The 72089-nt window shown below is 38.7% G+C and overlaps 3 protein-coding genes and 1 pseudogene across 3 annotated transcripts in view; 1 reads left to right on the forward strand and 3 right to left on the reverse strand.

Annotated features, from left to right (window-relative positions):
• Positions 1–5922, forward strand: part of LOC103420069 (omega-3 fatty acid desaturase, endoplasmic reticulum-like) — an 18508-nt gene extending 12586 nt beyond the window's left edge. The window contains exons 5-11 of the mRNA XM_070819500.1: positions 3935–4304; positions 4477–4543; positions 4636–4728; positions 4848–5033; positions 5137–5217; positions 5372–5509; positions 5609–5922. Of these exons, the coding sequence (XP_070675601.1) occupies positions 3935–4304; positions 4477–4543; positions 4636–4728; positions 4848–5033; positions 5137–5217; positions 5372–5509; positions 5609–5791 (1118 nt within the window). The 3' untranslated portion in view covers positions 5792–5922. The remainder of the gene's footprint in view (positions 1–3934; positions 4305–4476; positions 4544–4635; positions 4729–4847; positions 5034–5136; positions 5218–5371; positions 5510–5608) is intronic.
• A 10314-nt stretch (positions 5923–16236) lies between these two features.
• Positions 16237–19476, reverse strand: LOC139194035 (beta-glucosidase 12-like; annotated as a pseudogene).
• A 31059-nt stretch (positions 19477–50535) lies between these two features.
• Positions 50536–53947, reverse strand: LOC103420078 (beta-glucosidase 13-like). Its single transcript, XM_029099638.2, has 13 exons — positions 53592–53947; positions 53400–53469; positions 53196–53254; positions 52976–53051; positions 52734–52811; positions 52514–52601; positions 52113–52368; positions 51897–52012; positions 51579–51796; positions 51456–51487; positions 51263–51365; positions 50935–51043; positions 50536–50836 (listed from the first exon to the last, which is right to left on the reverse strand). Exons 1-13 carry the CDS (start codon positions 53760–53762, stop codon positions 50671–50673), a joined length of 1542 nt encoding a protein of 513 aa, XP_028955471.2. The 5' UTR covers positions 53763–53947; the 3' UTR covers positions 50536–50670.
• An 11834-nt stretch (positions 53948–65781) lies between these two features.
• LOC139194036 (beta-glucosidase 13-like) lies at positions 65782–69193 on the reverse strand. The gene is made up of 13 exons (XM_070818185.1): positions 68838–69193; positions 68646–68715; positions 68442–68500; positions 68222–68297; positions 67980–68057; positions 67760–67847; positions 67359–67614; positions 67143–67258; positions 66825–67042; positions 66702–66733; positions 66509–66611; positions 66181–66289; positions 65782–66082 (listed from the first exon to the last, which is right to left on the reverse strand). Exons 1-13 carry the CDS (start codon positions 69006–69008, stop codon positions 65917–65919), a joined length of 1542 nt encoding a protein of 513 aa, XP_070674286.1. The 5' UTR covers positions 69009–69193; the 3' UTR covers positions 65782–65916.
• Positions 69194–72089: the final 2896 nt, after the last annotated feature.

The following is a 72089-nucleotide window of genomic DNA, read 5'->3' on the forward strand; positions in this document are numbered from 1 at the left end:
GATAATTGGAAAGTCCCTGTGTGTCAACCTCTGTGCTTCGTGGCAAGGTAGACTAGCAAACATGCCCAACCTTTACTCACATTCGAGAAAACACTCCCAATAAGATTGCTTGCTCCAAAATCGAAGAGGCACCGTCCTCCGAATCTCGAGAGCCAGACTCCCAACATGACTACTTTCTTAAAAATCGAAGAGAGGGTAAAGGAACAGTACCATTGCTGGATAATTGGAAAGTCCCTGTGTGTCAACCTCTGTGCTTCGTGGCAAGGTAGACTAGCAAACATGCCCAACCTTTACTCACATTCGAGAAAACACTCCCAACAAGATTGCTTGCTCCAAAATCGAAGAGGCACCGCCCTCCGAATCTCGAGAGCCAGACTCCCAACATGATTACTTTCTCAAAAATCGAAGAGACACTGCTCCCCGAATCTTCGAGAGCCAGACCCCCAGCATGATTGCTTTCTTAAAAATCGATAAGGCATCGTTCTCCGAATCAATCGAAGAGGCGCTCGCTTTCTCAAAAGCTGGGCTGCTCAGAGACCACGAGGGCCGATCTCAGAAATCGAAGAGGCACCTACTATTCTAGCCTTGTCAGCACCTGTCACACGCACACTCAGCTTTGCAGAAATTATGGGCATTCTGTCGAAGACTTCTGGTGAAGTAGAAAGCACATGAATCTTACGGTTCAATCACCCACTTCCCACACGCAACAATAGCTCATGGGTACCACAGATAACTTTGCCAAAGTTTTCTGCCAAAGTTGAGCACGTGAAGCTTGCAGCTCCCACTACATCGCTCTGACCAAGAAAGGTAAAAGAATAGCAAAGAAACAGCACTAACAAAGTTTAGACACATAAATTTTGAAGGTCTAGCTACCATATTATTACCCACAAGGGTAAAGGAACAGTACCATTGCTGGATAATTGGAAAGTTCCTGTGTGTCAACCTCTGTGCTTCGTGGCAAGGTAGACTAGCAAACATGCCCAACCTTTACTCACATTCGAGAAAACACTCCCAACAAAATTGCTTGCTCCAAAATCGAAGAGGCACCGTCCTCCGAATCTCGAGAGCCAGACTCCCAACATGACTACTTTCTCAAAAGCGAAGAGAGGGTAAAGGAACAGTACCATTGCTAGATAATTGGAAAGTCCCTGTGTGTCAACCTTTATGCTTCGGGGCAAGGTAGACTAGCAAACATGCCCAACCTTTACTCACATTCGAGACAACACTCCCAACAGGATTGCTTGCTCCAAAATCGAAGAGGCACCGCCCTCCGAATCTCGAGAGCCAGACTCCCAACATGATTACTTCCTCAAAAATCGAAGAGACACTGCTCTCCGAATCTCGAGAGCCAGACCCCCAGCATGATTGCTTTCTCAAAAATCGAAGAGGCATCGTTCTCCGAATCTCGAGAGCCAGATACCACAGACCACTTTTTCAAAGTGCTCTGACAGAGTTAAAACATGTGAAACTGGTAGCTCCCACTACCGTGCTATGACCAAGCAGGGTAAATGAATAGCATGACTACTTGTTGTTAGGGAGACTCCTATATATGTCGACCTCCATCCCCAACGGACAGGCAGACCTGCAAAAATGCTCAACCCTTCATCATATCTGAGAGGGCACTCCCAACGAAGCCTTTCGAAATATTTAGCTTTCTTCCCCCCCGATAATACCTCTGCAAACAAGCTATACTAGAGCAAGAATATCTCATATCATCAGGGTTAAAAGCAAGAGTATCCCATATCATGCTTTTTCCCTGTCTTTTCCTTTGGCCTTGTTTTTACCTGCAAGACAAGAAGAAAGAGGGCAATCAGTCAGCACTTGGAATCAAGCTTCCAGCCAGGAACTGACTGCCTGGAACCCCTTACCTGATTACTTACCTGGCATTGCTCTCGAGTACTCATCTTCAACATCTTATGTTTCCAGGGAAGATTCCGCATCTGCTTAAGGAACAGATAGGGCAAGTGCGAAGGATACAAGGAAGCATGTGGAGACAAGCGTAACAGCACACGTGCCGATACATCCATTACTCTGTCAAAAGCAAAAGTATCCCATATCAGCATGGTGAAACGTACTCTAGATTTGATGGACTTGTTTTGACCCTCAAATTCTTCAGTCGGCCTTATACTCTGGAGGAAACCAGAAAACCCTCCAGCTCAGTTCAAGAATAAGCTTGTGGAAAGTTACTTCTTCAAAAGCAAAAGTATCTCATATCATCTCTTCTCATTTTTCTTCTCTTTATCCTTCATGCTGCTGCAAGATGGGGAGAAGGTGAACAATCAGTCGGAGCTCTGATTGCTTACCTTGTCTGTCACCTCTTTCAGCAGACCCCCTAGCTCGGCGACTTGGGGGACTCCTACTACATGGTTTGTATCGCGCTTGACCAAGCTTGAAACTACAAGTAAGCTTCAAGTGAAATTGATACATTACCTTGTGCATCTCCACCAGTTAAAGATACCACCCCTGGAGGGAGGAAGAGTACTTCCAGAGAAGATGCCACATCTACCTATGAGACAGATAAGACAAGTCAAGACGACACCACACTCAGATACTTAGAAGTTTCGTGATTACGAGATCATTCTCCCACAATATTTCCTAATGTCATTTGTACTAAATCATTCACTTGTACTCACTAAAGGAGAGCTTGAACCTATGTACTTGTGTAAACCCTTCACAATTAATGAGAACTCTTCTATTCCGTGGACGTAGCCAATCTGGGTGAACCACGTACATCTTGTGTTTGCTTTCCTATCTCTATCCATTTATATACTTATCCACACTAATGACCGGAGCAATCTAGCGAAGATCACAAAAAGCGACCGTTTTCGCTACCTAGGATCTATCTTGCAAGAGAACGGAGAATTAGATGGAGATCTCAACCATAGAATACGAGCTGGATGGATGAAGTGTAAGAGTGCATCCGGCGTGTTGTGTGACCGTCGTAGGCCATTGAAGCTCAAGGGAAAATTTTATAGGACGGCAATAAGGCCAGCGATGTTGTATGGCACAGAATGTTGGGCGGTGAAGCATCAACACGTACACAAAATGGGTGTAGCGGAGATGAGGATGCTTTGTGGGATGTGTGGGCACACGAGAAAGGATAAGATTGGGAATGAGGATATCCGAGGTAAAGTAGGAGTAGCCGAAATTGTAGGAAAGATGAGAGAAAATCGGCTCCGGTGATTTGGACATGTGCAAAGAAGGCCGACTGACGCTCCGGTTCGAAGATGTGACTACGGGACAGAGGTTCAGGGCCGAAGGGGTAAAGGAAGACCTAGGAAAACTTTGGAAGAGACTCTAAGAAAAGACTTAGAGTACTTGGATCTAACGGAGGACATGACACAAAACCGAGCGCAATGGCGTTCTAGGATTCATATAGCCGACCCCACTTAGTGGGAAAAGGCTTTGTTGTTGTTGTTGTTGTTGATGGGTCTTAATGACAACTAATAAGATGTGAACTAAAATCAAATTTATTTATTTATTAATAGTTATAACTATGAGCCTAATATATTAATAAAATAAATTTTGACACATCCATTGGAAAGAAAGAGAAATACTTAGGAGATTTGCTCAAAAGTGAGACTCTCCATGGACTATCCACCAACTTATGTTTTTGGCATATTTTCCGTGCAAACATTATAAAACATTGTGCCAAATACACGAGGTAACAGAGAGTCCATGAAGAATCCTACTTTTAGAGTCCTCTTGGCATTTCTCTTTTAAGTAACTAAATAAGCCTAAACACATATAAATATAGCCTTCTTAAATCAGAAATATCTAGGGTCGAAAGGGTTCAAAGGGTCTCTACTGTAAGTTGCTCTCCTTCATTTTCTTTATATCTTGTAGTTTAAATTTGGACATAGTTTAAATATCAAATAATTTTAGTTAGTGGTAAATTTATTTTCTTATAAATTTTTTCACTAAAAATTTTTAGTTGGTAGCAGAAAAACGGAAACTATTGTAACTGGAGGCCAAGTTGATTTTGACCCAAGTGCCCCTCCACCGTTCAAGATTGCTGATATCAGAGATGCAATCCCCAAACACTGCTGGGTAAAGAATCCATGGAGGTCTTTGAGTTATGTCGTTCGGGATTTTTTGGTCGGTTTTGTACTGTCAGCCATAGCCAAATACTCAGACAGTTGGTATGTTTGGCCAATCTACTGGGTTGCTCAGGGAACTATGTTTTGGGCTGTGTTTGTCATCGGACATGACTGTGGCCATGGAAGCTTCTCAGACTCTCGCTTGCTGAATAGTTTTGTGGGACACATTTCGCACTCTTCCATTCTTGTACCTTATCATGGCTGGTGGGTTTTCGATATATTTCCTTGATCACGTCGCCATGTTTGACATATTAAATAATATGTTTATGTTGCAAATGATCATTAACAGAAGATGGACGTGTTAGTGATGTTGTTTACAATGTGTCTTATAAATGTGATTTCTTAAATTACTGTACTTATCAACATTACTTAGCAGGAGAATTAGCCACAGAACTCACCATCAGAACCATGGAAATGTTGAGAAAGATGAGTCTTGGGTTCCTGTACGTGTTTTACTTATTTTAGTTCTCTTGCTATGCAACTTCTGTTGATATTCAATATTTCAATTTCTTAACTTGGTTATTATTTATTTTAGATGACTGAGTCGCTCTACAAAAGTTTGGATAATAGCACAAAAACGTTGAGATTCACAATTCCTTTTCCGTTTCTCGCTTATCCTGTTTACCTGGTGAGAGTTATTTTAATTATGGGACTAATCTGTCTAGCTAGTTAAACAGTTTTGTTGAGGGTTTTATTACTTGATCATTAGTTGTTTAACTTTTACATTTTTTTTGTCCGCTAATGCAGTTTTGTAGATCTCCTGGTAAAGAAGGATCTCACTTTCATCCAAGCAGTGGCCTATTCTCCCCAAATGAACGATTAGATGTTATAACTTCAACTGCTTCTGTTGTTCTAGTGGCTGCTTTGTTTTTGTATTTCTCCATTTTGCAGGGCCCTATTCAAATGCTTAAGTTATATTTTGTTCCTTATTGTGTGAGTTTGATTCTAAAAGTCTTGTTTAGTTGGTAATATAATACCATAATATCGAATTAGGGTTTTGTTTTCTGTAATTTGATCATGCACTATATTTTCACAGGTTTTTGTGATGTGGTTGGACATTGTCACCTACTTGCATCACCATGGTTACGAGACAAAGCTCCCTTGGTATCGCGGCAAGGTAAACATATTATGTTTATACTGTCAATAGATGTGTTTTACATCGCGTTTATGTACATAACAATTGTTTATTAAGATGCTTTATTAATCCTTTTCTTACATTAATACCCATGTAGTAAAGCGTACTGACTTATTTTATTTTATTTTTGGTGCAGGAATGGAGTTACTTGCGAGGAGGGCTTACAACCGTTGATCGTGATTACGGAATGTTTAATAAGATCCATCATGACATTGGTACCCATGTTATACACCATCTGTTTCCTCAAATTCCACATTATCACCTGGAAGAAGCAGTAAGTGATCCCTAGCTATCACTTGATGAACTTGCATATTGATTTTGTCTTTGCAGTTGTTCTGTAACTTTTGGTTTACATCCATACCTACTTTTGCAGACAAAGGCAGCTAAGCCGATTCTAGGGAAGTATTATCGTGAGCCCAAAAATTCAGGGCCAATTCCGTTTCACTTGCTCAAGATCTTAGCTACAAGCCTCATCGAAGATAACTATGTCAGTGACGATGGAGGAATTGTTTTCTATCAGACAGATCCTCAGCGTCTTAAATATTTCAAGAATTAGTCTAATTAATCATTTTGGGATATAATATGTTGTGGAGAAATGAAGGCAATGCCTAGTTGTTGTTGTTTTAAGTTTCTGCATTATCATATTTTTATAAATATATATTATGAAGTTTCTACATAATTATTCTATTTGAGGCTCTAATTTTGTCACTGGATTTTGAAATTAAGCTTTTTAGACATGAATACATGCATAATAATGTTGTCGTTTCCTTTTTAATCAAAATGATATATTAAACTATTCTAGTTTACGAGGAAATGGATTCAAACTCTAATTAAAAGGATTGTACAAACTTCTCTAACAAATTAACCTAATGAGTAATTGATGCAATGTTAACCAATTGTGGTGGAAGTAGCATAGTCACAATCACTACATGACCAATTTGTTTCCATTTTTACATTAATAGAAAACTTTCATTTTAATCCCTAAAATAGATATATATTTTTTAAATAATATTTGAAACACTGTTTCTATTCATGACATCATGTTATTAATGGCAAATCAAAAGGTTTCCGTGTGAGCATGTAGTGGCTAAGTTTATAAGGATGACGAGAATTCTTATGACTATATTGAAGATTTCTTCATTGCTAAATACTACAAGCATTCTAACGCCTTCCCAATATATCCAATTCCAAATTTTGGCAAGCCTGATATTGATGGGGTTGAAGAAATTGGAGTGGAACCCCCATTGACCAAAAACATTTTGGGAGGCCAAAGCTTATGAGGATGAAATCTTTTGGCGAACAATGAAGGCCGATAACATATGGGAGGTGTCATCGACTTGGGCAACATTATTCCCGCACATGCGAAGCCCATATTTGAGAGCTTATCTTTTTATTTTATCTTGGCGCTAGAACTATGGTTTTTTATTTTGGTGATCTTAGTTAATTTTGTTACTCCTAGAACTATGTTTCATTTGGTTATTATGAGACAATTTTCAATAAAGATTTACTTTTCAATAAATTTGTGTCTCGTTTCGTTTTGGTCATTTGATCGGAAAAAAAAATTAGTTTTCTTTTCTGTCATTTCTTGGTTAGTTGTGAAGAATTGATATACAAATCGTGTGTCAAAGATACTATTGTGTCCTCCCATACGAATCGTGTGTCCTCCCATTTCTTGGTTTGTTGTTACTCCTACTAAAATTGGATAATCATGCTTAAATCATGTTGACTATTACAGATGTATTTAGGCACGGTCGGTTGGGCTCGAACGATTAGGTACGATTGGTTATGTCGTGTGAAAAACAATTATGGCCTTCATTTGCCAAAAATACTAGATCATGTTTGGTACTCTACTTGAATTCAACTTTTTAAACTCAAAAATAATTTTTAAGTTTTAGGCCTTAAAAACTTGTTTGGTAAGACTATTTTCAAAAACTAAACTCAAGACTAACTAAAAAATATAGTCTATTCTCTAAAAAAAAAAAAAAAAAAAAAAAGAGTTTGTAGAGTTTTTAAACTTAAATTTAGGGGTGGGCACGGGCTGGGCACGGGCTGGGCCAAATTTGAAAGAATCGGACTGGACTGGTTTTAAAATGCAACGGGGCGAGCTGGGCCAAGTAATGCCATTTCTGAATTCGGAACTGGACCTAACTCGGCCCGTTTGAAATGGGCCGATTTGGGCTGGGTCCACAGGTCCAATTACAATTTTTTTAACTCGTCGTTCATCTTCCTCCATCGATAACCTAGATGCTTAAATCGCAAGTAGTAGCATTAGGATAATCTACAATAAGAATTTGAACGACTCATGGTTCTCAAAGCAGTATTATTTTGATTGTTTTGGGATTTCCAGTATCTCCTACTACATCTACTTGCCTAAAAAAGGTTGACATGCATACAAATTAACCAAATGAATCATATAAATTCAAATCCCAAAACCTCCAGTATCTCCTGCTAAATCCGAAAAGCTTTTTCAAAGCAAAACAATCATATAAATCGTTTGAACCCATCGTTTTCTCTGATCTTGAGCCTCACACCCACTGTCTTCTCCGATCTGCAACAAGCCATCTTCGTCTGAGATTTAGCAAGAGCTCGAAGCCACGGCTGAGATCTGGGAGTCTGGGAGTTTGAACTAGTAATTACCTTGTTGGGTGGTCAACGGTCGAGATCTGACGGTTCAGCGACTTCAGCAAGAGCTCGAGAGTGGTGCAATCGTGGTGGTCGTGAGGCGATGATGGTCTGGGTGACTGTTGTCGAGAACTTGACGCAAGCTCGAGTGTGAATGAATGGAAAATGGGAGATAGATGAAAGTCTCTGAGGTTAGGGATAAAAATGCTAGAGAGTTGGATTTAATTAAATCATATATAAAAATGCTCTGCTACGTATTGGTTCCAGAGACCTTATTGAGGGCCTCCCAAATCTGGTCCAATTTGATGGGCAACCTTGTAAGTTGAGGGCCACGGCGTTGCTTTAATCCAATCCATTATCCCATGCTACAAACGGGTTGGGCCGGGGGTCCATTCTTTCTTATTTTTGGACCCGTCCCTCCCTGCTAATTTCGTAGACCCGCCTCGCCCCATTTTGTATTTCAAATTTTTGGACCCGCCCCGACCCATAGGTCCGGGACCCGTTTGCCCACCCTTGCTTAAACTCACTCCTTTCTTTTTTCTCTTCTCCCCTCACTCCATATCTATCTCTATTTTCTTTTTTCTCTCTCCCCGTTCTCTTTAATTTTTTTTTTATCTTTTTCGTCTCTCTTCCAATCTGTTCTCTTCATTCTTTCGGCAATATATAAGACTACCATTTTTTTAGAGAAAGATGTGCAATCAATCAAGATTCAAGATTGGGTTATTTTGTCAAAACTTTGTCTTTGTTTTGTTCATTGTCAAAAATATTGTGAGTTATTTTAGTTTAATTTCTGAAATAGTACGGGGTTATTTTGGTTCAGTTTCAGAAATAGTGTAGGTTATTTTGCTGTAGTTCCCGAAATAGCGTGGTTATTTTTGTTCAGTTTAAATTATTGTGTGGGTTATATTGTTGTAGTTATAAAAATAATGTGTATTTGTTCCCTTCAAGAAATAGTGTGGGTTATTTTGGTTCAGTTTTCAGAAATAGTGTGTAATTGTGCTATATTTCCAAAAATAGTATGGGTTATTTTGGTTTAGTTTCAGATATAGTGTTGGTTATTTTACTTTAGTTTTAGAAATAGTGTTTATTTTGTTCCTTACCACAAATAGTGTGGGCTATTATGGCTCAGCTTCAGAAATAGTATGTGACACACCCCGACTCGAAATGTCCATAAGGACTCCGAATCGAGCTGTGATGGCCGACACCTGAAAGGTGATGAAGCCATAAAGTGTAGTGATGTGGAAGATGTGAATAGATTTAAATCTAAAAGTGCCTAAATACAGAGTGAGCCGTGAGTGGGAATGAACCTAATTCACACGTGATGACAGAGCATAAGTACAGTACAGTAAAATAGGGTGAGAATTATACCATCGATGGTAATCGTCTACACCAAGATTTGCCAATAATCCTCGTCGGTACGAAACTTTGCTACTAGAACCTGGGGGGGCGAAAAACAAAAGGGTGAGTGGGCAAAAACAAAACTTTAGAAAACACAATTCTCTTTTCTGAAAGTAATAACCCCTCACTGTAAAACCTGTATAATTTCCCAGAAAATAATAACACATAGGTACATACGGATAATGCTTAGAAGCAGTGAAAACAGAGGTATGCCAGGTCAAGATGTTCAACCATAAAATGTGTAAGCCAGGTGATACGAATCAATGTAAAATAGTATGCCAACCGGAGTCACCTAATGTGACCTGTACGGCTGAATCTATAGCTCGTCAAGTATGCCTGCACAAGAGTCCGAACCACTTATTATGGTTTGTATGACAAGGCTGGGTGTAGATAAGTACGCTCAAGTGCTACAATCATGTAAAGGCTGTACAAATAATTGCGGGTCACCTACGAGTTGGAACCACCTATTATGGTCTGTACGATAGGGCTGTGCACCAAACTTAGATCCAAGGTGAGCGTGCAGTGCGGGAAGTGAACATCACGTGAAAGACTGTGCCCTAGCCACAGGTAGGAGCACTAACTCCGGGGTGTAGGATAATAAGCTCTAAATGCATCTATGTATAGTCACAACAATACATTCCACTATCATCAATATATTTCACTTGAAGCTTACTTGAGAGTCTGCAGCGTTAAACAACAACATGCATATCTATACTAATGCATATTCTAAAATGTAATGCAGTTGACATGCCATTTAAAATCATAAACCCATTTAAAACAATTTCTAGGAAAATGTAGAGCATATATACATATATAGAAAACCAAATGCCCACTTACTTGGAGTTTGCGCTACAACTCCCTTGCACGAATATCAAGGTGTCACGAAAGATCGTCGCCTAGAACAATTATCAAATAATGTCTCAGAATTCTTATCAATAGAACACGTAACTTACATAAAAAAAATCCCCAAGGACGTTCTAAAATGATTCGAAACCCATTGGTCAAAAGTCAATCATCGGTCAATGGTCGACGATAGAGTTTGCAACCATACGCAACTTGATCCGAAAGATCCGTACCCCGGATTTTCTATCCCTAACTTCCAAAGATCTACATTATTCCTTTACAACATCATAATAAAGTTTCATTATGATCGAACGGTTGGATCTCTACCAATTGCAAATTCAAGTTGCGGTCAATGTTTTATTTTACAAACTTACAAATCAAATTTGGGAAGATCCGTACGTCGGATTCCCAATCTGTAAGTTCCTAAGGTCCTCAAATATTACGAATAATAAGCTATTAAGGTTTGGTGACGATCCAATGGTTGGATCGTTGATTCTTATAATGACCAAGTAACGGACCTTAGCGAAATTGTACCAAAACAATGGAATTTCATTAATCGGACATCACATATGGAATTGGGTATGAAGTTTAGCCTAGCAAGGTCAGGGGATGCCTCGACCCACACGCCTCGGTATCCGATGGTCGACTGCCCCAACTCGCCGGAAAAATCAACTATTTCTAAAAATTCTCAAACTTCATAGAAATGAAGATCTCAGTGAGTAAAGCAAGTCTTGTACCTACGGCCAAGTCCAATTTGGCCGGGAAAAGCTTCAAATCGCCAAGAACTCGTCGGAACCCTAGAATTTTGGTGTTCTTATTCGATCAACCCGCAACACCACGGCCCCTAAAACTGTTTGGGCTTTGTTCCTGACCTCCAAAGAAGTGTTTTAGAAATAGGTGGATCGTCGTCGAGTACCCACGAAGCCGTGCGTCGGCCTTCACGAAATTGGAACTATTTATACCATATTTAGGGTCTCGTATTTAGACCTCCTATAAATACTCAGGGGACTTAAATGTAATTATGCAATACTCAGGGGCCTTCTCGACCCACGCGCCTCCGTATCTGGAGGTCGACTGCCCCAACTAGCCATCAAAAACAACTATTTCTAAAAATTCTCAAACTTCATAGAAATGAAGATCTCAGTGAGCAAAGCAAGTTTTATACCTGCAACCAAGTCCAATTTGGCCGGGAAGAGCTTCAAATCACCAAGGACTCGCCAAAACCCTAGAATTTGGGTGTCCTTTAATTCGATCAATTCGCAACACCACCGCCCCTAAAATTGTTTGGACTGTTCCTGGCCGACAAAGAAGTGTTTTTGTGGTGGTCATTGAAGGTAAGTGTTTCAGAAATAGGTGGATCGCCGTCTAGTACCCACGAAGCCGTGCGTCGGCCTTCACAAAATTGGAACCAAAACTCTCTGTTTTTTGGTTGAAATGGTGGATCGGAGGCCACATGAGTGATTTGCAGGTGATGGATAGTGGTGATCAACGAGAAAAATGGCAGAAATTCACCGGATTTGGAACCAGGTCGAAACTGGGTTGTGCATGGGTTGAAAGGAAGGGTTCATGATCCCGTGCCTCTCACTCCTCTCTTCTTTCTTCCCTTCTCTTCCTCCCATTGGTCCACTCACCTCCCCCTTTTCTGGTTCGTTCGCCTCCCATTAGATGGGGACTTCCTCCCCCGTACCACCTTCCTTCCATTTCTTCTCATTTTCTGATTGGTCATCTCTTACTTTTAACTTAGTGGTCCCTTATTTCCTTCCCTTACTTCTGATTGGTTACCATTCCCACATGGTAGGAGTTCAAATAATTTATAATCTAAAATGCAAGTAACCAATTTCAAACGTCCGTAACTATACCGTTATAATCCGGCCTCGCAAAAGATCTTCGCCTATACGTTCATACCATCGAGTACTACGCACATACGTCAAAAGAATAAGTCATACGCTTCTCTAGACGATTGTCAACAAAAGTCAAAGTCCTTGCCTTTAAAATTAATAAAAACGTAAAATTAGGAACGGGTTGTCACAGTATGAGTTAGTTTGTCGTGGTTTCAGAAATAGTGGGAGTTATTTTAAGTGAACTTTAACGAAAAGTTCCCGGTACTGTTCACTTTAACGAAAAACCACATTTTTACACTAAAAAGTCAATCATCGTACTATTCACTTTACCCTTTATTTTGTCCTTATCGTTAAAACTCAAAGTTTTCAAACCTTTTTCATTAATTTTCCTTTATGTTCATTACGTTTCAGAAAAAGTGGGAATTAGTTTAGTTACGTTACAAAAATAGTGTGAACTATTTTAATTTTTTTGTTTATCTTGAAAAAGATTTAAGTATTATAATGGAGTAGAAGCATAAAGGAAATTTTCCTTCAGTAATTTTCCTTCATGATAAATTCCAAACGTTAACGCGAATAAGGAAATTTAAGGATTCTGTTTAGTCTGGGAAAATGTAAAGCATATATATGTACATAGAAAACCAAAAGGCCACTCACTTGAAGTCCGCGCTACAACTCCCTTGCACGAATATCAAGGTGTCACGAACGATCGTCGTCTAGAACAATTATCAAATAACGTCTCAGAATTCTTATCGATAGAACACGTAACTTACATAAAACACATTCCCAAGGACATTCTAAACTGATTCGAAACCCATTGACCAAAAATCAACTGTCGGTCAATGGTTTACGGTAGGGTCCGCAAGCCTACGTAACTCAATCCAGAAGATTTGTAACTTGGATTTTTGATCCGTAACTTCCAAAGATCTACATTATGCTTCTAGAATATCATACTAAAGTTTCATTATAATCCAACGGTTGGGTCTTCGCCAATTGCAAATTCAAGTGGCGGTCAACGTTTTATTTTACAAACTTACAAATCTAAATTGGGAAGATCCGTACGTTGGATTCCCAATCTGTAAGTTCCTAAGGTCTTCAAATATTATGAATAATAAGCTATTAAAGTTTGGTGACGATCCAATGGTTGGATCGTTGATTCTTATAATGACCAAGTAACGGACCTTAGCGAAATTGTACCAAAACAACGGAATTTCGTTAATCGGACATCACATATGGAATTGGGAATGAAGTTTAGCCTAGGAAGGTCAGGGGATGCCTCGACCCACGCGTCTCCGTATCGACGGTCGACCGCCCTAACTTGCCGGAAAAATCAACTATTTCAAAAAATTCTCAAACTTCACAGAAATGACGATCTCAGTGAGTAAAGCAAGTCTTATACCTGCGGCCAAGTCCAATTTGGCCGGGAAGAGCTTCAAATCGCCAAGAACTCGTCGGAACCCTAGAATTTGGGTGTCCTTTAATTCAATCAATCCGCAACACCACGGCCCCAAAAACTGTTTGGGCTTTGTTCCTGACCTCCAAAGAAGTGTTTTAGAAATGGGTGGATCGTCAACTAGTACCCATGAAGCCGTGCATCGGCCTTCACGAAATTGGAACCAAAACTCTCTGTTTTTGGGTTGAAATGGTGGATGGGAGGCCACATGAGTGATTTGCAGGTGATGGATGGTGGTGATCAACGAGAAAAATGGCGGAAATTCGCCGGATTTGGAACCGGGTTGAAACTGGGTTGTGCACGGGTTGAAAGGGAAGGGTTCATGATCCCGTGCCTCTCACTCCTCTCTCCTTTCTTCCCTTCTCTTCCTCATTGGTCCACTCACCTCCTCATTCTCTAGTTCGTCCGCCTCCCATCAGATGGGGACTTCCTCACCCATACCACCTGCCTTCCATTTCTCCTCATTTTCTGATTGGTCATCTCTTTCTTTTAACTTAGCGGTCCCTTATTTCCTTCCCTTACTTCTGATTGGTTCCCACATGGTGGGAGTTCAAATAATTTATAATCTAAAATGTAAGTAACCAATTTCAAACGTCCGTAACTATACCGTTATAATCCGGACTAGTAAACGGTCTTCGCCTATGCGTTCATACCATCGAGTATTATGCAAACACACCAAAAGAATAAGTCATACGCTTCTCTAGACGATGGTCAACGGAAGTCAAAGTCCTTGCCTTTAGAGTATTTTCGTCAATTCACGCTTTTAAAAATAATAAAAACGTAAAATTAGGAACGGGTTGTCACAGTATGAGTTAGTTTGCTGTGGTTTCAGAAATAGTGGGAGTTATTTTAAGGGAACTTTAACGAAAAGTTCCCGGTACTGTTCAATTTAACGAACAACCACATTTTTACACTAAAAAGTCAATCATGGTACTATTCACTTTACCCTTTATTTTGTTCTTATCGTTAAAACTCTTAGTTTTCAAACCATTTTCATTAATTTTCCTTTATTTTAATTACGTTTCAGAAATATTGTGAATTAGTTTAGTTACTTTTCAAAAATAGTGTGAATTAGTTTAATATTTTTGTTTATCTTGAAAAAGATATAAGTATTATAATGGAGTAGAATCATAAAGGCATCCTTCTCCTTCATGATAAATTCCAAACGTTAACGTGAACAAGGAAATTTAAGGATTTTGTTTAGTGTGGGTGAATACATATAAACGCGACAAAGCATAAAGGCCTTCCTGTTTGTAGCTTGATTCATTCCTTGTTTTAATATAGTCATGATGATGTTTTCCTCAAGTCAGCCATCGATTCCATCCCTTTATATATGAGTAAATTGTTTTCCTCAAGCCACACCATGATGGGTAAAGGGTTTTTTCATGTCCTCCGTATACAATTCCTCCGCTTGGTGTACTTAGACAATATAATTACGAAAATTAAAGGAAATTTATTTATGAAATTAAATGTAATATAATTAAATATTTAAAATAACTTGTGAAAACACTTATTTCATAGTAGTTTCGGGGATTCGGGGGAGTGGTGCCTCCATAGAACTCATAGTACTTTTTGGACGTACGAGTCCAAACACCTCACTTGTTTAAGAACTACTCTTGACACTATCTTCCTAGACCCATCTATAGGCCCTGCAAAGAGCTTCATCTTCTTTTCGGGTCCAAGCCTTTCCTTTCATTGCAGATGTGGCTATTTGAAAATTATTGAAAAAATTAAATGAAAGATTATTGGAAGAGGTAAGATAGTATGGAATTGTGAAAAGGATGCAAGAAATGGTGTAGGAATGACCTAGGTATTTATAGGAAAACAAAAATTAGCATTTTTTCTTTAAATTCGTCCAAAAAAATAAATTCGAATTCCAATGGTAATCTGACATCAACTAGCCATTGGCTGTTAAGTGGACTGGGCTGCAAGGCTGGCTGGCTGGCTGGAAATGGCCAACCTGCTGGCCTGATTTTGGTTGTTTAGCCTAGTGGGGCCCAGAAACCCTTTGGCCTAGCCCTCAGTTAGAGACGGTTTTCGTGTCTTTCAGAGCTATTTTTAACCCCATGGCCCTTTGACTGTGTCGGTTGGAAATAGCCTAACCTCCTAAATTGTTCTCCTTTTTCTTCAAAATCTCATGTTCTTCTATGTTTTGAATCATCAATGCGTAAATGTCGTGATGGGTTCTAACATGCTTGATTTCATCATGAATGTCCTTAATTCATGTGATCGTGGAATTTAGGTGTAAAACTACGTGTGTTGTATGCGAATGCGGATCTATGGTTTGAAAGGTTAATCAATACAAATGCATTACCTCACTGGTGTAACTCTAAGAAAGAATGGTGCGATGTGAGCTACATCATGAACTATTCTTGACGAATAGCCTATGGCTTAGCGTTAAGAAGATAAGTTTCTAATGAACGCGTCTATATATGTGTAGATGGCGGCGTGTATGCAAGATGAGCCTCTGTTAGGCGTAGAGAAAATATGCGTATGATAGTTGTAGAGAAGATGAACAGTTGTCCTGGTAGGGAGAGTAAGCCTATCAATCAGGAATCTAGGATAAGATATCCAATCTTCTTACGATTATGATTGCATTATCTAATTTCAAAGATATCCTAATTTGACTTGAATTAGGGTTTTCTTACTTAGGAGACAAGTAACATCTTCAATGTGTAGTATGTCAGACTAAGGACTACGCTCATGGGTTACGAGTATTCCGGTCCCTCTTGCCACCCGAGATGCCACAGGTTATAAGCCCAGAAAATCATATTCCCACATCCTGTATGTTATAGGGACCATTTTTTATTTTGTCCATACACAAAGAAACATCCATATATAGTTGGCTATTTATTTCACGAAAAAGGAAGAACATTCATAAAGGAATACAATTATGAAAATAGGGAAATGATATGCTTGGCATATTTATTTCACGAACAACAATCGCAGCAAGATATCTTCACCCTTATCCAAGGAAATATTTGAACCAGCTTGCTGAGAGTTTTGGGTGCCTCTTAAGTCCATCATTGTAATCTATATAGACGAAACCAAATCGTAAGGTGTATCTAGAAGCCCATTCAAAATTGTCCAGCAATGATCATGTAAAGTATCCCTTCACATTTACACCATCACTGCACAAAAAAGGCGAATTTCAAATGTAAGTATGTCTAGTGTAGTGATAAGTAAAAGATATAAGTTAAGCCTTATTTAACTTTTAAAAAGTACTTACTTGATTGCTTTTCGAAGATAGTTGAGGTGGTGGTAGTGGTAATCAATTCTGTGGGTATCATTGAGGGATTGCGGACGTGATAATGTGGGATCATCGAACTCGTCAAGGCCTACAATATAATTAATTTTTTATTTGATGTTTTTAATTGACGAAGAGGCGAAGAATTATAGATTCATCATTTCATTCCTATCGATTCAACAGATTGCTAAATGTTTGAGAGTTCCCATCTAGTTTTATATGTAGATCACTTATAGATGTCAACTGCATTTTACACCATATACATGTGAAGCATTAATTATTTAGTTAATTAAGGTTTAAAAATAATTACCGTTCTCAGTAATGTAAATGAGCGGATTATTATATTTGTGCTTTGCGTAGAGTAAAATCTCTCGAATGCCTTTTGGATAAACAACTAGCCAGCTTGAAGCAGCCTGCAACCCCAATTTATGAAGGTAAGTTAACTAAATGAAAAACAATTACTCTTTGAATGCAAATAGTTTAGCTAATTGTTCGACGCGTACCGGAGGACCAATGGGGACTCCATTAAGCTCGGCTGCCACAACATTTAGGAATATGAGATTTTAAATATTTTGATGAACTTAAATTACTCAAATTAAATAATTGGTTTCTCATTTTGTACTCACTTGATTCAAAAACGCGAGCATCGGTCAGGAAGCTTGCATTTGCAGAAATATTATGAGGTTGATCGCTTGAATAGTGAGTAGTATAATAATTCATTCCAACAAAATCAAATGACCCTTTTATTAACTTGGATTCTTCTTGTGTAAATTTAGGTAATCTTTCTTTAACAAGAACTTGCATACTGTGCGGATATTGGCCGCTTGTCAATGGTTGCATAAACCTACATAATCATTGAAATTTCATCAATAAATTTTGTATTATTATCATATAAATGAACACTTAATTGGGTTGATATATAAGTTTGGAATTCATAAACTTGCCATCCAAACATAAAATCCAAAGATCGATTTGCAGCATTCCGATGACGCGTTGCGTTAGAAACCGGCACAAACCAATTTGTCGCTAATGTTATTCCTATCACGCCTTCTTGAGATGCCTGCACATCACCAACCAAACTTGATTAGTTACGGTATGAAAAAAGGTAAATTAACCCTATCTTATTAATTTAATATTACAACATTGAGTATTAATATGACCTGCTATTTAGTCTTGTACACTTTAACAGCATGTGCATGAGCGAGGAGGAAGTGGTGTGCTACTATATAGGGTTCGGTAGCCGAATCACCGCCAGTGCAGTTTAAGTTCTGCCAAGCAGAACATCGCTCGGGTGCTAATTCTCCTGATGCATAGCCAAACGTAATAAAAGTAAATGGCTCATTCAGTGTGATCCAATACTTTACCCGATCGCCAAATAACTTAAAGCAAAGTTCTGCGTAGTCTCGAAAATGATTGTTGCAACATGGAAAATTAAAAATCAGTTGCATGTTGATTTTGAAGGTTTACGCATTATAGCAATATACATTTGAATATCTAAACGATGAATCGTCAAGAAGATAAAGAATTATTATCAATTAGAGAATCAAAGTCTACTACTTACACAATTTGACGGTTTAAGAAACCACCATATTCTTCTTCTAAAGCTTGAGGAAGATCCCAATGAAAGATTGTCGCATATGGCGTTGCACCTGTGCATGATCAATAAAAGCAACACGCTCGATTATATAACATGTAACTCTTAATATGTATATATGTACATGTGTGTGTGTGTATTTGTAAGGTGGGATGATATATGAGATTAAGCAGTTGCATCACCTTTGTTTAGGAGTTCATTGATGAGATTGTTGTAGTATTCTACTCCTTCCTTGTTCACACCCCCACTTAGCTTTCCATCTAATTATATAATTAAAATTAAGAACATAAGCAAATACATTGGAAAGGGGAACAAAATAGGTTAAACTACAAATATAATTGGTTATATTACTCAGAGCAAACATCATGCATGGACACACTACTTCGTCCCAACTAATTAATGCGAATGCGGATGATCAACTTACTCGGTAACAATCTGGACCATGAGATAGAGAACCTATAAGCATCCAATCCCATATCCTTCATAATCTTTACATCTTCCTATATAGAATAACGCAATATGTATTATAAGAAAATGCCTCATCTTCAACCTCCTTAATTTTCTTAAGGGCGTAAATTCTTTAATTCTCCTTATACTAATAAATAATTCAGAAGGACTGGAGAACAAAGTTAATGAAATTTTTGAACCTTATAGCGGTGGTATTGATCATCAGCCACGTCCCCATTGCTTCCATCAATGATTTTTTCTGCAATTAACCATGTATAAAATTTTCATTATCTTCATAAACCTCATGTTTTAGGCCTCGTCCGCCATCAATGTCTAACCCTTGTAAAGGTTACGAATAAATCTGTATTAATCAAGGTTCAATTCAATCTGGCACCGGTGTAGGTACCTGGGTACTGGTGGGTGAAGTTATCCCATATGCTTGGTCCTTTACCACCTTCATCCCATGCACCTTCATACTGAAATTAATTTACACATATAAGAGTACAAAATAAGCATGTTAGTATTTTCCTGCATGTATGCTAATAGATCTGACATTAAATAAAAACCCTAACAACTCATTAAGTGCAGAAACACAAACTTGGTAAGATGCTGAAGCTGAACCAAATACAAAGCCTGATGGAAAACTGCTTCTGTTCAGGGAAGCACTGCTATAACGACTAGGTATAACAGCAGTAGTTTTACTATCTGCTGCTGCAAAGCCAGTTAGTTGTAGCACACCCAACAGCAGTAACTGTAACCTCATTGCCATTGCTAATTAGGGCTTTTGGTGAACTGGAATGGTTTTGGCCTTCCTCGCGTGGCGTTTATATAGAGAAAGTATGTATGAGGAAAACATGTAACCCTTAATATTTAATTAAGAACGTGGATCAATACAGATAATAAATAATTAGTAAAAGTATAGATTGTAAATAAGTACCAAAAGTCTTCGATATCAATTGGCTAGACACCTTCGCAACATTATAAATAATTAGACTATCACGAGAATATAGCCCTATATAATCTAATCATGATAAGGTCATGATTTGCATAGTTGCATTAAGTTGCCCTACATAATCTAATCGTGATAAGGTCATGACTTGCATTAAGTTGGGAACGTGCACATAGCATACGTGAAACTTAATATCTTGGAGATTTCAATGAACATATTATGGTGAGGTGAAAATTTTATTAGGGATGGGGTAAAAAAAGCAGGGGGTGAAAGTCTATTTCTTCACGTTTTCCTCCAAACCAATTGAAATGTGTAACAAGTTAAGAGGTATTGTACATATAAAAACGAATTAAGTACTTGTTTGTGGGAACTGGATATACTGGTTTGTTAATATTAACGTTGTTCCATATTTTGTAATTATTTTAGAGTTAGATATGTTTAATTCCTGCTTGGAATTTGACAATTTGTTAAGGAAGTTCAACTGGTCTAAGTAACATAATAAAAGACTACAAAAGTGTTCTAGAAGGCTGACCACTACACCAAAACTGTCAAAAAGTGGATTGAAATAGAGATGTATCCCTATGCTAGTTTGGAGGGTTCGCGCCTAATCCATTGCTATAGCAAAATTGTCAAAAAAAAAAAAAATAGTTATATTGTAGAAATTGTCAAAAAGTGGATTGAAATAGAGATGTATCCTTATGCTAGTTTGGAGGGTTCACGCCTAATGCATCGCTATAGCAAAATTGTCGAAAAAATTAGTTATATTGTAGTTATGATAGCAGGCAACGAGAACAAAAAGGTTCCACAGTTTTGGTTCTAGACTTCTAAGAGAGTAATTAGAATACGAGAGTGTAAAGGGTAAAGTTTTAGTTCTAGTTCTTTACTTTCTTGGGACAAAGGTTTTATATACACGAATTCACACATCCATCTTGAATAAAACTTTTTTTTATTTTTTTTTATTTTTAAGAAACGTCTGCGATACAAGAGAATTTTATTGGTAACGAAAGAAAGTTACATCTAGTTAAAAGGGACATAAACTTTACCTCTCATAATACAAGGAAAAAAAAAGAAGCTTTAATGAAAAGAACTTGGACCTAACTTTAATTTAACCAAATACTACCATAAACTATTATTTAACCTAATAAACCTAAAATTTAATCTTAATGACAAACTATTCATATACCAGCCCTCCAAACATAAAAGCTCGCGACCGAACTAAAAGCTCAACGCATTAATTTTTTTTTTCAAACTTGCCCCTAACGGAAAGCCTATTACCTTATTAAATATGAAGCTGATAAAATGGCGTCCACCATCCCCACTTCCATTTTCCACTGCCGTCCACCATCCCACTTTCATTATTCCAACCACCACACGTGCCAAACTAATAAATAAAACCAACTGTCTTTTGTTTCACTATGGGTATGTAGAAAACTTGATTTTTATAGTGAGCTTTAGATGATTTTTGTTTTTTTAATTCATAAAATATAGCTATTTTTGTAAGTTTTTCTAATTCATAGAATATTGCTATTTTTGTATGTAAAAAGATTTCATGGTCCTGCAATTTAATTGCAGTCAAATTGTTTATTTATTTTTCGTTGCTCAACACAGTTTTGATACATTTCTCTACAGTCCTTAGGTCATTTTTTTTTACAGACACTGCTCCTGACGGAAGAATCCCAAAAGGGCCATGAATACAAAAAAGGAAAAACGTATTTATCAAAGTATTATATGTTTTTCAAACCCACCCAAAAAAAAAGAGAAGAGGGGACTGAAAATTTCCTGAAGCTGAATTCAACCTGTTATACATAGCCAAATCAAAAGTAATCCATATATAGATTATACTATTAAATAGCAATATATAAGACTACCATTTTTTGGATAAAGACGTGCGATCAATCAAGATTCAAGATTGTGTTATTTTGTCAAAACTTTGTCTTTATTTTGTTCATTTTCAAAAATAGTCTGAGTTATTTTAGTTTAATTTCTGAAATAGTACAGGGTTATTTTGGTTCTGTTTCAGAAATAGTGTGGGTTATTTTGCTGTAGTTCCCGAAATAGCGTGGATTATTTTTGTTCAGTTTAAATTATTGTGTGGGTTATATTGTTGTAGTTATAAAAATAATGTGTATTTGTTCCCTTCAAGAAATAGTGTGGGTTATTTTGGTTCAGTTTTCAGAAATAGTGTGTAATTGTGCTATAGTTCCATAAATAGTATGAGTTATTTTGGTTTAGTTTTAGCTATAGTGTTGGTTATTTTGCTGTAGTTTTAGAAATAGTGTTTATTTTGTTCCCTTCCATAAATAGTGTGGGCTATTATGGCTCAATTTCAGAAATAGTATGCGACACACCCCGACCCGAAATGTCCACTAGGACTCTGAATCGAGCTGTGCTGGTTGACACCTGGAAGGTGACGAAGCCATAAAGTGTAGTAATGTGGAAGATGTGAATAAATTTAAACCTAAAAGTGCCTAAATACAGAGTGAGCTGTGAGCGGGAATGAACCCAATTCACACGTGATGACATAACATAAGTACAGTACAGTAAAATAGAGTGAGAATTATACCATCAATGGTAATCGTCTACACCAAGATTTGCCAATAATCCTCGTCGGTACGAAACTTTGCTACTAGAACCTGGGGGGCGAAAAACAGAAGGGTGAGTAGGCAAAAACAAAACTTTAGAAAACACAATTATCTTTTCTGAAAGTAATAACCCCTCACTGTAAAACTCATATAATTTCCGAGGAAATAATAACACGTAGGTACATAAGGATAATGCTTATAAGCAGTGAAAACAGAGGTATGCCAGGTCAAGATGTTCAACCATAAAATGTGTAAGCCAGGTGATACGAATCAATGTAAAACAGTATGCCAGCCGGAGTCGCCTAATGTGACATGTATAGTTGAATCTATAACTCATCAAGTATGCCTGGACATGAGTCTGAACCACCTATTGTGGTCTGTACGACAAGGCTAGGTGTAGATAAGTATGCTCAAGTGCTACGCTGACGTGAAGGTTGTGCGAATAATCACGGGTCACCTACGAGTCGAAACCACCTATTATGGTCTGTACGACAGGGTTGTGCACCAAACTTGGATCCAAGGTGAGCGTGCGGTGCAGGAGGTGAACATAACGAGAAAGACTGTGCCCTGGCCACGGGCGGAAGCACTAACACCGGGGTGCAAGATAATGAGTTCTAAATGCATCTACGTATAATCACAACGATACATTCCACTATCATCAATATATATCACTTGAAGCTTACCTGAACGTCCGCAGCGTCAAACAACAACATGCATATCTATTCTAAAGCATATTCTAAATTGTAATGCAATTGACATGGCATTTAAAATCGTAAATCCATTTAAAACAATTTCTGGGAAAATGTAGAGCATATATATGTATATAGAAAACCAAAAGCCCACTCACCTAGAGTTCGCGCTACAACTCCCTTGCATGAAAATCAAGGTGTCACGAACAATCGTCGTCTAGAATAATTATCAAATAACGTCTCAGAATTCTTATCAATAGAACACATAAATTACATAAAACACATCCCCAAGGACATTCGAAAATGATTCGAAACCCATTGACCAAAAGTCAACTGCCGGTTGACGGTAGGGTCCGCAACCCTACCAAACTCGATCCGGAAGATCCGTACCTCAAATTTTCAATCCATATCTTCCAAAGATCTACATTATGCTTCTAGAACATCATACTAAAGTTTCATTATGATCCAACGATTTTATCTTCGCTAATTGCAAATTCAAGTGGCGATCGACGTTTTATTTTACAAACTTACAAATCTAATTTGGGAAGATCCCTACGTCGGATTCCCAATCTGGAAGTTCCTAAGGTCCTCCAATATTACGAATAAAAAGCTATTAAAGTTTGGTGACGATCCATCGGTTGGATCGTCGATTCGTATATTGACCAAGTAACGGACCTTAGCGAAATTGTACCAAAACAATGGAATTTCATTAATCGGATATCACATATGGAATTGGGTATGAAGTTTAGCCTAGGAAGGTCAGGGGATGCCTCGACTCACGCGTCTCCGTATCCTATAGTCGACCGCCCCAACTCGCCAGAAAAATCAACTATTTGTAAAAATTCTCAAATTTCATAGAAATGAAGATCTCAATGAGTAAAGCAAGTCTTATACCTGCAACCAAGTCCAATTTGGCCGGGAAGAGCTTCAAATCGCCAAGAACTCGTCAGAATCCTGGAATTTGGGTGTCTTTCAATTCAATCAATCCGCAACACCACTGCCCCTAAAACTGTTTAGGCTTTGTTCCTGACCTCCAGAGAAGTGTTTTAGAAATGGGTGGATCGTCGCCTAGTACCCACGAAGCCGTGCGTCGGCCTTCATGAGATTGGAAGCAAAACTCTATATTTTTGGGCTGAAATGTGGATGGGAGGCCACATGAGTGATTTTCAGGTAATGGATGGTGGTGATCAATGAGAAAAATGGCAGAAATTCGTTGGATTTGGAATCGGGTCGAAACAGGGCTGTGCACGGGTTGAAAGGGAAGGGTTCATGATCCCGTGCCTCTCACTCCTCTCTCATTTCTTCCCTTTTCTTCCTTCCATTGGTCCACTCACCTCCTCATTCTTTGGTTCGTCCGCCTCCCATCAGACGGGGACTTCCTCCCTCGTACCACCTTCCTTCCATTTCTCCTCATTTTTTGATTGGTCATCTCTTTCTTTTAACTTAGCGGCCCTTCATTTCCTTCCCTTACTTCTGATTGGTTACCATTCCCACATGGTGGGAGTTCAAATAATTTATAATCTAAAATGTAAGTAACCAATTTCAAACGTCCGTAACTATACCGTTATAATCCGGACTAGCAAACGGTCTATGCCTATGCGTTCATACCATCGGGTACCATGCAAATACGCCAAAAGAATAAGTTATACGCTTCTCTAGACGATGGTCAACGGAAGTCAAAGTCCTTGCCTTTAGAGCATTTTCGTCAATTCACGTTTTTAAAATTAATAAAAACGTGAAATTAGGAACAGGTTGTCACAGTGTGAGTTAGTTTGCCGTGGTTTCAGAAATAGTGGGAGTTATTTTACGGGAACTTTAACGAAAAGTTCCCGGTACTGTTCACTTTAACGAAAAACCACAATTTTATACGAAAAAGTCAATCATAGTACTATTCACTTTACCCTTTATTTTGTCCTTATCGTTAAAACTCTAAGTTTTCAAACCCTTTTAATTAATTTTCCTTTATTTTAATTACGTTTCAGAAATAGTGTGAATTAGTTTGGTTACGTTTCAAAAATAGTGTGAATTATTTTAATTTTTTTGTTTATCTTGAAAAAGATATAAGTATTATAATGGAGTAGAATCATAAAGGCATCCTTCTCCTTCATGATAAATTCCAAACGTTAACGCGAACAAGGAAATTTAAGGATTTTGTTTAGTGTGGGTGAATACATATAAACGCGACAAAGTATAAAGGCCTTCCTGTTTGTAGCTTGATTCATTCCGTGTTTTAATATAGTCATGATGATGTTTTCCTCAAGTCATCCATCGATTCCATCCCTTTATATATGCTAGAGATGAAGAAGCTAATTAATGCTAACAAAAGTAAAGAATGTAAAGGAGAAAAAAAATAAGAGAAAAAAGAAAATAATATTGCAGTCTTATCAGATTAGAAATGTGATTGTGTAAATCCTAGTGTATCTAGGAGTATCTTGTATATTCCCTTTAGTAGTTTAATTCCTATTAGAAATGTAATCCCATTAGGATACAAATTCTACCCATCGTACTACTATCAATAAAGGTACAAGGGCATGATACAACATGCAACTTTGAATTACATTTGTCTTTTCTCTGTATTGCCGCCGGCCCCTCTCCCTCTCTGTCCTTTGTACAGTTCAGTAAAATAGGCCTACAACACGTTACCAGCATGCTCTTGCCAGAAGCTAAGGAAGTAAAAGATCATGGATGAGGCTTTCTTCTACAAATTCAAAGACTTTCAATTGATTTCTGCCAATCAGGTTCTTCTAAAATAAATTAAGATATTTGAAAAAACCTTGAAGCATGAAATAGGATTTCGAGTGCCACGTGTCGGGATGTAATTAGTTGTGCAAATTTTAGATAGGATCAAGTCTTTCTTGAGGTGGATGTTGAAATAACACCTACCCTTTACAAATTTCCCAACAACCGTGATGAGTAAAGTGTTTTTTCATGTCCTCCGTATACAATTCCTCCGCTTGGTGTACCTAGACAATATAATTACGAAAATTAAAGGAAATTTATTTATGAAATTAAATGTAATATAATTAAATATTTAAAATAACTTGTGAAAACACTTATTTCATAGTAGTTTCGGAGATTCGGGGGAGTGATGCCTCCATAGAACTCGTAGTACTTTTTGGACGTACGAGTCCAAACACCTCACTTGTTTAAGAACTACTCATGACACTATCTTCCGAGACCCATCTATAGGCCCTGCAAAGATTTTCATCTTGTTTTGGGGTCCAAGCCTTTCCTTTCATTGTAGATGTGGCCATTTGAAAATTATTCAAAAAATTAAATGAAAGATTATTGGAAGAGGTAAAATAGTATGGAATGGTGAAAAGGATGCGAGAAATGGTGTAGGAATGACTTAGGTATTTATAGGAAAAAAAAATTAGCATTGTTTTTTAAATTCGTCCAAAAAAAAAATTCAAATTCCAATGGTAATCTGACGTCAACTAACCGTTGGCTGTCAAGTGGGCTGGGCTGCAGGGCTGGCTGGCAGGCTGGAAATGACCAACCCGCTGGCCCGATTTTGGTTTTTTAGCCTAGTGGGGCCCAGAAACCCTTTGGCCTAGCCCTCAGTTAGAGACGGGTTTTGTGTCATTTAAAGCTATTTTTAACCCCATGACCCTTTGACTGGGTCGGTTGGAGATGGCCTAACCTCCTAAATTGTTGTTCTTTTTCTTCAAAATCTCATGTCAATCTATGTTTTGAATCATCAATACGTAAATGTCGCGATGGGTTCTAACATGCTTGATTTCATCAAGAATGTCCTTAATTCATGTGATCGTGGAATTTAGGTGTAAAACTATGTGTGTTGTATGCGAATCCAGATTTATGGTTTGAAAGGTTAATCAATACAAATGCATTACCTCACTGGCTATTTTAAAATTATTAAAAATTAAATGAAAGATTATTGGAGGAGGTAAGATAGTATGGAATGGTGAAAAGGATGTGAGAAATGGTGTAGGAATGACTTAGGTATTTATAGGAAAAAAAATAGCATTTTTTTTTAAATTCGTCAAAAAAAAAATTCAAATTCCAATGGTAATGTGACGTCAACTAGCCGTTGGCTGTCAAATAGGCTGGGCTGCAGGGCTAGCTGGCTGGAAATGGCCAACCCACTGGCTTGATTTTGGTTTTTAGCCCAATGGGGCCCAGAAACCCTTTGGCCTAGCCCTCAGTTAGAGACGGTTTTCGTGTCATTTAAAGCTATTTTTAACCCCATGGCCCTTTGACTGGGTCGGTTGGAGATGGCCTAACCTCCTAAATTGTTCTCCTTTTTCTTCAAAATCTCATGTTCATCTATGTTTTGAATCATCAATGCGTAAATGTCGTGATTCGTTACGAGTATTCCGGTCCCTCTTGCCAACCGAGATGCCACATGTTATAAGCCCAGAAAATCATATTCCCACGTCCTGTATGTTATAGGGACCATTTTTTATTTTGTGCATACACAAAGAAACATCCAAATATAGTTGGCATATTTATTTCACGAAAAAGGAAGAACATTCATAAAGGAATACAATTATGAAAATAGGGAAATGATATGCTTGGCATATTTATTTCACCAACAACAACCGTAGCAGGATATCTTCACCATTATCCGAGGAAATATTTGAACCAGCTTGCTGAGAGTTTTGGGTGCCTCTTAAGTCCATCATTGTAATCTATATAGACGAAACGAAATCGTAAGGTGTATCCAGAAGCCCATTCAAAATTGTCCAACAATGACCATGCAAAGTATCCCTTCACATTTACACCATCACTGCACAACAAAGGCAAATTTCAAATGTAAGTATGTCTAGTGTAGTGATAAGTAAAAGATATAAGTTAAACCTTATTTAACTTTTAAAAAGAACTTACTTGATTGCTTTTTAAAGATAGTCGAGGTGGTGGTAGTGGTAATCAATTTTGTGGGTATCATTGAGGGATTGCGGAAGTGACAATGTGGGATCATCGAACTCGTCAAGGCCAGCAATATAATTAATTTTTTATTTGATGTTTTTAATTGACGAAGAGGCGAAGAATTATAGATTCATCATTTCATTCCTATCGATTCAACAGATTGCTAAATGTTTGAGAGTTCCCATCTAGTCTTATATGTAGATCACTTATAGATGTCAACTGCAATTTACACCATATACATGTGAAGCATTAATTATTTAGTTAATTAAGGTTTAAAAATAATTACCGTTCTCAGTAATGTAAATGAGCGGATTATTATATTTGTGCTTTGCGTAGAGTAAAATCTCTCGAATGCCTTTTGGATAAACAACTAGCCAGCTTGAAGCAGTCTGCAACCCCAATTTATGAATTGAAAATTCATTAGAAGTTTAATAGAGGTGTGAGTATTAAACCCTAAATTAATTACTAATTTTTATATTAAAAAAATTATATAATAAACATGTAAATTCATTATCACATTATTGCTAGGGACTTGAATCAAAATTTAAGAACTAATAAGGCCTTAGTTAATGAACAGTAAGAACTAGGGACTGTATACTAATTTTTCCGTTTAAGAAACCACCATATTCTTCTTCTAAAGCTTGAGGAAGATCCCAATGAAAGATTGTCGCATATGGCGTTACACCTGTGCATGATCAATAAAAGCAACACGCTCGATTATATAACATGTAACTCTTAATATGTATATATGTACATGTGTGTGTGCGTGGTCCTTTACCACCTTCATCCCATGCACCTTCATACTGAAATTAATTTACACATATAAGGGTACAAAATGAGCATGTTAGTATTTTCCTGCATGTATGTTAATAGGTCTGACATTAAATAAAAACCCTAACAACTTATTAAGTGCAGAAACACAAACTTGGTAAGATGCTGAAGCTGAACCAAATACAAAGCCTGATGGAAAACTGCTTCTGTTCAGGGAAGCACTGCTATAACGACTAGGTATAACAGCAGTAGTTTTACTATCTCCCGCTGCAAAGCCAGTTAGTAGTAGCACACCCAACAGCAGTGACTGTAACCTCATTGCCATTGCTAATTAGAGCTTTTGGTGAACGGGAATGGTTGTGGCCTTCCTCGCATGGCGTTTATATAGAGAAAGTATGTACGAGGAAAACATGTAACCCTTAATATTTAATTAAGAACGTGGATCAATACAGATAATAAATAATTAGTAAAAGTATAGATTGTAAATAAGTACCAAAAGTCTTCGATATCAATTGGCTAGACACCTTCGCAACATTATAAATAATTTAGAATATCACGAGAATATAGCCCTATATAATCTAATCGTGATAAGGTCATGACTTGCATAGTTGCATTAAGTTGCCCTACATAATCTAATCGTGATAAGGTCATGACTTACATTAAGTTGGGAACGTGCACATAGCGTACGTGAAACTTAATATCTTGGAGATTTCAATGAACAGATTATGGTGAGGCGAAAATTTTATTAGGGATGGGGTAAAAAAAGCAGGGGGTGAAAGTCTATTTCTTCACGTTTTTCCTCCAAACCTATTGAAATGTGTAACAAGTTAAGAGGTATTGTACATACAAAAACGAATTAAGTACTTGTTTGTGGGAACTGGATATACTGGTTTGTTAATATTAATGTTGTTCCATATTTTGTAATTATTTTAGAGTTAGATATGTTTAATTCCAGCTTGGAATTTGACAATTTGTTAAGGAAATTCAGCTGGTCTCAGTAACATAATAAAAGACTACAAAAGTGTTCTAGAAGGCTGACCACTACACCAAAACTGTCAAAAAGTGGATTGAAATAGAGATGTATCCCTATGCTAGTTTGGAGGGTTCGCGCCTAATCCATTGCTACAGAAAAATTGTCAAAAAAAAAGTAGTTATATTGTAGAAATTGTCAAAAAGTGGATTGAAATAGAGATGTATCCTTATGCTAGTTTGGAGGGTTCACGCCTAATGCATCGCTACAGCAAAATTGTCGAAAAAATTAGTTATATTGTAGTTTTGATAGCAGGCAACGGGAACAAAAAGGTTCCATAGTTCTGGTTCTAGACTTCTAATAGAGTAATTAGAATACGAGAGTGTAAAGGGTAAAGTTTTAGTTCTAGTTCTGTACTTTCTTGGGACAAAGGTTTTATATACACAAATTCACACATCCATCTTGAATAAAACTTTTTTTTATTTTTTTTTATTTTTAAGAAACGTCTGCGATACAAGAGAATTTTATTGGTAACGAAAGAAAGTTACATCTAGTTAAAAGGGACATAAACTTTACCTCTCAAAATACAAGGAAAAAAAAGAAGCTTTAATGAAAAGAACTTGGACCTAACTTTAATTTAACCAAATACTACCATAAACTATTATTTAACCTAATAAACTTAAAATTTAATCTTAATGACAAACTATTCATATACCAGCCCTCCAAACTTGCCCCTAACGGAAAGCCTATTACCTTATTAAATATGAAGGTGATGAAATGGCATCCACCATCCCCACTTCCATTTTCCACCGCCGTCCACCATCCCACTTTCATTATTCCAACTACCACACGTGCCAAACTAATAAACAAAACCAACTGTCCTTTGTTTCACTATGGGTATGTAGAAAACTTGATTTTTAAAGTGAGCTTTAGATGATTTTTTTTTAATTCATAAAATATAGCTATTTTTGTATGTTTTTCTAATTCATAGAATATTGCTATTTTTGTATGTAAAAAGATTTCATGGTGCTGCAATTTAATTTCAGTCAAATTGTTTATTTATTTTTCGTTGCTCAACACAGTTTTGATACATTTCTCAACAGTCCTTAATTTTCGTTGCTCAACACAGTTTTGATACATTTCTCAACAATCCTTAGAGATTTGTAATTTGCACTGTAACATGCGCAATACTCTCTTCGGAATCATACGCGCATGTGTGTGTATAAATGAAGACAACAAATTTCCTTTTCCTTTTTTTTTTTTAATACAAGAAGCAAATGTAATTTGTCTTACATCAGAAGTGACCAAAACAGAAGCAAACCATAATAAACAAGAAGCATATGGTATCGGGTACAAGCTGCAAAGATCATAAGTATCAGGTAAATACAAACTAACAAGAAGCATATGGTATCGGGTACAAGCTGCAAAGATCATAAGTATCAGGTAAATACAAACTAACATATATTAAGATCCACATAACAGAATACTAAGTGATCAAAACACTAAGCATCGGGAGGTACAAACCAAAGTATGACCAAACAAACTGATCGAATCATCACCAAATCGGAAAATTCATTCATACCAGATGTGGAATAATTATTAAGTACACTCGTAAACATTTATTTTTAAAAAAAAAACAAAAACAAAAAATTATGATAATTCTTGTTTCCACAAAGATGTTCAACGCTAATATACTATTGTCATTGACGGTATGTAATTAAAACTCCAAGGACTTCTTTTTGGTTACAAAAGGCTCTAACTAATTCATTCCCCTCTTTATCGGGGTAAACTTAAAATTTAATCTTAAAGACAAACTATTTATATACCAGCCCTCCAAACATAAAAGCTCGCGACCAAACTAAAAGCTTAACACAATAATTTTTTTTTTCAAACTTGCCCCTAACGGAAAGCCTATTACCTTATTAAGTATGAAGGTGATGAAATGGCATCCACCATCCCCACTTCCATTTTCCACTGCCGTCCACCATCCCTCTTTCATTATTCCAACTACCACACGTGCCAAATTAATAAACAAAACCAACTGTCCTTCGTTTCATTATGGGTATGTAGAAAACTTGATTTTTAAAGTGAGCTTTAGAAGATTTTTGTTTTTTTAATTCATAAAATATAGCTATTTTTGTATGTTTTTCTAATTCATAGAATATGGCTATTTTTGTATCTAAAAAGATTTGATGGTCTTGCAATTTAATTGCAGTCAAATTGTTTATTTATTTTTTGCTGCTCAACACAGTTTTGATACGTTTCTCAACAGTCCTTATGTCAATTTTTTCTTTCCAAACACTGCTCCTGACGGAAGAATCCCAAAAGGCCCATGAATACAAAAAGGGAAAAACGTATTTATCAAAGTATTATATGTTTTTCAAACCCACAAAAAAAAAACACCATAAATTTACATGAGAGAGAGGAGAGAGAATAGAGAAGAGGGGACTGAAAATTTCATGAAGTTGAATTCAACCTGTTATACATAGCCAAATCAAAAGTAATCCATATATAGATTATACTATTAAATAGCAATATATAAGACTACCATTTTTTGGAGAAAGACGTGCGATCAATCAAGATTCAAGATTGTGTTATTTTGTCAAAACTTTGTCTTTATTTTGTTCATTTTCAAAAATAATCTGAGTTATTTTAGTTTAATTTCTGAAATAGTATAGGGTTATTTTGGTTCAGTTTCAGAAATAGTGTGGGTTATTTTGCTGTAGTTCCCGAAATAGCGTGGATTATTTTTGTTCAGTTTAAAATATTGTGTGGGTTATATTGTTGTAGTTATAAAAATAGTGTATTTTGTTCCCTTCAAGAAATTGTGTGGGTTATTTTGGTTCAGTTTTCAGAAATAGTGTGTAATTTTGCTATAATTCCAAAAATAGTATGAGTTATTTTGGTTTAGTTTTAGCTATAGTGTTGGTTATTTTGCTTTAGTTTTAGAAATAGTGTTTATTTTGTTCCTTTCCAAAAATAGTGTGGGCTATTATGGCTCAGTTATAGAAATAGTATGCGACACACCCCGACCCGAAATGTTTACTAGGACTCTGAATCGAGCTGTGCTGGCCGACACCTGGAAGGTGACGAAGCCATAAAGTGTAGTGATGTGGAAGATGTGAATAAATTTAAACCTAAAAGTGCCTAAATACAGAGTGAGCTGTGAGCAGGAATGAACCCAATTTACACGTGATGACATAGCATAAGTACAGTACAGTAAAATAGAGTGAGAATTATACCATTGATGGTAATCGTCTACACCAAGATTTTCCAATAATCCTCGTCGGTACGAAACTTTGCAACTAGAACCTGGGGGGCGAAAAACAGAAGGGTGAGTGGGCAAAAACAAAACTTTAGAAAACACAATTCTCTTTTCTGAAAGTAATAACCCCTCACTGTAAAACTCGTATAATTTCCCAGAAAATAATAACACATAGGTACATAAGGATAATGCTTAGAAACAGTGAAAACAGAGGTATGCCAGGTCAAGATGTTCAACCATAAAATGTGTAAGCCAGGTGATACGAATCAATGTAAAATAGTATGCCAGCCGGAGTCACCTAATGTGACATGTACGGCTGAATCTATAGCTTGTCAAGTATGCCTGCACACGAGTCCGAACCACCTATTGTGGTCTGTACGACAAGGCTAGGTGTAGATAAGTACGCTCAAGTGCTACGATCACGTGAAGGCTGTGCGAATAATCGCGGGTCACTTACGAGTCGAAACCACCTATTATGGTTTGTACAACAGGGTTGTGCACCAAACTTGGATCCAAGGTGAGCGTGCGATGCAAGAGGTGAACATAACGTGAAAGACTGTGCCCTGGCCACGGGCGGAAGCACTAACACCGGGGTGCAGGATAATGAGCTCTAAATGCATCTACGTATAATCACAAAAATACATTTCACTATCATCAATATATATCACTTAAAGCTTACCTGAGCGTCCGCAACGTCAAACAACAACATGAATACATATATTTGAATGCATATTCTAAAATGTAAAGCAATTGACATGGCATTTAAAATTGTAAATCCATTTAAAACATTTCTGGGAAATTGTAGAGCATATATATGTATATAGAAAACCAAAAGCCCACTCACCTGGAGTTCGCGCTACAACTCCCTTGCACGAATATCAAGGTGTCACGAACGATCGTCATCTAGAACAATTATCAAATAACGTCTCAGAATTCTTATCGATAGAACACGTAACTTACATAAAACACATCCCCAAGGACATTCTAAAATGATTCGAACCCCATTGACAAAAAGTCAACTGTCGGTCAATGGTTGACGGTATGGTCCTTAACCCTACGTAACTCGATCCGGAAGATCTGTACTTCGGATTTTTGATCCGTAACTTCCAAAGATCTACATTATGCTTCTAGAACATCCTACTAAAGTTTCATTATGATCCAACGGTTGGATCTTCGCCAATTGCAAATTCAAGTGGCGGTCAACGTTTTAATTTACAAACTTACAAATCTAATTTGGGGAGATCCGTACGTCGGATTCCCAATCTGTAAGTTACTAAGGTCCTCAAATATTACTAATAATAAGCTATTAAAGTTTGGTGACGATCCAACTGTTGGATCGTCAATTCTTATAAGGACCAAGTAACGGACCTTAGCGAAATTGTACCAAAACAATGGAATTTCATTAATCGGACATCACATATGTTATTGGGTATGAAGTTTAGCCTAGGAAGGTAGGGGGATGCCTCGACCCACGCGCCTCCGTATCCGATCGTCGACCGCCCCAACTTGCCGGAAACATCAACTATTTCTAAAAATTCTCAATCTTCATATAAATGAAGATCTCAGTGAGTAAAGCAGGTCTTATACCTGCGGCCAAGTCTAATTTGGCCGGGAAAAGCTTCAAATCGCCAAGAACTCGTCGGAACCCTAGAATTTTGGTGGCCTTATTCGATCAATCCGCAACACCACGTCCCCTAAAACTGTTTGGGCTTTGTTCCTGACCTCCAAAGAAGTGTTTTAGAAATAGGTGGATCGTCGCCTAGTACCCACGAAGCCGTGCGTCAGCCTTCACGAAATTGGAACTATTTATACCATATTTAGGGCCTCGTATTTAGACCTCGTATAAATACTCAGAGGAATTAAATGTAATTATGTAATAAAGGAAGGGGCAAATATGTAATTAGGGGAGGAGCCCTTATTCTATAAAAGGGCCTCCTCACCCTCACAAACCCTAAGTATCTCCTATCTAGAGCAAAGCTCTCACACTCTCTCCCTCACAAATACTCTCAGATAAATACAATCAGTGTGGACGTAGCCCAAACCTTGGGGTGAACCACGATACATCTTGTGTTATTTACTTTTCTTGCAGATTCACGGTCGGATTTACGTTGTTCCAAGACATCTAGTTTTGTGCATCAACAGGAACCAAAACTCTCTTTTTTTGGGCTGAAATGGTGGATGGGAGGCAACATGAGTGATTTTCAGGTGATGGATGGTGGTGATCAATGAGAAAAGTGGGAGAAATTCGCCAGATTTGGAACCGGGTCGAAACTGGGTTGTGCACGGGTTGAAAGGGAAGGGTTCATGAACCCGTGCCTTTCACTCTTCTCTCCTTTCTTCCCTTCTCTTCCTACCATTGGTCCACTCACCTCCTCCATTATGTACCATATATTGGGCCTCAACTGGTCCTCATGAAAAATACTTGGGGAACTTAGCCCATCACGTATGTAATGAGGAACGAACCTTTATTTTATAAAAGGGACTCCCTTACCGTCATTGGAGAGCATCAACTCTAGCACATTATTTATGTATTGAGGAACGAGCTCTTATTCTATAAAAGGGACTCCCTCACCGTCATTAGAGAGCATCAACTCTAGCACATTATGCATGTATTGAGGAACGAGCCCTTATTTTATAAAAGGAACTCCCTCACCATCATTAGAGAGCATCAACTCTAGCCTATCATTCATGTATTGAGGAGCAAGCCCTTATTCTTTAAAAAGGACTCCCTCACCTTCAAACGCCGCAAGCGGAGCCAACCAAGGCAACATAAGTCACGAGCCGAGCAGCCTTGCAGCGTGTGCTACTTCTAGTTGAGCGTTATTTCAGATTGAGCACTGCCTCATATCAAGCATCAGTTCAAGACAACATCTAGTTACTTCGACCCACACATGGACTGAATTTCAAGTCTCCAGCCAAAAGACTCTCTTGACTGAAGACTTGGGGGACTACTGTTTATATCATATTTAGGGCCTCGTATTTAGACCTCGTATAAATACTCAGGGGACTTAAATGTAATTATGTAATAAAGGAAGTGGCAAATATGTAATTAGGGGATGAGCCCTTATTCTATAAAAGGGCTTCTTCACCCTCACAAACCCTAAGTCTCTCCTATCTAGAGCAAAGCTCTCACACTCTCTCCCTCACAAATACTCTCAGATAAATACAATCAGTGTGGACGTAGCCCAAACCTTGGGGTGAACCACGATACATCTTGTGTTATTTACTTTTCTTGCAGATTCACGGTCGGATTTACGTTGTTCCAAGACATCCGATTTTGTGCATCAACATTTGGCACCATTTGTGAGAATCGACACGAAAAGTTATGTTCGTTCTCTTGTCATTGGTCACATTAGCTATCCACCAAGGACTGGGAGCGCCGCTAAAAACAGTGCCAGGACAACCAGATCACCACCACCAATACCGGCCAGCTTCAACCAGTTTAGAGACGAGGTCGTTTTCAATGCTTAGAGGAAAATTAGAAAGAGTATCGGCCAAATCGTACTCTTATTTTTCAGAGGAAGCTTCATATAATTGGACAAATCCCATGCTTGCTTGGCAAAGAACTGCATCTCATTTCCAGCCAGAAAAAAAAATTGGATAATGATCTGAATGGGGAAAGCAAAACCAGTTACAAAATCTGCACTACTCTTTGCTACTACAAGATCACAGGAAGAAACTGAATGGTATTGCTAATGTGGGGTGCTGCGCTACCGTCGCCACCGCCATCGAGGGCGCTCTCTCTCTCCTCCTTTCAGTCGTCCCACCGGCGTTTAATCTCCCTCAATGAAGCATACCGCCATGATTTGATCCCTAACTCTGCCGGCATTAATCAGACCCCCACAGCTAGAATGGCGTGGTTCAGTGGGAAAGTGTCTTTAGGGAACTTTCCCAATCTCACCGGGGCCGTGAAAAAGCTCCAGGAGAGCATTAAGAACATCGAGAAAAATTTTGATAGCGCCCTTGGGTTCGAAGACAGAGAGAAAGCCGAATCCGGCAATAAAGCTTTAGGATTATGGCCTTCATCTACGGAGTGGATTATGTCCTTTCTAGAGCAACAAGATAAGGAAAGTAATGTTGAATCATCAGAGAAAGCCGGGTCTTCTGAGCTTCCACCTAAGGTTGACAAATCACCTGGGGGAAACTAAATCTCTACAGCTCACATCTACAGTTGAGGAGAAAGAAGGGGCCAAAGCTGAAACTTTGAAACAGTAGTATTGCGGGGACGACGATGCCGCCTACACTGAGGGAAACGACATCGCAGCCGTTGGCGAAGGCGATGAGGATGTCGAGTTCGTAGCAGTCGGCGCTCCACACCCATTGCGGCGAAATGCACAACCCAAATCAAAGACGGTTCTGGTTCTGCTCCGCCGCTGCCGGGTTCCCTTCTTTCCTTCCCAAAAAGGTCAAAGATATCAAAGACTTGTTTGTCCAAGAACTTTTTGAGAGAAACCCTCTGCCTGTTTTTGGGGAAGGAGAATATGGGGTGGTGGATATTTTCTATGCTGCTGCAAAGGGCAAGAATGATGAGTTTTTCAGGCTGCTTTTTTGACTTTGTGGTTTCGACGAGGTTCATCTCTCTCTCTGAACCCCAGAGTGCTTACTGCTAGAATGCTTACTGCCACTAAGAAAAACTGTGGGAATTCCATTGCCAGCAATTGCAGTGGAGAAGTCGGAACACCCTCAGTGCCACCGCCATGCCACATTCTCCAGCTGTTTCGTAGCTCCTGAGAATAATTGAGAAACTGCCTTTTTGGAAAGTGCCAACCGGAAAAGCAACGAAGAAGATAAGTTTTCTTCAAATTCATATCCTGTTACTGGAACCCACATCATCACATTATCACATGCATCTTGTGATATTTTATTCCTATCTTTAATAATTCCAACCTAAAACTACATTGTATATAAATAAAGGGGGGACAGGGTATCGTGGTTCTGGTACAAAGTAAGAGATCTTAAAGTTTGCTACAACAAGAAAAACTCGTGCTTTCTCAAAGCAGGGATACTGCCCTGCAGAATGCCCATCCTCTTCACCGACAAACAAAAAAGTTTATACTTTGGGTCTCTGCTCACAGTTTCACTACTAGAGCAATGATAGACGAACAGAATAATAAAAGCAGAAAGCATGGCTACCCACTACTCAATCAATCTCGGAGATAATTGCAGAAAGCGAAGAAAAGAAGAAAAGCAAAAGATCTTCCTATTATTATGATTCATTCTGTCTGCCAGATGAAGAGACAGAGAGAGTGCAACAGAAAAACACAAGCAAAAGCAAGGAATAAACACCCACCCCACCAGAGTGATGTGGTTTACTTTCCTTATTCTTGAATGATGTAATTTATCTTTCTTATCTCTCGGAGACATCAGTATAAACCCCATCAAAGGGTAGTAAAAAAAAAAACGGCAAAGCCCAAAAAAAAAAAGCGCTGGAATGTTGTGTAGAGGGCGAAGGCCTATAAGCCCAAAATAGCTCCAACGAGGCGATCAAAAGTAAGCCCAATACTCCACGATTATTCGGCAACCTGCCGCTATTACCACCAACCAGGTGACCAAAAATACGCCCAGTAGTCCAAAAATTATTCGGCAACTTGCCGCTATTACCACCAACCAGGTGATGAAATGTACAACCCGTACATTAATATCATTTGGCAACTAGCCATTCATGCCACCAACCAGGTGATGAAATGTACAACCCGTACTCTCCTTCATGCCACCAACCAGGTGATCAAAAGTACGCCTAGTACTTCAAAACATACATGAGCATTACTCATGTCATTCACACATAAACGTTCATGAGCATCACTTATGACAATCATACATAAACATTCATGACCATCATTCATGTCAACATTCTTGAGCATCACTCATGTTAACATTTATGAGTATCACTCATAACAACATCCATGAGCATCACTCATGTCAATCAACATAAACATTCATGAGCATCACTCAAGTCAAACAGCTTCAAAAGCTTCATTTACAGAGCTCTAACTTCAAAAGCTTCATTTACAGAGCTCTAGCTTTAAAGCTTCACTTGCAAAGCTTCACCTACAAAGCTTCAGTGCAGGGTATACAAATACAGCATCCGAACAACTGCCACTTCGACCCATACATGGATTAAATTTGAAGTCTCCAGCCAACAGACTCTATTGATTGAAGACTTAAGGGGCTACATTATGTACCATATAGTGGGCCTCAACTGGGCCTCATGAAAAATACTTGGGGGTCTTAGCCCATCACTTATGTATTGAGGAGGGAGCCTTTATTTTATAAAAGAGACTCCCTCACAATCATTAGAGAGCATCAACTCTAGCACATTATTCATGTATTGAGGAGTGAGCCCTTATTTTATAAAAGGGACTCCCTCACCACCATTAGAGAGTATCGCCGCCTACTGAGCAACCGCCTCGCCGCGAGCATCAACTCTAGCCCATCATTTATGTATTGAGGAACGAGCCCTTATTCTATAAAAAGGACTCCCTCACCGTCATTAGAGAGCATCAACTCTAGCCTATTATTAATGTATTGAGGAACGAGCCCTTATTTTATAAAAGAGACTCCCTCACCATCATTAGAGAGCATCAACTCTAGCCTATCATTCATGTATTGAGGAGCGAGCCCTTATTCTATAAAAGGGACTCCCTCACCTTCAAACGCCGTAAGCCGAGCCAACCAAGGCAACATAAGCCACGAGTCGAGCAGCCTCACAGCGTGTGCTACTTCTAGTTGAGCGTCATTTCAGATTGAGCACTGCCTCATATCGAGCATCAGTTCAAGACAGCATCTAGTTACTTCGACCCACACATAGATTGAATTTCAAGTCTCCAGCCAAAAAACTCTCTTGACTGAAGACTTTGGGGACTACTGTTTATACCATATTTAGGGCCTCGTATTTAGACCTCGTATAAATACTCAGGGGACTTAAATGTAATTATGTAATAAAGGAAGGGGCAAATATGTAATTAGGGGATGAGCCCTTATTCTATAAAAGGGTCTCTTCACCCTCACAAACCCTAAGTCTCTCCTATCTAGAGCAAAGCTCTCACACTCTCTCCCTCATAAATACTCTCAGATAAATACGATCAGTGTGGACGTAGCCCAAACCTTGGGGTGAACCACGATACATCTTGTGTTATTTACTTTTCTTGCAGATTCATGGTTGGATTTACGTTGTTCCAAGACATCCGGTTTTGTGAATCAACAGGAACCAAAACTCTCTATTTTTGGGCTGAAATGGTGCATGGGAGGCCACATGAGTGATTTGCAGGGGATGGATGTTGGTGATCAACAAGAAAAATGGCAGAAATTCACCGGATTTGGAACCGGGTCGAAACTGGGTTGTGCACGGGTTGAAAGGGAAGGGTTCATGATCCCGTGCCTCTCACTCCTCTCTCATTTCTTCTCTTCTCTTCCTCCCATTGGTCCACTCACCTCCTCCTTCTCTGGTTCGTCCGCCTCCCATCAGATGGGGACTTCCTCCCCCGTACCACCTTCCTTCCATTTCTCCTCATTTTTTTATTGGTCATCTCTTTCTTTTAACTTAGCAGTCCCTTATTTCCTTCCTTTACTTCTGATTGGTTACCATTCCCACATGGTGGGAGTTCAAATAATTTATAATCTAAATTGTAAGTAACCAATTTCAAACGTCCGTAACTATACCGTTATAATCCGAACTAGCAAACGGTCTTCGCCTATGCGTTCATACCATCGAGTACTATGCAAATACGCCAAAAGAATAAGTCATACGCTTCTCTAGACGATGGTCAACGGAAGTCAAAGTCCTTGCCTTTAGAGCATTTTCGTCAATTCACGCTTTTAAAATTAATAAAAACGTAAAATTAGAAACGGGTTGTCACAGTATGAGTTAGTTTGCCGTGGTTTCAGAAATAGTGGGAGTTATTTTAAGGGAACTTTAACGAAAAGTTCCCGGTACTATTCACTTTAACAAAAAACCACATTTTTACACTAAAAAGTCAGTCATGGTACTATTCACTTTACGCTTTATTTTGTCCTTATCGTTAAAACTCTAAGTTTTCAAACACTTTTCATTAATTTTCCTTTATTTTAATTATGTTTCAGAAATAGTGTGAATTAGTTTAGTTATGTTTCAAAAATAGTGTGAATTATTTTAATTTTTTTGTTTATCTTGAAAAAGATATAAGTATTATAATGGAGTAGAATCATAAAGGCATCCTTCTCCTTCATGATAAATTCCAAACGTTAACGCGAACAAGGAAATTTAAGGATTTTGTTTAGTGTGGGTGAATACATATAAACGCGACAAAGTATAAAGGCCTTCCTGTTTGTAGCTTGATTCATTCCTTGTTTTAATATAGTCATGATGATGTTTTCCTCAAGTCATCCATCGATTCCATCCCTTTATATATGCTAGAGATGAAGAAGCTAATTAATGCTAACAAAAGTAAAGAATGTAAAGGAGAAAAAAAATAAGAGAAAAAAGAAAATAATATTGCAGTCTTATCTGATTAGAAATGTGATTGTGTAAATCCTAGTGTATCTAAGAGTATCTTGTATATTCCCTTTAGTAGTTTAATTCCTATTAGAAATGTAATCCCATTAGGATACAAATTCTTCCCATCGTACTACTATCAATAAAGGTACAAGGGCATGATACAACATGCAACTTTGAATTACATTTCTCTTTTCTCTGTATTGCCGCCGGCCCCTTTCCCTCTCTGTCCTTTGTACAGTTCAGTAAAATAGGCCTACAACACGTTACAAGCACGCTCTTGCCAGAAGCTAAGGAAGTAAAAGATCGTGGATGAGGCTTTCTTCTACAAATTCAAAGACTTTCAATTGATTTCTGCCAATCAGGTTCTTCTAAAATAAATTAAGATATTTGGAAAAACCTTGAAGCATGAAATAGGATTTCGAGTGCCACGTGTCGGGATGTAATTAGTTGTGCAAATTTTAGATAGGATCAAGTCTTTCTTGAGGTGGATGTTGAAATAACACCTACCATTTACAAATTTCCCAACAACCGTGATGAGTAAAGGGTTTTTTCATGTCATCCATATACAATTCCTCCGCTTGGTGTACCTAGACAATATAATTATTTATGAAATTAAATGTAATATAATTAAATATTTAAAATAACTTGTGAAAACACTTATTTCGTAGTAGTTTCGGAGATTCGGGGGAGTGATGCCTCCATAGAACTCGTAGTACTTTTTGGATGTACGATTCCAAACAGCCCACTTGTTTAAGAACTACTCTTGACACTATCTTCCGAGACCCATCTATAGGCCCTGCAAAGAGCTTCATCTTCTTTTCGGGTCCAATCCTTTCCTTTCATTGCAGATGTGGCCATTTGAAAATTATTCAAAAAATTAAATGAAAGATTATTGGAAGAGGTAAAATAGTATGGAATTGTGAAAAGGATGCGAGAAATGGTGTAGGAATGACATAGGTATTTATGGGAAGAAAAAAAATTAGCATTTTTTTTTTTAAATTCGTCGAAAAAAAAATTCAAATTCCAATGGTAATCTGACGTCAACTAGCCGTTGGCTGTCAAGTGGGCTGGGCTGCAGGGCTGGTTGGCTGGCTGGAAATGACCAACCCGCTGGCCCGATTTTGGTTTTTTAGCCTAGTGGAGCCCATAAACCCTTTGGCCTAGCCCTCAGTTAGAGACGGGTTACGTGTCATTTAAAGCTATTTTTAACCCCATGGCCCTTTGACTGAGTCGGTTGGAGATGGCCTAACCTCCTAAATTGTTCGCCTTTTTTCTTCAAATTCTCATGTTCATCTATGTTTTGAAGCATCAATGCGTAAATGTCGTGATGGGTTCTAACATGCTTGATTTCATCAAGAATGTCCTTAATTCATGTGATCGTTGTGGATGCAAATTTCTTCCTCCTCGATCTTGGACGATTTTGCACCTACAAAACAATTAACACCTTAGGTTAAGGCCAAGAGCCTCACGCGCCCACGATGAATGGGGGGGGGGCTTTGGCCGAAGAACCTCCGATGCCAAAGTTAGAATTTAGAGAGAAAGAGTGTTTAGAGAATTTTGGGATTTTTGCCAAAGTGTTGGAATGAATTTTTGGTGAGAATAGGTGCCTATTTATAGGGGTAGGCCTTGCCCCATTTTGAATAATGGGAACCGGCCATAAGGTTTTTGTGGGGGTCAAATTCATGTTTAATTAGCCAATTTATTCTAATTAAATATGAAAAGAATAAATGGATGGTTATAAAAATGAATGACTATTTTAATAAGGAAAATGGGAAAGATGAGGATGTGAAAGGTGGGGGGCCGGTTTTGGCTATTAATTGGGTGATTTAATTGACTATTAAGGATGATTTTAGGAGATATGGTAGACATATATTATTTAGCTCATTGATTAGCTAAATAATGAAATAGAAAATACTAGGTCTTGGGAAATACCTTATAGAAAGGATTTTGATGAAAGAGGTTTTTAATTGTTACCTTTTTTGGGTACTTTTGACTTGATTGAAAGATGATTGCCCACTGCTCGCGCGTAGGAATCCTGGTATGCCTCGAGGGTATTTTTGTCCTCTTTTGTCCAAAAGTCCACGTGTCGCCTAGTGAATATATTTGGCTCCACAAATGCCCCCACACCTGTTGGGCTGCTTGCAGAAAAGGGCAACAGGTGTAGAGATTTTCTTGCTTTAGGAAACTTAAGACTGTTTCCTATTTTGATGTTGATTCTCTCTTTAAATGGAAATTAGATCCTTATAGGAAAGGGAAATAAATTTCTCTCAAAGCCTATTTAATTCCACCTTAAGTGGGTTATTAAATCAACTTTGGAGAGCGATTTATTCTACCCAACAAGAGAGAGAAAGTTAGAGGATATTTGTTCCCCCTCCTCTAGCAATCTTCTACATCTTGCCCGTGCAAATGACCGTCTTTCGTTGATTTCTTCGTCTTCTCTGTGCCACACCGATGTAAGAAAATTTAAAATTTTTTTGCCTTCTTCTTGGATAGTGCTATTGCAGGGGTTGAGAAGATGTCGTGGCAGAGACCACTGCTTGGGTAGATTGGCTTGGCTTGAGCCAAGGGCAGCTTGTACAGCTGGGGTCGAGGATTGTGGCGTTGGGACGCAGTGCTAGGCGAGCCGCATGGCTCATGTCCTTTGGGCTCTTAGACCTGACTCGGGCCAGGCTGGCGATTGAGAGAAATAAGGAGATTGCGGGTCTCATGGGCTGCTGGAATGTTGCGCATGCAGGCCTCCTGCCTGCTGGAATGCTGGGTTGAGCTCCCCTGTTGAGTACCATGAATGTCGTTGGTTGCTTAGTCCTCTTTGCTGAAAGAAATGTGGGCTGCTCCAGAAAGAGGAGGTAAAGAGGATCAAGGCGGATGCATTGGCTCGTCTGATCGCTGTCGTGGAGCTTACTATGAATGAAGATGGAAAGAAGAGATATTCCCCGCCTGCTCATGAGATGCCAGTTAAGAAAAAACTAAAAACTTCTTCTGCTGCTCATGAGGGTCCGCTTGCTACCGAGAGGTATGTGATTGACATGACTTCTTCCAATGGGAAGAAAAATAAGGCTGCTAGATCTGAGCATGTGGCGTCTTCCATGTTGAGAAAGGCTAGTACAATTGTGGATAAGATTGCTCAGCGTAAAGGTTTTATCATGCCCCCAGTGCCAAAGTCTGTACCAGGACGTTCTTTGGGAGCCAAGTCCGGTTCACCTTTGTAGAGACTTGCTATTATGAAGAGTGGTAAGGTGGACTCTGCTGCTAAAGTGGTGCCAAAGCCTGCTCCCTTTGCTGTTGAGATTGATTCGCCTCAGATTCAAGATCGTAAGCTTGCAATTTCTGAGCTTCGTTTTGCTGTTTATGCTAAGAAGGGAGTGGATGAGCTTTTCTATTTCTCCAGAAGACTTGCTTGCTTTTATTTTTAAGGCTTCAATTGGTGAAGTAGTTGGAGAAGTTAGTGCCCAGACTGGGGCAGCCGGGGGTGAAGCGCCGGATGAAGGTGTGGCGACCGAGTAGTCGTGGGATGTCCAAGCTGCTGTAGTGTAGTATTTTAGGTAGCCTTTAGGATTTTCTTTGTTTTTCCTTGTAGCTCTTGTTTTGCTTGAACTCCTTCGGCCTTTGCTAGTTGTTTATAAACATGTTTTCCTTCGTTTTTCTTCATCTTCACTTCTTTTGTTCATGCCCTAACCTTTAGACTTGATAGACCAATGGCATGCATGCTACTTTTTTATAAGCAGACAAGCTCGCGTAGCCTATGCAGCCGTAGGTGTTGATGTAGAACTTTGCAAAGTTGTTAGCCATAGGGTTGGCAGCCGGATGCCTTACTTACAGAAGAAGACAAGTCCGCGTAACCACTAGGCTGTTAACCTTGACTTTCTTCAATTCCGTTGGTTGCGTAGCAAGTATCACAACACTTTAGGACTTGGTGTAGGTTGTTCCGCGCTTGGCAGAGGTGAAGCTTATCGACTACGTAGCATGTCGGCAGTGGATAAAACTTCGTATATGCGCGCTAGCTTGTTTAACCTTTCACAAGAATGTGCGGTTGTATAAGTCTAGCGCGGCTTTACTGCTCGAAGGGCAAGCCATAGGCAGTTTTCCGGAATCCGTAGGCTACCTTAGTGCACTCGGTAGCAGCTTTAGGATTCCAGGGCAGCCGTCCATCGGATGTACTGCGTAATGTGTCCTCTCCGTCTCTAGGGCCCGGTTCCTTACGGATTAGGCCAAGAGACCCAAAATCCTTCAGTTAGCTAAGCCTTGAAAAAGACCATTGCGGCTACTTCTAGGAATCCCGGCCCAAGCCATCGTGCATCTAGTTATACTAGGGTAGCCAGGCTCATCCACGTCTGGATATTCGGAGTGTAATGTTTATCCTCCCGTCGTGGAGAGCTGACCCATATGGGTGTCGGGGAATTGGTTTACCTTCTCGCACTGGAGAGCAATTAGTTTACCCTCTCGCACTGGAGAGCATGGTTGGTCCCTCGGGGGGCGCAATTCCTGCGATGGGTCCCTAAGAAGGGCACAGTCTTCTTTTGAAGTGCTGGAGTGATCACTTGTTGTAAGCATGCAGCCGAGCCAAGTTGTGATTACTTCTGAATTCCTCATTGAAAAACGAGTGAAACGAACGAGAACTTAGCTGTAAGGTAGGAATTGCATAACAACTGGATAGTCCTCGACTTGTGAGGTGATGCCCGTTGAGCTTCTTAAGTCTTCGAGCTTTGATGTAGTCGGAGGTCACACATGGTACTTCTTCAGATTGTAGGCGCTCCACTACTTTTCGATCTTTTTATCGTTTCATGGTAGCGGGGGTATAATTACTCTTACCGCCTATTCTGCTGAGCTTGTACGGACCTTCCCATATGAGATCCATCTTTTTGGATGTTTCGGCCTGCCTATTGCCTTGAGGATATCTCGGCATGGACATATGCTGCTTGATGCCATATTTTTTGAAGAACTTCGCCAAATCTTTGCCCACTAAATTGCAGGCCGTTGTTGGTGACGATGGATTAAGGGATGCCAAATCGGTAAATGATGTTCCTCCATATGAAGCGCTCTATGTCCGTCTGAATCGTGGTCGTCATGGGCTCTGCTTCCACCTATTTGGTGAAGTAGTTGGTTGCCACGAACCACGGCTGCTCGCAAGCCTTTGCAGTTGGATGCGTCGTTGACATGCGAATGCCAGAAATCTCCATTAAGGGAATATGTGCAGCTAAAGTGTGCTCGACTGCCTTCGGGGCATCGTTGGGCCGAGTTGTTGCGTTCGTCAGAAAACTTTGCATCTGCCAGGGTCTACGCCTTTATCGTCGCCGGTTTGGATTCGGCAGAATAGTGCGTCATGATGATGACTGCAGGTAACTGTAGAATACAGGTAGTCGGGCCCCCAGCTCTTCTCGCATGATGGTAAAGCTTATTGCTACTTTAGATACCGTCAAACATGCGAATAAGTCCTTCGCTGCTTCTAGGGAGGTGATGTCGGGTACTTCTTCAAGTCCTTGAATGTGCATTGGCGAGCCTCATCCCAAAGTGCATGCTTCTCTGCTAAAGCAAAAGAGTCTGCCAGAGTTAGATCTTCTTTCATGATCAATTTTCCAAATAGCGGGTGGTCTGCTGGAAGTCCTTTTTGGAAGGCTGCTCTAGCTATCGAGTCGTTGCATCCGACTATTTTTGCCTTCTCTACTTTGAACCTCCTCACATAGTCGCGAAGCGACTCCTTTGGGTTCTTCTTGACGTCGAACAAATGGTCAGACTTCTTTTTGATCGAGAGATAGGATGAATATTCTTTGGTGAAAACCAAAGAAAGTTCGTAAAAATTTCGGATGGATTGTGGCGGCAGGGTGTAGAACCAATCTTGCGCCTCGCTTTGTAGAGTGGTGTCGAATATCTTGCACATGAGATCATCGTTGTTTCGATAAAGGATCATTGCACTTTGGTAACGTTTTAAGTGTCTCACCGGGTCTTTATCCCCTTTGAAAGATGTGAAATGTGGCATGCTGAACTCGCGTGGAGGCTCTGCCTGCTCAATCTCCTCCGTGAAGGGTGACCTGCTTATGTTGGTTATGTTCCGTCGTAGTGCCTCGTCGGTGACCTCGTTGCGTTGGAAATCATGCAATCGCTTGGTCAAGAGTCTCTCTACTTCTTCCTGAATTTGCCTTTGTTGGGGTAGCGGAGCTCTCGGTTGCCCCCAGTCATGACTTGCTGGTCTAGGCTGCTCTTCCATATGTTTGGCTCGTCTATGCCGCGGATGCAGTGCATGTGATGCGTTCCTAGTAGGCGAGCAAGTTCTTCGCATGCTGCTGGTTGAACTTGAGCTGGATTGAGTGACCGCTTCTCTCCGTCTGTCGTGCTACCTACTCTGATGTGAGGTGGAGGACACTCCTTGTGGGTTTAGCTGCGAATAGACACTTTGCCCGGAAGGTTGTTCATGTTGACTATCGGAGTATAACCACAACCGTGAATGTATGCTTCTCTGTGGGCCTAGTCGAGAGTGCATGCTCCTTCGCGCTCTAAGACGGGAATGTACACTGCCCAAACGTTCGACTTGTGGCTGCTTACCGGGACGATGCTGGAAATGTCCGTCTGCCCTTGTCCTACTTCGGGATACCTCGTCCGGGGCACGTTGGATCCCAATGTGTTGCAAAAGTTGATTCACCAAGGTTGTCTGTTGTGCAAGGGCGCTCGTCAACTCTATGACTTGTCGAGACAAGTGTTGTTCGCCATTTGGATTGAAAGAGCTTGGAAGGAATGCGCCTCCTTGGGCAGTGAAAGGGTGGTAGACTTCGGGCGCGAGATTTGAGTTGGGAAATGTCAAACCCGCGAAAAAATGTGGTGAGAATGCCCCCGGTTCGATGGTAGGTCCGGATGGTTGAGATAGTCTTGGGCCGACTTAGGCTGCTTGGAAAGCCACTGGAGCAGGATAGGCAGTGAGAGTGGGCTACTCGTCGGGAGCAGGCTGGGTCATGAAAGCAGGCTGCTTGGCAGGAGCAGGTTAGGCCACGGGAATGGGCTGCTCGACGGAAGCAGGTTGGGCCACGGGAGTTGGCTGCTTGACGGAAGCAGGCTGGACCACGAGAATGAGCTGCTCGTCGGGAGCAGGTTGGGTCACGAGAACAGGCTGCTTGACAGGAGCAGGCTGGGCTACGAGAGTGGGCTGCTTGATGGAAGCAGGCTGGACCACGGGAGTGGGCTGCTCGTCGGGAGCAGGCTGGGTCACGAGAGCAAGCTGCTTGGAAGGAGCAGGCTGGGCCGCGAGAGCAAGTTGCTTGGCAGGAGCAGGCTGGGCCACGGGATTGGGCTGCTCGACGGAAGCAGGCTAGACCACGAGAGGGGGCTGCTCGTCGGGAGCAGGCTGCTCGTCGGGAGCAGGCTGGGTCACGAGAGCAGGCTAGGCCACGGGAGTGGGCTGCTCAACGAAAGCAGGCTGCTCAATGCGCAGTGCATGTGAATGCGAGGCTTGGGCTTGGGTCCACGTAAACTTGGATGACACGGCTTGGGTCGTGGTCTTGGTACCGTGAGCCTTGGATGGCACAGCTCGGGCCGTGGTGAAAGCTCCATGGACCTCGCCACGGATGGCTACCGAAGTAGCCACCGCGGTGGTTCCCATGGTGGCCGTGGTGAAGGCACCATGGACCTCGCCGTGGGTGGCTACCGAGCGGTGGTTCCCATGGTGGAAACTCGTGGTGGTGATGCCGCTCCCCTTATTGTCGCATTTTTCCTCATGGATCTCCGCAATCCCATTTCTTGTATATTAGAATTTTCATTTGTGGAATTTTCTAAATTTCTAGCCATTATATTTTGCTTATACGTTTTATTAAAGAACCTTTGCAAGTAAAAAATTCTAATAATAAGAACGTATGAAAAATATTCAAATGGACTAAAAAATAAAGAAAAAACCTTTTTGTGCGAGAGTCTTCTACGAGTATGGATTTCAACTCTCAATGAAAGCACCAATTTGTGGATGCAAATTTCTTCCTCCTCGATCTTGGACGATTTTGCACCTACAAAACAATTAACACCTTAGGTTAAGGCCAAGAGCCTCACGCGCCCACGATGAATGGGGGGGGCTTTGGCCGAAGAACCTCCGATGCCAAAGTTAGAATTTAGAGAGAAAGAGTGTTTAGAGAATTTTGGGATTTTTGCCAAAGTGTTGGAATGAATTTTTGGTGAGAATAAGTGCCTATTTATAGGGGTAGGCCTTGCCCCATTTTGAATAATGGGAACCGGCCATAAGGTTTTTGTGGGGGTCAAATTCATGTTTAATTAGCCAATTTATTCTAATTAAATATGAAAAGAATAAATGGATGGTTATAAAAATGAATGACTATTTTAATAAGGAAAATGGGAAAGATGAGGATGTGAAAAGTGGGGGGCCGGTTTTGGCTATTAATTGGGTGATTTAATTGACTATTAAGGATGATTTTAGGAGATATGGTAGACATATATTATTTAGCTAATTGATTAGCTAAATAATGAAATAGAAAATACTAGGTCTTGGGAAATACCTTATAGAAAGGATTTTGATGAAAGAGGTTTTTAATTGTTACCTTTTTTGGGTACTTTTGACTTGATTGAAAGATGATTGCCCACTGCTCGCGCGTAGGAATCCTGGTATGCCTCGAGGGTATTTTTGTCCTCTTTTGTCCAAAAGTCCACGTGTCGCCTAGTGAATATATTTGGCTCCACAATCGTGGAATTTAGGTGTAAAACTATGTGTGTTGTATGCGAATGCAGATTTATGGTTTGAAAGGTTAATCAATACAAATGCATTACCTCACTCGTGTAACTCTAAGAAAGAATGGTGCGATGTGAGCTACATCATGAAATATTCTTGACAAATAGCGTATGGCGAGGCGTTAAGAAGATAAGTTTCCAATGAACGCGTCTATATATGTGTAGACGGCGGCGTGTATGCAAGATGAGCCTCTGTTAGGCATAGAGAAATAATGCGTATGATAGTTGTAGAGAAGATGAACAGTAGTCTTGGTAGGGAGAGTCAGCCTATCAAATCGGGAATCTAGGATAAGATATCCAATCTTCTTACGATTATGATTGCATTATCTAATTTCTAAGATATCCTAATTTGACTTGAATTAGGGTTTTCTTACTTAGGAGACAAGTAACATCTTCAATGCGTAGTATGTCAGACTAAGGACTACGCTCATGGGTTACGAGTATTCCGGTCCCTCTTGCCACCCGAGATGCCACAGGTTATAAGCCCAGAAAATCATATTCCCACATCCTGTATGTTATAGGGACCATTTTTTATTTTGTCCATACACAAAGAAACATCCATATATAGTTGGCATATTTATTTCACGAAAAAGGAAGAACATTCATAAAGGAATACAATTATGAAAATAGGGAAATGATATGCTTGGCATATTTATTTCACGAACAACAACCGCAGCAGGATATCTTCACCATTATCCAAGGAAACATTTGAACCAGCTTGCTGAGAGTTTTGGGTGCCTCTTAAGTCCATCATTGTAATCTATATAGACGAAACCAAATCGTAAGGTGTATCCAGAAGCCCATTCAAAATTGTCCAGCAATGACCATGCAAAGTATCCCTTCACATTTACACCATCACTGCACAAAAAAGGCGAATTTCAAATGTAAGTATGTCTAGTGTAGTGATAAGTAAAAGATATAAGTTAAACCTTATTTAACTTTTAAAAAGAACTTACTTGATTGCTTTTCGAAGATAGTCGAGGTGGTGGTAGTGGTAATCAATTCTGTGGGTATCATTGAGGGATTGCGGAAGTGACAATGTGGGATCATCGAACTCGTCAAGGCCTGCAATATAATTAATTTTTTATTTGATGTTTTTAATTGACGAAGAGGCGAAGAATTATAGATTCATCATTTCATTCCTATCGATTCAACAGATTTCTAAATGTTTGAGAGTTCCCATCTAGTTTTATATGTAGATCACGTATAGATGTCAACTGCATTTTACACCATATACATGTGAAGCATTAATTATTTAGTTAATTAAGGTTTAAAAATAATTACCGTTCTCAGTAATGTAAATGAGCGGATTATTATATTTGTGCTTTGCGTAGAGTAAAATCTCTCGAATGCCTTTTGGATAAATAACTAGCCAGCTTGAAGCAGCCTGCAACCCCAATTTATGAAGGTAAGTTAACTAAATGAAAATCAATTACTCTTTGAATGCAAATAGTTTAGCTAATTGTTCGATGCGTACCGGAGGACCAATGGGGACTCCATTAAGCTCGGCTGCCACAACATTTAGGAATATGAGATTTTAAATATTGTGATGAACTTCAATTACTCAAATTAAATAATTGGTTTCTCATTTTGTACTCACTTGATTCAAAAACGCGAGCATCGGTCAGGAAGCTTGCATTTGCAGAATTATTATGAGGTTGATCGCTTGAATAGTGAGTAGTATAATAATTCATTCCAACAAAATCAAATGACCCTTTTATTAACTTGGATTCTTCTTGTGTAAATTTAGGTAATCTTTCTTTAACAAGAACTTGCATACTGTGCGGATATTGGCCGCTTGTCAATGGCTCCATAAACCTACATAATCATTGAAATTTCATCAATAAATTTTGTATTATTATCATATAAATGAACACTTAATTGGGTTGATATATAAGTTTGGAATTAATAAACTTGCCATCCAAACATAAAATCCAAAGATCGATTCGCAGCATTCCGATGACGCGTTGCGTTAGAAACCGGCACAAACCAATTTGTCGCTAATGTTATTCCTATCACGCCTTCTTGAGATGCCTGCACATCACCAACCAAACTTGATTAGTTACGGTATGAAAAAAGGTAAATTAACCCTATCTCATTAATTTAATATTACAACATTGAGTATTAATATGACCTGATATTTAGTCTTGTACACTTTAACAGCATGTGCATGAGCGAGGAGGAAGTGGTGTGCTACTATATAGGGTTCGGTAGCCGAATCACCGCCGGTGCAGTTTAAGTTCTGCCAAGCAGAACATCGCCCGGGTGCTAATTCTCCTGATGCATAGCCAAAAGTAATAAAAGTATATGGCTCATTTAGTGTGATCCAATGCTTTACCCGATCGCCAAATAACTTAAAGCAAAGTTCTGCGTAGTCCCGAAAATGATTGCTGCAACATGGAAAATTAAAAATCAGTTGCATGCTGATTTTGAAGGTTTACGCATTATAGCAATATACATTTGAATATCTAAACGATCAATCGTCAAGAAGATAAAGAATTATTATTAATTAGAGAATCAAAGTCTACTACTTACACAATTTGACGGTTTAAGAAACCACCATATTCTTCTTCTAAGGCTTGAGGAAGATCCCAATGAAAGATTGTCGCATATGGCGTTACACCTGTGCATTATCAATAAAAGCAACACGCTTGATTATATAACATGTAACTCTTAAATGTATATATGTACATGTGTGTGTGTGTGTGTGTATTTGTAAGGTGGGATGATATATGAGATTAAGCAGTTGCATCACCTTTGTTTAGGAGTTCATTGATGAGATTGTTGTAGTATTGTACTCCTTCCTTGTTCACACCCCCACTTAGCTTTCCATCTAATTATATAATTAAAATTAAGAACATAAGCAAATACATTGGAAAGGGGAACAAAATAGGTTAAACTACATATATTATTGGTTATATTACTCAGAGCAAACATCATGCATGGACACACTACTTCGTCCCAACTAATTAATGCGAATGCGGATGATCAACTTACTTGGTAACAATCTGGACCATGAGATAGAGAACCTATAAGCATCCAATCCCATATCCTTCATAATCTTTACATCTTCCTATATAGAATAACGCAATATGTATTATAAGAAAATGCCTCATCTTCAACCTCCTTAATTTTCTTAAGGCCGTAAATTCTTTAATTCTCCTTATACTATTGAATAATTCAGGACTGGAGAACAAAGTTAATGATATTTTTGAACCTTATAGCGGTGGTATTGATCATCAGCCACGTCCCCATTGCTTCCATCAATGACTTTTTCTGCAATTAACCATGTAAAATTTTCATTATCTTCATAAACCTCATGGTTTAGGCCTCGTCCCCCATCAATGTCTAACCCTTGTAAAGGTTAAGAATAAATCTGTATTAATCAAGGTTCAATTCAATCTGGCACCGGTGTAGGTACCTGGATACTGGTGGGTGAAGTTATCCCATATGCTTGGTCCTTTACCACCTTCATCCCATGCACCTTCATACTGAAATTAATTTACACATATAAGGGTACAAAATGAGCATGTTAGTATTTTCCTGCATGTATGTTAATAGGTCTGACATTAAATAAAAACCCTAACAACTTATTAAGTGCAGAAACACAAACTTGGTAAGATGCTGAAGCTGAACCAAATACAAAGCCTGATGGAAAACTGCTTCTGTTCAGGGAAGCACTGCTATAACGACTAGGTATAACAGCAGTAGTTTTACCATCTCCCGCTGCAAAGCCAGTTAGTAGTAGCACACCCAACAGCAGTGACTGTAACCTCATTGCCATTGCTAATTAGAGCTTTTGGTGAACGGGAATGGTTGTGGCCTTCCTCGCATGGCGTTTATATAGAGAAAGTATGTACGAGGAAAACATGTAACCCTTAATATTTAATTAAGAACGTGGATCAATACAGATAATAAATAATTAGTAAAAGTATAGATTGTAAATAAGTACCAAAAGTCTTCGATATCAATTGGCTAGACACCTTCGCAACATTATAAATAATTTAGAATATCACGAGAATACAGCCCTATATAATCTAATCGTGATAAGGTCATGACTTGCAGAGTTGCATTAAGTTGCCCTACATAATCTAATCGTGATAAGGTCATGACTTACATTAAGTTGGGAACGTGCACATAGCGTACGTGAAACTTAATATCTTGGAGATTTCAATGAACAGATTATGGTGAGGTGAAAATTTTATTAGGGATGGGGTAAAAAAAGCAGGGGGTGAAAGTCTATTTCTTCACGTTTTTCCTTCAAACCTATTGAAATGTGTAACAAGTTAAGAGGTATTGTACATACAAAAACGAATTAAGTACTTGTTTGTGGGAACTGGATATACTGGTTTGTTCATATTAATGTTGTTCCATATTTTGTAATTATTTTAGAGTTAGATATGTTTAATTCCAGCTTGGAATTTGACAATTTGTTAAGAAAATTCAGCTGGTCTCAGTAACATAATAAAAGACTACAAAAGTGTTCTAGAAGGCTGACCACTACACCAAAACTGTCAAAAAGTGGATTGAAATAGAGATGTATCCCTATGCTAGTTTGGAGGGTTCGCGCCTAATCCATTGCTACAGCAAAATTGTCAAAAAAAAAGTAGTTATATTGTAGAAATTGTCAAAAAGTGGATTGAAATAGAGATGTATCCTTATGCTAGTTTGGAGGGTTCACGCCTAATGCATCGCTACAGCAAAATTGTCGAAAAAATTAGTTATATTGTAGTTTTGATAGCAGGCAACGGGAACAAAAAGGGTTCCATAGTTCTGGTTCTAGACTTCTAAGAGAGTAATTAGAATATGAGAGTGTAAAGGGTAAAGTTTTAGTTCTAGTTCTGTACTTTCTTGGGACAAAGGTTTTATATACACAAATTCACACATCCATCTTGAATAAAACTTTTTTTTATTTTTTTTTATTTTTAAGAAACGTCTGCGATACAAGAGAATTTTATTGGTAACGAAAGAAAGTTACATCTAGTTAAAAGGGACATAAACTTTACCTCTCAAAATACAAGGAAAAAAAGAAGCTTTAATGAAAAGAACTTGGACCTAACTTTAATTTAACCAAATACTACCATAAACTATTATTTAACCTAATAAACTTAAAATTTAATCTTAATGACAAACTATTCATATACCAGCCCTCCAAACTTGCCCCTAACGGAAAGCCTATTACCTTATTAAATATGAAGGTGATGAAATGGCGTCCACCATCCCCACTTCCATTTTCCACTGCCGTCCACCATCCCACTTTCATTATTCCAACTACCACACGTGCCAAACTAATAAACAAAACCAACTGTCCTTTGTTTCACTATGGGTATGTAGAAAACTTGATTTTTAAAGTGAGCTTTAGATGATTTTTGTTTTTTTAATTCATAAAATATAGCTATTTTTGTATGTTTTTCTAATTCATAGAATATTGCTATTTTTGTATGTAAAAAGATTTCATGGTCCTGCAATTTAATTTCAGTCAAATTGTTTATTTATTTTTCGTTGCTCAACACAGTTTTGATACATTTCTCAACAGTCCTTATTTTTCGTTGCTCAACACAGTTTTGATACAGTTCTCAACAATCCTTAGAGATTTGTAATTTGCACTGTAACATGCGCAATACTCTCTTCGGAATCATACGCGCATGTGTGTGTATAAATGATGACAACAAATTTCCTTTTCCTTTTTTTTTTAATACAAGAAGCAAATGTAATTTGTCTTACATCAGAAGTGACCAAAACAGAAGCAAACCATAATAAGCAAGAAGCATATGGTATCGGGTACAAGCTGCAAAGATCATAAGTATCAGGTAAATACAAACTAACAAGAAGCATATGGTATCGGGTACAAGCTGCAAAGATCATAAGTATCAGGTAAATACAAACTAACATATATTAAGATCCACATAACAGAATACTAAGTGATCAAAACACTAAGCAGCGGGAGGTACAAACCAAAGTATGACCAAACAAACTGATCGAATCATCCCCAAATCGGAAAATTCATTCATACCAGATGTGGAATAATTATTAAGTACACTCGTAAACATTTATTTAAAAAAACAAAAACAAAAACAAAAAATTATGATAATTCTTGTTTCCACAAAGATGTTCAACGCTAATATACTATTGTCATTGACGGTATGTAATTAAAACTCCAACGACTCTTTTTGGTTACAAAAGGCTCTAACTAATTCATTCCCCTCTTTATCCGGGTAAACTTAAAATTTAATCTTAATGACAAACTATTCATATACCAGCCCTCCAAACATAAAAGCTCGCGACCAAACTAAAAGCTCAACACAATAAATTTTTTTTTCAAACTTGCCCCTAACGGAAAGCCTATTACCTTATTAAATATGAAGATGATGAAATGGCGTCCACCATCCCCACTTCCATTTTTCACTGCCGTCCACCATCCCACTTTCATTATTCCAACCACCACATGTGCCAAACTAATAAACAAAACCAACTGTCCTTTGTTTCACTATGGGTATGTAGAAAACTTGATTTTTAAAGTGAGCTTTAGAAGATTTTTGTTTTTTTAATTCATAAAATATAGCTATTTTTGTATGTTTTTCTAATTCATAGAATATTGCTATTTTTGTATGTAAAAAGATTTGATGGTCCTGCAATTTAATTGCTGTCAAATTGTTTATTTATTTTTTGTTGCTCAACACAGTTTTGATACGTTTCTCAACAGTCCTTATGTCAATTTTTTTTTTTCCAGACACTGCTCCTGACGGAAGAATCCCAAAAGGGCCATGAATACAAAAAGGGAAAAACGTATTTATCAAAGTATTATATGTTTTTCAAACCCACAAAAAAAACACCATAAATTTACATGAGAGAGAGGAGAGAGAACAGAGAAGAGGGGACTGAAAATTTCATGAAGTTGAATTCAACCAGTTATACATAGCCAAATCAAAAGTAATCCATATATAGATTATACTATTAAATAGCAGTATATAAGACTACCATTTTTTGGAGAAAGACGTGCGATCAATCAAGATTCAAGATTGTGTTATTTTGTCAAAACTTTGTCTTTATTTTGTTCATGTTCAAAAATAATCTGAGTTATTTTAGTTTAATTTCTGAAATAGTACGGGGTTATTTTGGTTCAGTTTCAGAAATAGCGTGGGTTATTTTGCTGTAGTTCCCGAAATAGCGTGGATTATTTTTGTTCAGTTTAAAATATTGTGTGGGTTATATTGTTGTAGTTATAAAAATCGTGCATTTTGTTCCCTTCAAGAAATAGTGTGGGTTATTTTGGTTCAGTTTTCAGAAATAGTGTGTAATTTTGCTGTAGTTCCAAAAATAGTACGAGTTATTTTGGTTTAGTTTTAGCTGTTGATTATTTTGCTTTAGTTTTAGAAATAGTGTTTATTTTGTTCCCTTCCACAAATACTATTATGGCTCAATTTCAGAAATAGTATGCGACACACCCCGACCCGAAATGTCCACTAGGACTCCGAATCGAGCTGTGCTGGCCGACACCTGGAAGGTGACGAAGCCATAAAGTGTAGTGATGTGGAAGATGTGAATAAATTTAAACCTAAAAGTGCCTAAATACAGAGTGAGCTGTGAGCGGGAATGAACCCAATTCACACGTGATGACATAGCATAAGTACAGTACAGTAAAATAGAGTGAGAATTATACCATCGATGGTAATCGTCTACACCAAGATTTGCCAATAATCCTCGTCGGTACGAAACTTTGCTACTAGAACCTGGGGGGGCGAAAAACAAAAGGGTGAGTGGGCAAAAACAAAACTTTAGAAAACACAATTCTCTTTTCTGAAAGTAATAACCCCTCACTGTAAAACTCGTATAATTTCCCAGAAAATAATAACATGTAGGTACATAAGGATAATGCTTAGAAACAGTGAAAACAGAGGTATGCCAGGTCAAGATGTTCAACCATAAAATGTGTAAGCCAGGTGATACGAATCAATGTAAAATAGTATGCCAGCCGGAGTCACCTAATGTGACATGTACGGCGGAATCTATAGCTCATCAAGTATGCCTGCACACGAGTCCGAACCACCTATTGTAGTCTGTACGACAAGGCTGGTGTAGATAAGTACGCTCAAGTGCTACGATCACGTGAAGGCTGTGCAAACAATCGCGGGTCACCTACGAGTCGAAACCACCTATTATGGTCTGTACGACAGGGTTGTGCACCAAACTTGGATCCAAGGTGAGCGTGCGGTGCAAGAGGTGAACATAACGTGAAAGATGTGCCCTGGCCACGGGCGGGAGCACTAACACCGGGGTGCAGGATAATGAGCTCTAAATGCATCTACGTATAATCACAACAATACATTTCACTATCATCAATATATGTCACTTGAAGCTTACCTGAGCGTCCGCAACGTCAAACAACAACATGCATATATATATTCTAATGCATATTCTAAAATGTAATGCAATTGACATGGCATTTAAAATCGTAAATCCATTTAAAACATTTCTGGGAAAATGTAGAGCATATATACGTATATAGAAAACCAAAAGCCCACTCACCTAGAGTTCGCGCTACAACTCCCTTGCCCCAATATCAAGGTGTCACGAACAATCGTCATCTAGAACAATTATCAAATACCGTCTCAGAATTCTTATCGATAGAACACGTAACTTAATAAAACACATCCCCAAGGACATTCTAAAATGATTCGAACCCCATTGACCAAAAGTCAACTGTCGGTCAATGGTCGACGGTAGGGTCCGCAAGCCTACGTAACTCGATCCGGAAGATCCGTACCTCGGATTTTCGATCCGTAACTTCCAAAGATCTACATTATACTTCTGGAACATCCTACTAAAGTTTCATTATGATCCAACGGTTGGATCTTCGCCAATTGCAAATTCAAGTGGCGGTCAACGTTTTAATTTACAAACTTACAAATGTAATTTGGGGAGATCCATACGTCGGATTCCCAATCTGTAAGTTCCTAAGGTCCTCAAATATTACGAATAATAAGCTATTAAAGTTTAGTAACGATCCAACAGTTAGATCGTCGATTCTTATAATGACCAAGTAACGGACCTTAGCGAAATTGTACCAAAACAATGGAATTTCATTAATCGGACATCAGGAATTGGGTATGAAGTTTAGCCTAGGAAGGTCAGGGGATACCTCGACCCACGCGCCTCCGTATCCGACCGTCGACCGCCCCAACTTGCCGAAAAAATCAACTATTTCTAAAAATTCTCAAACTTCATAGAAATTAAGATCTCAGTGAGTAAAGCGGGTCTTATACCTGCGGCCAAGTCCAATTTGGCCAGGAAAAGCTTCAAATCGCCAAGAACTCGTCGGAACCCTAGAATTTTGGTGTCCTTATCCGATCAACCCGCAACACCACGGCCCCTAAAACTGTTTGGGCTTTGTTCCTGACCTCCAGAGAAGTGTTTTAGAAATAGGTGGATCGTCGCGTAGTACCCACGAAGCCGTGCGTCGGCCTTCACGAAATTGGAACTATTTATACTATATTTAGGGCCTCGTATTTAGACCTCGTATAAACACTCGGAGGAATTAAGTGTAATTATGTAACTAAGGAAGGGGCAAATATGTAATTAGGGGAGGAGCCCTTATTCTATAAAAGGGCCTTTTCACCCTCACAAACCCTAAGTATCTCCTATCTAGAGCAAAGCTCTCACACTCTCTCCCTCACAAATACTCTCAGATAAATACAATCAGTGTGGACGTAGCCCAAACCTTGGGGTGAACCACCATACATCTTGTGTTATTTACTTTTCTTGCAAATTCACGGTCGGATTTACGTTGTTCCAAGACATCCGATTTTGTGCATCAACAGGAACCAAAACTCTCTGTTTTTGGGTTGAAATGGTGGATGGGAGGCCACATGAGTGATTTTCAAGTGATGGATGGTGGTGATCAACGAGAAAAATGGCAGAAATTCGCCAGATTTGGAATCGGGTTGAAACTGGGTTGCGCACGAGTTGAAAGGGAAGGGTTCATGATCCCGTGCCTCTCACTCCTCTCTCTTTTCTTCCCTTCTCTTCCTCCCATTGGTCCACTAACCTCCTCCATTATGTACCATATATTGGGCCTCAACTGGGCCTCATGAAAAATACTTGGGGGACTTAGCCCATCACTTATGTATTGATGAGCGAGCCTTTATTTTATAAAAGGGACTCCCTCACCGTCATTGGAGAGCATCAACTCTAGTACCTTATTCATGTATTGAGGAGCGAGCCATTATTTTATAAAAGGGACTCCCTCACCACCATTAGAGAGTATCGCCGCCTACTGAGCAACCGTCTCGCCGCGAGCATCAACTCTAGCCCATCATTTATGTATTGAGGAACGAGCCCTTATTCTATAAAAGGGACTCCCTCACCGTCATTAGAAAGCATCAACTCTAGCACATTTTGCATGTATTGAGGAACGAGCCCTTATTTTATAAAAGGGACTCCCTCACCATCATTAGAGAGCATCAACTCTAGCCTATCATTCATGTATTGAGGAGCGAGCCCTTATTCTATAAAAGGGACTCCCTCACCTTCAAACGCCGCAAGCTGAGCCAACCAAGGAAACATAAGTCACGAGCCGAGCAACCGAGCAACGTGTGCTACTTCTAGTTGAGCGTCATTTCAGATTGAGCACTGCCTCATATCGAGCATCAGTTCAAGACAGCATCCAGTTACTTCGGCCCACATATGGACCGAATTTCAAGTTTCTAGCCAAAAGACTCTCTTGACTGAAGACTTGGGGGACTACAGTTTATATCATATTTAGGGCCTCGTATTTAGACCTCGTATAAATACTCAGGGGACTAAAATGTAATTATGTAATAAAGGAAGAGGCAAAGATGTAATTAGGGGATAAGCCCTTATTCTATAAAAAGGCCTCTTCACCCTCACAAACCCTAAGTCTCTCCTATCTAGAGCAAAGCTCTCACACTCTCTCCCTCACAAATACTCTCAGATAAATACAATCAGTGTGGACGTATCCCAAACCTTGGGATGAACCACGATACATCTTGTGTTATTTACTTTTCTTGCAGATTCACGGTCGGATTTACGTTGTTCAAAGACATCGGGTTTTGTGCATCAACATTTGACCCCATCTGTGAGAATCGACACGAAAAGTTATGTCGGTTCTCTTTCATTTTTTTCACCTCCACCGTGAATCTGCAAAATCTGCAAAAATCCAACAACCCAAAGTTTTCCTCGAAAAACCCAGAAACATAAAGATCCAAATCTCAAACACTCCTCACAAGCCCACAGGGAAGATAAAGGTCGTTGTTTTTTTTTTTTTTTTTGGGTTTTGGGTTCGTATTCAGGACACCATTAGTCAAACCAACAACACTTCCTACACTATCTTGCCGGGAGAAGACCCATCCGTCGTCGTCCCTCCACCGACCCATCGGAGACCCTTAAAGGGTTTTGTCGTGATATTCTCCTCCGTCATATTTCTCTTGTCATTGGTCACATTAGTTATCCACCAAGGACCGGGGGCGCCGCAAAAAACAGTGATAGGACAACCAGATCACCACCACCAATACCGGCAAGCTTCAACCAGTTCAGAGACGAGGTCGTTTTCAGTGCTTAGAGGAAAATTAGAAAGAGTATCGGCCAAATCGTACCCTCATTTTTCAGAGAAAGCTTCATATAATTGGACAAATGCCATGCTTTCTTGGCAAAGAACTGCATCCCATTTCCAGCCAAAAAAAAATTGGATAATGATCAGAATGAGGAAAGCAAAACCAATTACAAAATACGCACTGCTCTTTGCTACTACAAGGTCACAGGAAGAAACAGAATGGTACTGCTAATGCGGGGTGCTGCGCTACCGTCGCCGCCGCCATCGAGGGCGTTCTCTCTCTCCTTCTTTCAGTTGTCCCACTGGCGTTTGATCTTCCTTAATGAAGCATACCGCCATGATTTGATCCCTAACTCTGCCGGCATTAATCAGACCCCCACAGCTAGAATGGCGTGGTTCAGTGGGAAAGTGTTTTTGGGGAACTTTCCCGATCTCGCCGGGGCCGTGAAAAAGCTCCAGGAGAGCATTAAGAACATCGAGAAAAATTTTGATAGCGCCCTTGGGTTCGAAGACAGAGAGAAAGCCAAATCCGGCAATGAAGCTTTAGGATTATGGCCTTCATCTACGAATTAGATTATGTCCTTTCTGGAGCAACAAGATCAGGAAAGTAATGTTGAATCATCAGAGAAAGCCGGGTCTTCTGAGCTTCCACCTAAGGTTGACAAATCACCTGGGGGAAACTGAATCTCTACAGCTCACATCTACAGTTGAGGAGAACAAAGGGGCCAAAGCTGAAACTTTGAAACAGTAGTATTGTGGGGACGACGATGCCGCCTACACTGAGGGAAACGACATCGCAGCGGTTGGCGACGGCGATGAGGATGTCGAGTTCGTAGCAGTTGACGCTCCACACCCATTGCTGTGAAATGCACAACCCAAATCAAAGACGGTTCCGGTTCTGCTCCGCTGCTGCCGGGTTCCCTTCTTTCCTTCCCAAAGAGGTCAAAGATATCAAAGACCTGTTTGTCCAAGAACTTTTCGAGAGAAACCCTCTGCCTTTTTTTTGGGAAGGAGAATATGGGGTGGTGGATATTTTCTATGCTGCTGCAAAGAGCAAGAATGTTGAGTTTTTCAGGCTGCTTTTTTTACTTTGTGGTTTCGCCAAGGTTCATCTCTCTCTCTGAACCCCAGAGTGCTTACTGCTAGAATGCTTATTGGCCACTAAGAAAAACTGTGGGAATTCCATTGCCAGCAATTGCAGTGGAGAAGTAGGAACACCCTCAGTGCCACCGCCATGCCACATTCTCCAGCTGTTTCGCAGCTCCTGAGAATAATAGAGAAACTGCGTTTTTGGAAAGTGCCAAAAGGAAAAGCAACGAAGAAGATAAGTTTTCTTCAAATTCATATCCTGTTACTGGAAACCACATCATCACATTATCACATGCATCTTGTGATATTTTATTCCTATCTTTAATAATTCCAACCCAAAACTACATTGTATATAAATAAAGGGGGGACAGGGTATCATGGTTCTGGTACAAAGTAAGAGATCTTAAAGTTTGCTACAGCAAGAAAAACTCGTGCTTTCTCAAATCAGGGATACTACCCTGCAGAATGCCCATCCTCTTCACCGACAGACAAAAAAGTTTATACTTTGGGTCTCTGCTCACAGTTTCACTACTAGAGCAATGAAAGACGAACAGAATAATAAAAGCAGAAAGCATGGCTACCCACTAGTCAATCAATCTCGGAGATAATTGCAGAAAGCGAAGAAAAGAAGAAAAGCAAAAGATCTTCCTATTATTATGAGTCATTCTGTCTGCCAGATGAAAAGACAGAGAGAGTGCAGCAGAAAAACACAAACAAAAGCAAGGAATAAACACCCACCCCACCAGAGTGATGTGGTTTACTTTCCTTATTCTTGAATGATGTAATTTATCTTTCTTATCTCTCGGAGACATCAGTATAAACCCCAACAGAGGGTAGTAAAAAAAAAACGGCAAAGCCCAAAAAAAAAAAATGCGCTGGAATGTTGTGTAAATGGTGAAGGCCTATAAGCCCAAAATTGCTCCAACCAGGCGATCAAAAGTAAGCCCAATACTCCACGATTATTCAGCAACCTACCGCTATTACCACCAACCAGGTGACCAAAAGTACGCCCAGTACTCCAAAAATTATTCGGCAACCTGCCGCTATTACCACCAACCAGGTGATGAAATGTACAACCCGTACATTAATATCATTTGGCAACTAGCCATTCATGCCACCAACCAGGTGATGAAATGTACAACCCGTACTCTCCTTCATGCCACCAACCAGGTGATCAAAAGTACGCCTAGTACTTCAAAACATACATGAGCATTACTCATGTCATTCATACATAAACATTCATGAGCATCACTTATGACAATCATACATAAACATTCATGACCATCTTTCATGTCAACATTCATGAGCATCACTCATGTTAATATTCATGAGTATCACTCATGACAACATCCATGAGCATCACTCATGTCAATCAACATAAACATTCATGAGCATCACTCAAGTCAAACAGCTTCAAAAGCTTCATTTACAGAGCTGTAGCTTCAAAAGCTTCATTTACAGAGCTCTAGCTTCAAAGCTTCACTTGCAAAGCTTCACCTACAAAGCTTCAGTGCATGGTATAGAAATACCGCATCCGAACAACCGCCACTTCGGCCATACATGGATTTCGAGTGCCACGTGTCGGGATGTAATTAGTTGTGCAAATTTTAGATAGGATCAAGTCTTTCTTGAGGTGGATGTTGAAATAACACCTACCCTTTACAAATTTCCCAACAACCGTGATGAGTAAAGGGTTTTTTCATGTCCTCCATATACAATTCCTCCGCTTGGTGTACGTAGACAATACAATTACGAAAATTAAAGGAAATTTATTTTTGAAATTAAATGTAATATAATTAAATATTTAAAATAACTTGTGAAAACACTTATTTCGTAGTAGTTTCGGAGTTCGGGGGAGTGATGCCTCCATAGAACTCGTAGTACTTTTTCGACGTACGAGTCCAAACACCCCACTTGTTTAAGAACTACTCTTGACACTATCTTCCGAGACCCATCTATAGGCCCTGCAAAGAGCTTCATCTTCTTTTCGGGTCCAAGCCTTTCCTTTCATTGCAGATGTGGCCATTTGAAAATTATTCAAAAAATTGAATGAAAGATTACTGGAAGAGGTAAAATAGTATGGAATGGTGAAAAGGATGCGAGAAATGGTGTAGGAATGACATAGGTATTTATAGGAAGAAAAAAAATTAGCATTTTTTTTTAAATTCGTCCAAAAAAAAAATTCAAATTCCAATGGTAATCTGACGTCAACTAGCCGTTGGCTGTCAAGTGGGCTGGGCTGCAGGGCTGGTTGGCTGGCTGGAAATGACCAACCCGCTGGCCCGATTTTGGTTTTTTAGCCTAGTGGGGCCCATAAACCCTTTGGCCTAGCCCTCAGTTTGAGACGGGTTACGTGTCATTTAAAACTATTTTTAACCCCATGGCCCTTTGACTGAGTCGGTTGGAGATGGCCTAACCTCCTAAATTGTTCTCCTTTTTCTTCAAAATCTCATGTTCATCTATGTTTTGAATCATCAATGCGTAAATGTCGTGATGGGTTCTAACATGCTTGATTTCATCAAGAATGTCCTTAATTCATGTGATGTGGAATTTAGGTGTAAAACTATGTGTGTTGTATGCGAATGCGGATTTATGGTTTGAAAGGTTAATCAATACAAATGCATTACCTCACTGGTGTAACTCTAAGAAAGAATGGTGCGATGTGAGCTACATCATGAACTATTCTTGACGAATAGCCTATGGCGAGGCGTTAAGAAGATAAGTTTCTAATGAACGCGTCTATATATGTGTAGACGGCGGCGTGTATGCAAGATGAGCCTCTGTTAGGCGTAGAGAAATAATGCGTATGATAGTTGTAGAGAAGATGAACAGTAGTCCTGGTAGGGAGAGTAAGCCTATCAAATCGAGAATCTAGGATAAGATATCCAATCTTCTTACGATTATGATTGCGTTATCTAATATCTAAGATATCCTAATTTGACTTGAATTAGGGTTTTCTTACTTAGGAGACAAGTAACATCTTCAATGCGTAGTATGTCAGACTAAGGACTACGCTCATGGGTTACGAGTATTCCGGTCCCTCTTGCCACCCGAGATGCCACATGTTATAAGCCCAGAAAATCATATTCCCACATCCTGTATGTTATAGGGACCATTTTTTATTTTGTCCATACACAAAGAAACATCCATATATAGTTGGCATATTTATTTCACGAAAAAGGAAGAACATTCATAAAGGAATACAATTATGAAAATAGGGAAATGATATGCTTGGCATATTTATTTCACGAACAACAACCGCAGCAGGATATCTTCACCATTATCCAAGGAAACATTTGAACCAGCTTGCTGAGAGTTTTGGGTGCCTCTTAAGTCCATCATTGTAATCTATATAGACGAAACCAAATCGTAAGGTGTATCCAGAAGCCCATTCAAAATTGTCCAGCAATGACCATGCAAAGTATCCCTTCACATTTACACCATCACTGCACAAAAAAGGCGAATTTCAAATGTAAGTATGTCTAGTGTAGTGATAAGTAAAAGATATAAGTTAAACCTTATTTAACTTTTAAAAAGAACTTACTTGATTGCTTTTCGAAGATAGTCGAGGTGGTGGTAGTGGTAATCAATTCTGTGGGTATCATTGAGGGATTGCGGAAGTGACAATGTGGGATCATCGAACTCGTCAAGGCCTGCAATATAATTAATTTTTTATTTGATGTTTTTAATTGACGAAGAGGCGAAGAATTATAGATTCATCATTTCATTCCTATCGATTCAACAGATTGCTAAATGTTTGAGAGTTCCCATCTAGTTTTATATGTAGATCACGTATAGATGTCAACTGCATTTTACACCATATACATGTGAAGCATTAATTATTTAGTTAATTAAGGTTTAAAAATAATTACCGTTCTCAGTAATGTAAATGAGCGGATTATTATATTTGTGCTTTGCGTAGAGTAAAATCTCTCGAATGCCTTTTGGATAAATAACTAGCCAGCTTGAAGCAGCCTGCAACCCCAATTTATGAAGGTAAGTTAACTAAATGAAAATCAATTACTCTTTGAATGCAAATAGTTTAGCTAATTGTTCGATGCGTACCGGAGGACCAATGGGGACTCCATTAAGCTCGGCTGCCACAACATTTAGGAATATGAGATTTTAAATATTGTGATGAACTTAAATTACTCAAATTAAATAATTGGTTTCTCATTTTGTACTCACTTGATTCAAAAACGCGAGCATCGGTCAGGAAGCTTGCATTTGCAGAATTATTATGAGGTTGATCGCTTGAATAGTGAGTAGTATAATAATTCATTCCAACAAAATCAAATGACCCTTTTATTAACTTGGATTCTTCTTGTGTAAATTTAGGTAATCTTTCTTTAACAAGAACTTGCATACTGTGCGGATATTGGCCGCTTGTCAATGGCTCCATAAACCTACATAATCATTGAAATTTCATCAATAAATTTTGTATTATTATCATATAAATGAACACTTAATTGGGTTGATATATAAGTTTGGAATTAATAAACTTGCCATCCAAACATAAAATCCAAAGATCGATTCGCAGCATTCCGATGACGCGTTGCGTTAGAAACCGGCACAAACCAATTTGTCGCTAATGTTATTCCTATCACGCCTTCTTGAGATGCCTGCACATCACCAACCAAACTTGATTAGTTACGGTATGAAAAAAGGTAAATTAACCCTATCTCATTAATTTAATATTACAACATTGAGTATTAATATGACCTGATATTTAGTCTTGTACACTTTAACAGCATGTGCATGAGCGAGGAGGAAGTGGTGTGCTACTATATAGGGTTCGGTAGCCGAATCACCGCCGGTGCAGTTTAAGTTCTGCCAAGCAGAACATCGCCCGGGTGCTAATTCTCCTGATGCATAGCCAAAAGTAATAAAAGTATATGGCTCATTTAGTGTGATCCAATGCTTTACCCGATCGCCAAATAACTTAAAGCAAAGTTCTGCGTAGTCCCGAAAATGATTGCTGCAACATGGAAAATTAAAAATCAGTTGCATGCTGATTTTGAAGGTTTACGCATTATAGCAATATACATTTGAATATCTAAACGATCAATCGTCAAGAAGATAAAGAATTATTATTAATTAGAGAATCAAAGTCTACTACTTACACAATTTGACGGTTTAAGAAACCACCATATTCTTCTTCTAAGGCTTGAGGAAGATCCCAATGAAAGATTGTCGCATATGGCGTTACACCTGTGCATTATCAATAAAAGCAACACGCTTGATTATATAACATGTAACTCTTAAATGTATATATGTACATGTGTGTGTGTGTGTGTGTATTTGTAAGGTGGGATGATATATGAGATTAAGCAGTTGCATCACCTTTGTTTAGGAGTTCATTGATGAGATTGTTGTAGTATTGTACTCCTTCCTTGTTCACACCCCCACTTAGCTTTCCATCTAATTATATAATTAAAATTAAGAACATAAGCAAATACATTGGAAAGGGGAACAAAATAGGTTAAACTACATATATTATTGGTTATATTACTCAGAGCAAACATCATGCATGGACACACTACTTCGTCCCAACTAATTAATGCGAATGCGGATGATCAACTTACTTGGTAACAATCTGGACCATGAGATAGAGAACCTATAAGCATCCAATCCCATATCCTTCATAATCTTTACATCTTCCTATATAGAATAACGCAATATGTATTATAAGAAAATGCCTCATCTTCAACCTCCTTAATTTTCTTAAGGCCGTAAATTCTTTAATTCTCCTTATACTATTGAATAATTCAGGACTGGAGAACAAAGTTAATGATATTTTTGAACCTTATAGCGGTGGTATTGATCATCAGCCACGTCCCCATTGCTTCCATCAATGACTTTTTCTGCAATTAACCATGTAAAATTTTCATTATCTTCATAAACCTCATGGTTTAGGCCTCGTCCCCCATCAATGTCTAACCCTTGTAAAGGTTAAGAATAAATCTGTATTAATCAAGGTTCAATTCAATCTGGCACCGGTGTAGGTACCTGGATACTGGTGGGTGAAGTTATCCCATATGCTTGGTCCTTTACCACCTTCATCCCATGCACCTTCATACTGAAATTAATTTACACATATAAGGGTACAAAATGAGCATGTTAGTATTTTCCTGCATGTATGTTAATAGGTCTGACATTAAATAAAAACCCTAACAACTTATTAAGTGCAGAAACACAAACTTGGTAAGATGCTGAAGCTGAACCAAATACAAAGCCTGATGGAAAACTGCTTCTGTTCAGGGAAGCACTGCTATAACGACTAGGTATAACAGCAGTAGTTTTACCATCTCCCGCTGCAAAGCCAGTTAGTAGTAGCACACCCAACAGCAGTGACTGTAACCTCATTGCCATTGCTAATTAGAGCTTTTGGTGAACGGGAATGGTTGTGGCCTTCCTCGCATGGCGTTTATATAGAGAAAGTATGTACGAGGAAAACATGTAACCCTTAATATTTAATTAAGAACGTGGATCAATACAGATAATAAATAATTAGTAAAAGTATAGATTGTAAATAAGTACCAAAAGTCTTCGATATCAATTGGCTAGACACCTTCGCAACATTATAAATAATTTAGAATATCACGAGAATATAGCCCTATATAATCTAATCGTGATAAGGTCATGACTTGCAGAGTTGCATTAAGTTGCCCTACATAATCTAATCGTGATAAGGTCATGACTTACATTAAGTTGGGAACGTGCACATAGCGTACGTGAAACTTAATATCTTGGAGATTTCAATGAACAGATTATGGTGAGGTGAAAATTTTATTAGGGATGGGGTAAAAAAAGCAGGGGGTGAAAGTCTATTTCTTCACGTTTTTCCTTCAAACCTATTGAAATGTGTAACAAGTTAAGAGGTATTGTACATACAAAAACGAATTAAGTACTTGTTTGTGGGAACTGGATATACTGGTTTGTTCATATTAATGTTGTTCCATATTTTGTAATTATTTTAGAGTTAGATATGTTTAATTCCAGCTTGGAATTTGACAATTTGTTAAGGAAATTCAGCTGGTCTCAGTAGGTCGTACCCAGTGCACAAGGCTCCCGCTTTACGCAGGATCTGGGAGAGGTGAATGTCGGCTAGCCTTACCCCCATTTATGGAGAGGCTGCTCCCAAGTCTCGAACCCGAGACCTACCGCTCATGGACGAAGATATACTGGTTTGTTCATATTAATGTTGTTCCATATTTTGTAATTATTTTAGAGTTAGATATGTTTAATTCCAGCTTGGAATTTGACAATTTGTTAAGGAAATTCAGCTGGTCTCAGTAACATAATAAAAGACTACAAAAGTGTTCTAGAAGGCTGACCACTACACCAAAACTGTCAAAAAGTGGATTGAAATAGAGATGTATCCCTATGCTAGTTTGGAGGGTTCGCGCCTAATCCATTGCTACAGCAAAATTGTCAAAAAAAAAGTAGTTATATTGTAGAAATTGTCAAAAAGTGGATTGAAATAGAGATGTATCCTTATGCTAGTTTGGAGGGTTCACGCCTAATGCATCGCTACAGCAAAATTGTCGAAAAAATTAGTTATATTGTAGTTTTGATAGCAGGCAACGGGAACAAAAAGGTTCCATAGTTCTGGTTCTAGACTTCTAAGAGAGTAATTAGAATATGAGAGTGTAAAGGGTAAAGTTTTAGTTCTAGTTCTGTACTTTCTTGGGACAAAGGTTTTATATACACAAATTCACACATCCATCTTGAATAAAACTTTTTTTTATTTTTTTTTATTTTTAAGAAACGTCTGCGATACAAGAGAATTTTATTGGTAACGAAAGAAAGTTACATCTAGTTAAAAGGGACATAAACTTTACCTCTCAAAATACAAGGAAAAAAAGAAGCTTTAATGAAAAGAACTTGGACCTAACTTTAATTTAACCAAATACTACCATAAACTATTATTTAACCTAATAAACTTAAAATTTAATCTTAATGACAAACTATTCATATACCAGCCCTCCAAACTTGCCCCTAACGGAAAGCCTATTACCTTATTAAATATGAAGGTGATGAAATGGCGTCCACCATCCCCACTTCCATTTTCCACTGCCGTCCACCATCCCACTTTCATTATTCCAACTACCACACGTGCCAAACTAATAAACAAAACCAACTGTCCTTTGTTTCACTATGGGTATGTAGAAAACTTGATTTTTAAAGTGAGCTTTAGATGATTTTTGTTTTTTTAATTCATAAAATATAGCTATTTTTGTATGTTTTTCTAATTCATAGAATATTGCTATTTTTGTATGTAAAAAGATTTCATGGTCCTGCAATTTAATTTCAGTCAAATTGTTTATTTATTTTTCGTTGCTCAACACAGTTTTGATACATTTCTCAACAGTCCTTATTTTTCGTTGCTCAACACAGTTTTGATACATTTCTCAACAATCCTTAGAGATTTGTAATTTGCACTGTAACATGCGCAATACTCTCTTCGGAATCATACGCGCATGTGTGTGTATAAATGATGACAACAAATTTCCTTTTCCTTTTTTTTTTAATACAAGAAGCAAATGTAATTTGTCTTACATCAGAAGTGACCAAAACAGAAGCAAACCATAATAAGCAAGAAGCATATGGTATCGGGTACAAGCTGCAAAGATCATAAGTATCAGGTAAATACAAACTAACAAGAAGCATATGGTATCGGGTACAAGCTGCAAAGATCATAAGTATCAGGTAAATACAAACTAACATATATTAAGATCCACATAACAGAATACTAAGTGATCAAAACACTAAGCATCGGGAGGTACAAACCAAAGTATGACCAAACAAACTGATCGAATCATCACCAAATCGGAAAATTCATTCATACCAGATGTGGAATAATTATTAAGTACACTCGTAAACATTTATTTAAAAAAAACAAAAACAAAAACAAAAAATTATGATAATTCTTGTTTCCACAAAGATGTTCAACGCTAATATACTATTGTCATTGACGGTATGTAATTAAAACTCCAACGACTCTTTTTGGTTACAAAAGGCTCTAACTAATTCATTCCCCTCTTTATCCGGGTAAACTTAAAATTTAATCTTAATGACAAACTATTCATATACCAGCCCTCCAAACATAAAAGCTCGCGACCAAACTAAAAGCTCAACACAATAATTTTTTTTTTCAAACTTGCCCCTAACGGAAAGCCTATTACCTTATTAAATATGAAGATGATGAAATGGCGTCCACCATCCCCACTTCCATTTTTCACTGCCGTCCACCATCCCACTTTCATTATTCCAACCACCACATGTGCCAAACTAATAAACAAAACCAACTGTCCTTTGTTTCACTATGGGTATGTAGAAAACTTGATTTTTAAAGTGAGCTTTAGAAGATTTTTGTTTTTTTAATTCATAAAATATAGCTATTTTTGTATGTTTTTCTAATTCATAGAATATTGCTATTTTTGTATGTAA

The sequence above is a fragment of the Malus domestica genome, chromosome 03 (genome assembly GCF_042453785.1).
Source record: "Malus domestica chromosome 03, GDT2T_hap1".
NCBI lineage: Eukaryota > Viridiplantae > Streptophyta > Magnoliopsida > Rosales > Rosaceae > Malus > Malus domestica.

What these genes read in the sequence shown, in the direction of transcription:
- LOC103420078 (XM_029099638.2), bottom strand. Translation starts at nt 53,762, where the DNA reads ATGGCAATGAGGTTACAGTCACTGCTGTTGGGTGTGCTACTACTAACT. An exon ending in TGCTCGCGTTTTTGAATCAA is followed by an intron (nt 51,488 to 51,578) that starts GTGAGTACAAAA and finishes ATGTTGTGGCAG; the next exon opens with CCGAGCTTAATGGAGTCCCC. An exon ending in TATCTTCGAAAAGCAATCAA is followed by an intron (nt 50,837 to 50,934) that starts GTAAGTTCTTTT and finishes TTTTTTGTGCAG; the next exon opens with TGATGGTGTAAATGTGAAGG.
- LOC139194036 (XM_070818185.1), bottom strand. Translation starts at nt 69,008, where the DNA reads ATGGCAATGAGGTTACAGTCACTGCTGTTGGGTGTGCTACTACTAACT. An exon ending in CTTCACCCACCAGTATCCAG is followed by an intron (nt 68,501 to 68,645) that starts GTACCTACACCG and finishes GGTTAATTGCAG; the next exon opens with AAAAAGTCATTGATGGAAGC. An exon ending in TTCTTAAACCGTCAAATTGT is followed by an intron (nt 67,615 to 67,759) that starts GTAAGTAGTAGA and finishes TCCATGTTGCAG; the next exon opens with CAATCATTTTCGGGACTACG.